The 72,089-nt window shown below is 39.6% G+C and overlaps 1 long non-coding RNA gene across 1 annotated transcript; it reads right to left on the bottom strand.

The window, feature by feature from the left end:
- Window positions 1–15,034: 15,034 nt before the first annotated feature.
- Window positions 15,035–43,888, bottom strand: LOC116183288 (uncharacterized). Its single transcript, XR_014950510.1, has 3 exons — window positions 35,544–43,888; window positions 33,727–33,867; window positions 15,035–29,074 (listed from the first exon to the last, which is right to left on the bottom strand). It is a non-coding gene; the product is annotated as an uncharacterized LOC116183288 (long non-coding RNA).
- Window positions 43,889–72,089: the final 28,201 nt, after the last annotated feature.

The raw sequence follows: 72,089 nt of genomic DNA, 5'->3' as shown, positions 1-72,089 counted from the left end.
TGTGCCTTTACACACAGCCTGCTGTGGGCTTGCTTAGGAAACTGCAAGAGAAAATTAATTATGTTAACTCTTCTGCAGGAGGAAGGGCAAAACCCCCAAATCTTGCCACCTGCCTAAGTATATATTTTGTTATTTGTTATGGGATGAATGTTACCCTTGTGCAGATGGTTCACATAAACACCTGCACAGCCTAAAATCACAGTTATCCAATTAACATGTGGCTTTAGAGCTGTCTTCAAGGTCCTTTCCAACCCAAACCTTTCCATGATTCCATGGTGTTGTGGCTCCATGTTTCTGTGGTAATGAATTATTGCATGGATTCAATGTAAGGAGCTGGATCCTTTTTCCCAGGATTCTATAAAAACCCCAGGAGGTACAAGTTCAGGGTTTGATGGGGATACTGTGATCACTCACAGCACTCCATCACTCTTTTATGCTAGATCCTGCAGAGCAGTATTTCCTACTACAATTCCCAAATATTAGATGCCCAATATGTCACATGTCCTCCAAGAAATGCTTTTGGGCTTTCTTAGGAGCTATGTATTTTGTTTCATTACCACTTATTTAGAGAACAAAGTGCACAACCACCCCTCTGACCCTGCAGAAGGACCTACCAAGCTGCTGAGCTAACTTTCATCTAAGTGCTCTGCATTTGTATGGGGGAGTTTCCTAGAATTAAGTACCACAGCTGTACTCAGAAAATACTCCGTCTCTAAACAGAGATGTTTCACATCATTTTTCAAATGCAGAAATTAATATTGTCAAATTATTTCAGCCTGTGTTTGGAAGACAGATTGAACAACATGTTATCCTTTTTCATAAGTTAAAACCACCCAAAATTAAAGGTAAGGCATTTTGTGCAGTCCTCTATCAGCATATAATCAGGTTGTAATTTGATCTAATAACAATCTTCCAATCTTTTATTTTTATAATGTACTCTTTCTAAACATTAAAAGGTGCAAAGATATCAATTCAGATGTTTTATTTTAGGACTGATCCCAGCAATCCAAGCATGTTTAGGAAACTTTAAACCTATGTAATTTTGTGCCAGACTGAGTGGGCCTAGTTAGTACAAAGAACATCATGAACTGAATTAAAGCTTTGATGAACTCAGCACCTTTATCTCCTCTTAAAATTCCTTGTTTTTCATCTATACTGAGAACCAGCATAGCAGTTTGTTTCAACGACCTCATTTTTAAAATATCCCCTCAGTAAAGTTTATGGAAAAGGACGAAAATGCAGTCCATTAGAGAGCAAATGCAGGCAAGGCCACATGTGGAGGTTTTTCACTTCTACTTTCACAGAAGTTATCAGTAAAAGTGCATTTTTTGGCTAGCAGCATCTAAGAAAAATCTTATGTGTTATACTTTATAATTGCTGTCTTTATATTGACTGAGGGAGGCCATTAGGTTTTGCTGTGAATGATTTCTTCTGCAGTAATAAAGGTGGTATTAAAATGTCACTGCAGTAATTTCAATGGTTGTTTTCTAGTAAATGGATGATTTGTGGATTTTGCAGTCCTGAGCTGTTAATATTCCCTTAGCTCATCCTGTTGATGATCAAGTTAAAATGGCATTTTGACAAAATTCTCCACTATCAACCAACATTTGCCTTCTGTTCACTTTATGTAATTATCACAATCTCTCAGTCTAGTCTGGGTGCTCTGCAAGGATTACAGCAGAGGACCAAGCTCCTCAAAGACTAGGAAAAAGGAAATGTTTTGTCTGAATAGAATGGGAGAACTGTAGCTGATAGGCTATGGAGTTTTAGAGTTTTACACTAAAGCAGTGTTAAAGTTTTACACTGAAGCAGATCTGAAAAATATAAAAGCTAAATACTAAAGCATCAGAATGGTTTAACACACACATCTCAGGCGCCTTATCCCCAGCAGCAGAGGACACATCCTGTGCCAGCAGGTGCAGAGGTCTGGCAATGGAGGACGCTGCATGGACCTCAGTCTGAGCCTTGTGCAGGGCAGCCTGTGAGCCATGATGGCCCATGAACCTGGGGTGCACCCACTAATCTGACAGGCAGAGAATGTGTGTGTGCACATGTAACACCAATTATATCATGTTATCACAGATATCACCCTAATTCCAGGAAAGTAGGGTGTGCTGCATTTCTGTGAATGCCAATCAGCTCAAACGAAGTGGAGTTGAACAAGAGAGTTTGACCCGAAATCCAGCACTCAGGAATACACTCAAAGAACAACCAGAGAGGTGTGGAAAGGCTGGAGAGCCCAGAAGTCCTGGTGAGCTGTGAGAAGAGCCCTCACTCCCCACGGACATGTTTCTGTGCCCAGAAGGAGCAGTGAGAAGTCCTTGCTGATGCTTGTCCTGAGCCACTGAGGACTTGGAGAGATCACAGTCCAACTGCTGCATGGTGGCGTGGTGTATCTGTCCGGGGTGCCTGGGCTTTGGTGACTTACCAGCATCTCCAAGAGTGCTCTGATAGCTCTGCTCATGATTAGATGATCATCATCATGTTCTTAATGCCAGCACGTGCCCTGAGGCAGCAGACCAAGTGCTGGGGTTTGTGTGCCAAAATGAGGAAAGTTAATTCAACACCCTTGATAACAACAATAGTACTTTGTGCTTTTGATCTTCAAAGCGCTTTACAAACATTAGCTAATTAATTAATCCTTACAATACTCCTCTGCTATTATCCCCATTTAGCAGATGGGGAAATTGAGTCAGAGGAGTTAAATGACTTGCCCAGGGCTATGTAGGAGTTGGCATCCAGGCTGTGATGGGGAATTCCTGGCTCCTCCTTTCAAATCTCCAAAACAGCTGTGGCTGCTGCTACAGACCTGAGACTGGCTTAACTACAGAGGCTGGAGCGAGCAGCTTGGCAGGAGCTCTGATTCTGAGGTGTCCACCAGACATGGACACGTCCAAGTGCCACCTTCAGACTTGCCCTGTGGTGCCAGTAGGGATTGGTGAATAATTTATTGTGCTCCTCTGTCTACAGAGCTTCGGGAAAGGAGCTGACTCATGTCGGGCTAGCCTGGCCCTGAGAATTCATCTGTCTGTGCAAATACCCATACTCACCCCTCACGTGGGGGTCTCCCAAAGATACTGCCTCCAGTAGGGATAGATAGAGAAATTCTAAGCCTTCTTCATAGTCAGAAGATTGAGAGATGGAGACAGTGATGGGGACACCCAAATATAAGACTTTAAATTTTTAGTTTACAAAGTCCCCATATAAGGAATTAACTGAGAGGTTCATGGATGTGGACAGTGTGCTAGGGGAAATAATGAAAGTTCTTAAGTTTTACTCACCCAGGTATTTCTCTATCTGATAGAGTACCAAGATAATTATTTCTTCTACTGCTTAAGGATAGGGTTGCTCAAGATTTATTACAAAATCAGGTAATTACTTAATATCAAAGGAACCATTTTGGCTCCAGGTAATCTAGAAAACCAGTCAATAGTACTAGATAACAGTTATGCATTAGTCAAATAAGCCTAGGGAAAGTAACTGTGGTTTAAAAATTGTATTTTAATTTGCAGTGCATGTTTTGCAATGGATACAGCACTGGCTTTCATCACACAAAAATATGCTGTAGAATAAAGTGAAAAAAAATCATAAGGATAATTTTTCACTTCTACATGATTGTGAGAAATTTGGGAAATTGGGAAAGGATGACCTCCCTTAAAAGGCTGGTAATGCTCTTCCTATCCTGCAGCCCAGAATGCTGTTGGTCTTTGCAGCCAGAGCCCACTGCTGGCTCATCTTCGACTTGTTCACCAGAATCCTCAGGTCCTTTTCTGCAATGCTGGTTTTCAGCTGATCCCCCCTAGCCCGTGGGGCTGTGCCTCCCCAGGGGCTGCACTCAGCATTTGCCTTTGCTGGTCCTCATGAGGCTTCTGTTGGTCCATTTGTCCAGCCCATCCAGGTCCCTCTGACGGGCAGCACAACCATCCGGTGTGTTGGCCGCTGCTCCCAGTTCAGCACCAGCTGCAAACTTGCTGAGTGTGTTCTCTGGCCATTTGTCCAGGTCATTAATGGAGATGTGAAACCCCATTGGCCCCAGAACCATTTCCTGTGGTGCATATTCAGCAGCTGGTTTCCAGATGAACTTCATTCCATTGATGCTCCCCTTCGAGTCCAGCAGGTCAGTCAGTCCCAACCCACTGCACGAGCCTTTTCAGCATGGAAGGATACCAGGTTGTTTCAGTGTGCTTTCCCTGTACACATTCACTCTCACTACTCCCCACTTCATGGTTTCCAGGATTAAAGTTTCCAGAAGCACCTCTTTTGCTGAGTTGGATGTTCTGTTGCCTGCCTACCATGAGTTTAAAATGTGCCAGCTGTGGAAAAAGAAGGCAAGTGTATTGCTTAAATGAAAGTTAGTTGATGTATTTCTTGTGTCCAAAGTCTTTGCTACCTTATTTAGATTTAAAACTGTATAGTCTGCACAACCCTTGATCAATAGCTTGAGCTGACCTCTGAGAATGTGTCCTATGGAGGAGAGAGGGGGGAAATTTCCCAAAAAATAAAGTCACTGTCCCAAGCACCTGTGCTCACACAGCATACAGGAAGATTTGAGCAGGCTGTATCTTGACTTTGGGCTCTTTGCTGCCTCATGGGAGCCATCATCACTTGGCACAGGATGGAAATGCCTGCAGGCTAACATCACTTCTGTGAAAGACACTGCAAAACCAGACTGGAGCCAAGGTGACACAACCATCTCCTCACTTGCAGGGTTGATCAGTGATTATCAACCATGCATGAGATGTGAATAACTCCAGCAACTTGCATGTGGCCAGAAGGACACATTTCCCAGAATCCAAAAAAGAATAGAGTGAGACTCCTCTTGGGGCTGCACAGAAGGCAATGAGCACAGACTGCAATAGGGGAAATTCTGACTACATTAGGTAGAAAATACACAGAAAAGGCAGTGAGCATTCAATTCAAACTCTAGAAGAGGGTTCAGGGGAGTTGTGGGGGCTGCACCTTTGGTTGTATTCACAGCTTGACTGGACATAGCCCTGAGCAACTTGATCTAACTGAACTTGAAGGAGGAGGTTGGATTAGATTTACAGAGATCACTTCAAACCTGAAAAGTTTTGTGAGTCTATGAAATCTAAATTTGCATTTAAACCCACTCAACACTGGGGTAGGAATGTAGCACAAACAGGAATGTAGGACACAGTGCTCATCTGTTAATGTTTCTCAGCCCAAAGGGAAGGGAAAATACCCTATCATTATATAAAAGATGGAGAGGCCAAATCCAGAATAAATGCATCAAAGTTGAGCCTACTTCTTATATTCATCTGGTTCAGCAATAAAACTACTTACAGCAAGCAGTCACTTCTGGCACCACAGAAATGGAAGACTTGATATTAAATAATTACAACAAATCTAAATATAGTGGGAGGCAAATAAAGTACCAGAGAAGTTAAGAGCTCTGCAAGAGATATGAAGTGTGCCCATTATGAAGAGCTTTCTGAATTGAATTTGTAATGGTATATTCATGTTAAAAGGAGTTCAGTATGTTTTTAGTGGGAAAAAATAGCTCTTGGTACAGATAAAAATAGATTGTCCTGGGATTTTCCTTTGCTAGAAATTAAAGTATCTCACAAAATTATTAATAGCTGTGTGTCTTCATGATGCTAGTGAATTTTTCTGTGGAAAGGTAATGTGGTAGAAGGTTCTGATATTTCTTCTCCAACATTCTGACAAGAAAGCAATACCTTCTTCACTATTTATTGTTTTAGAAAGAAAGAAAGAGTATTGCTCAGCTGCTTCACCTCAGAGGTGTCTGATGGCACTTTCCACAATCAGCACTGACAGTTCAAGGATGAAAGGTATGGTGTACATTCTTGTTACTCAAGGGTTAAAGGAGGTCCCATAAATAAATTATGGATGCATTTTTAGAGCACTTTGCTAAGAACAAGAATGGCAAAAAATATCACAAGGCTGTCAAATCAGATTAAAGCCCATGTGCTCTGAGTAATCTGTGGGGAAAACTAACAAACTGTATGTTTGTCATGTATGAAAGATATTTTCTTAAAAAGCTGATTGGCTGAATGAACATAGAAATCCACCCTTGCTTTTTCCTATCTCTCATGGTTTGTCTCTTATGCTTAGTTTTAAGTATAACTTACAAAATAAGTGCAGCCAGCAACATATCCCAGGTGAGCAGAGAGTCCATCAAGAATAAAGCTGTGGATTTGAGCATAAATGCTAATGCCTGTGTATGGATAAAAATCTGTAGTATGTCTATAAATTTTCTCAGCAAGGTTTTCTAAACCCAGTCACCCTGAAAACTTAAATTTAAATCTTCTGCTGGTGTCTTTAAAACTTAGACTTAAAACTTCTGCTGTTTCTCATATGCAGAAGGTTTGTTTATCAACTGCTCATACCAGATTTGGAGGAATTTACATAAATCCCTCAGAAGGACAGATCTACTGCTGCAGCAGTTTGTCAGCTGGTAATCCATTATCCTAAAAATCCAGAAAATGAATCATGTAACAGAACAGAATCCTATCAAGTAATTGTGCCAAGAGGGGTGCAAGGGTCCTGCTAGAAAGGGTTAGCACAAGCTTTGAATTTCCAGAACTGTCCCCACTGGTTTTATCCTGGATGCATGTTCTGGGTGCCACTGGACTGCCTGTTGGACTAATACCCTGGCACATCCCCCTGCATCCTCTATGTCCATTTTCCATAGCCTGTGGACCGAAAAGATCAATAGTGTGATGTGGCCAGGCTTTTGTTTGAGAGATGGGGTGCTGAGGTGTATGTCAGGCTGCCTAAGCCCAGCTGTGTCCATGGGAACTACAGGCATAGCAACTTGTGAATCACTTCAACCACCCAAGGAACAATTAATTTTCCTGTGTCAGTTTTAGGGATAAGAGACCTTCATTTGTCCATAAAACAATCTTTCAATATCATGTCCTACTGGTCTCAGTTGGACTCAGAGACAAGTCAAAGTAAACAAAATACTTCGATTTGATGGATGGAAAGTATCATAGGAAAAAGGACAAAAGAAATAATGGAAACCTTCTCAGTGTGACACCTTATGAGATGGTCCCTTGTAGATATGTAAGATGTTAAATACCTGAAGCAGAATCTAAGGAGGTAATTAAATGCCTTGTAATTAGAGCAAGATGTTAGATCAAGAGTAAGAAAAAGCTGTTCAAGTCAACCTTGAATTATCTCTCTTTTGGACTGGAGATGTATGTGAGATTTGGACCAGATCCCAAAGATCTTTCATGGCCTTCTCTTCCTAGAAATGTCTGGATTGGCATTTTTCTCCAGCTGGCTGATGGAAGTCCAGGATACTGGTTAAAGGGAAAAGTCCAAGCACAAGTGTACCAGTAAGCAGCAAAAACTCAGGAAATTTTATAACCAAGCCAATAAAATTCTGAGTTTTTATCTGGAAGAGATTTGAATCCCAGTGCTGTCTCACAGGATGGGGTTTTTCATTTGTTTGTTGCTTTTTAAAAAATATTTTATTATAGGTATTTTTAATATAACCAGTGTTGTCTTCCATTGTTCACAGATCCAAAACCCAGTATCTCCTCATGTTGTTTATGAAGAAGATAAATAGTTTATAAAATATAAGGCAATCTCTACAGCTGTACATTTTCTGCATAAATACTTTTTGCATTTTATATATACTATAAATTTTGTGCTGTGACTTAGGACAATGAAACTATTTTATAAAACACTGTCAAGGTAGAGGCTTCTGAATAAGCAAAGCTAATCTACCAAAGGGAGATACATATTCACATTAGCCTGGGGTGTTTTAAAGCCTCCCCCAAGGAATTAATGAATATTTCTCTCTGAATTCCCATTCACTTCAATGGGACAAGGATTTCTCCCAGTCCCAGTAGTGTTTATGCTTTATAAACAATGTTTGTAAATACTGGTAGGATTGAATTGTGTTTATGACCCAAGGAATATATTGGACCTGGAGTCACCCACTGTGGAAAATACCAGTCAGTGCCCACTGGATTCCTGTTTCACTGCAGTTGATTTCAAAGCTCAGTAAACCCTTTGGAACAAAATTATGTTATAAAATCTTAACTACAAATGTTACCACACATATAACCAGATGTCTAAAATGTCAAAAATAAGAGAACTAATGCAGACAGGGGAGAGAATGGATAGATTTTTTTAAATAAATAAAACAGTTACCAGCAAATGACAATCTGAAAATAGACAGGACTATGAAAGACAAACAGTAATTCATTATTTTTTAACAGAATGGAAAAAAAAATGTAAATGACAGATTTGATCACTTTGGTTGACAGTTCTCAGGATACTTAAGATAAATTCAAATCACAGAAATGGATTCTTGAAGTAATTTCAAGGACAGTCCTTTTAGAAATAAATAACCATTCTCAATCTCATAAAAATTGCTTGACCCAGAAAAAAAGGAAAAATACATTGACAAGGCATCCAATTTTATTTAGAGTAGACGGGATAAATTCATTATGCCCAGTGTGTTGAATGCTTTGTGGAAAGGAATACTGTGGAAAGGACAAGAGGTGCAAGTGCAAAGGAGCTTTCACTTTACAAAAAAAATATTCAGAAAAGGAAATTGCCTAGCAGAGGGGTACAAGTGCTTGTGCTGATGGAAAGGACATGAACCCCAGGGATATTCAGTTTGAAGCCAGCAGGTTCAGTTCTGCCTCACCATTCGTGTTTAAGGTGGAAAGCTGCTAAAACCAGGGAGCAGCATTTCAGCTCCCATCCTGCATGAAGATGCATTCTGCTAAATGTGCTTCCTGGAGAACAGGTTATACACAAGGAGGAGCCTCTGCCTGTTCCAGGAGGAATGGCACTGCAGGAGCTTTCTGCATTCCCCGTTTGGTTGCATAACTCTGCTGGTATCACTGTAGCACCCTAACTAGGCCACCAAAACTCCAAGGGTTTGTTTGTGCACCATATTATGCAATTTCATGCAGTGACACCCAAATTCAACCTAAATGATTCTCTCTATTCAAAGCAGCCAAGCTCTGCCAGTGCATCGTGCTGCCTTTTGTGTTTTTAATCTTTTACAGGCTTACTAAAAGCCAGCTGGGCATTCCTATATGGTACAACACTGAGCAGTCCTGTAATTAACCTGGCATTATCCAGGCATGTTTTGCTACCTAGACTTGTTTCTATAAATTATCATGATAAACACTACAAGAAAAAAAAAAAAAAAAAAAAAAAAAAAAAAAAAGTGCCAATACATTTACTTCTGATAGTGGCAGTTGCTAATAGCATCACTGCTGGGAGAAATGCTTCAGTTTGCTGCATGAAATGAATTGATGAATTTCTTTTCCCAAAGTTCAAAACAGTTCAGATTTTGGATTTTGATGCAGAAGACCAATGTCACTCCTCATTCCTGTTCTCACTTGTGTCTAAATTTTTTTATCAATTGCAGCTATTTAGATTTTTCTAGTTGGAAATATTCTTCATGAGCAATTCCATTTCCTCCACAAGGAATATTCTTAAGGAAAAATGTATTAATGGAAGCATTGCCACTATTGAAAAGCAAAGGTTTTCCCTGGAAAAACAACAACAGACAAATCACAAGAAAATTTCAATAGGAAAAGTTAGGCTCTTTGCTATTAAAAATATCATATAAAGGGTTAAATACAAGTACAGAATTTCTAAGAATAAGGAAAGCTGTAACTGCTGCCCTTAAGAGTTTATAATTTAAATTCTGCTGGTAATTCTGCTGGGGTGCCTGGGAACAGAAAAAGAAGAATACACAGACCAACCTGTGCGCTGAATCCGGGCCACAACGTGGTTTGCCTGCTGGCTTTGCCTGCACAGATAAAATCACTTGTTAACCACCTAAAGCCAGCTAAAAGATTAGCCATGCCACAAAGATTGATGCTGTTAAGATGGATCAGAGAAATGTGGCTCAGGGCTTAAATCAGCCTGGTGATTGGGATGACCACAGCCTACAGTGGGGAGGACACCACCCAAACCCTGACAGTCCTTGCCAGCTCTGAACAGGGAAATCCCCTCCTCACCCCAAATCTGGTGACTGGTTTAACAGAAGCACAGGCACAGGGAGCACTGATGCAGTCCTGAGGTGGAATCAGTCTGATTTCTGTTGTCCTGCGAGGAGGGCAAAGTATTGGGTAGTCTAAACCCATATGAGGGAATTTTACTTTTAACTGAGGGATCACCCCAATGTTTCACAGAGATTCCTTCCTTAAGCAACGTGGATCAGGGGCCTGGTGATGTAGCACTGACATTAAGCAACTTATTTTCATAGACAGCAAATACAGGGTGTCATCAGAGTTAACAGAGGTTACTTTCATACTAATCAGTGAAGTGGGCCTGACATAAACCCTTAACTTGGAGTTCCTCTGGCATGAAGGAGCCCACATTCTCAGTTCATTTCCCTTAGCCTACTGAGCAGGATGACCACATGCAAAACCAGTTTCTGGTCCACAAGGCATGCCCAGAAACTGGAAAATGTGCAGTAGCTTTAGACAAAAGCACACCTGTAAGCTGAGCAGAGGCTGGGCAAGGTGACTCCAGGGGTTCTTCCCAGCATTAAGTTTTCTGTGATTTAATGGCTATTGTCAGTAGGGATCAGCAAGTTTCAGTGCTTGAAGTGTTGCTGGGTTCAGCCATGTGCTCATGTCCATACAGCCCTTCCTGGGGACAGACAGAGGCTGTGACTGCCCTGGTGAGCACCCAGACACCCCAGCCTGGAGTCACAGAGCATGCAGGAGAGCACGGCCGGTAACTCTTGCTATTTTCTGTCTCAATGGTCTGGAAAACCAAAGCCCAGTAAGGTGGGAGAACTCCTAACGATGCAAAATCCAAGAACGAGAAGACACAAAATGACCTGGAGTGATTGAAACAGCAAAACCAGGACGATGCAGTTGTGGAAATTGAGAGACAAAGATGGGGAGATCAGATTATCATGATGAAGGCAAGGAGGCTGTGTGGAGAAGGAAAATTCAATTAAAGTCTTTTGACAGTGTAAACGTAAACTGGTGAGCACTGGTTGTAAATGCAAATCCAAGTATTTCTCACGCTTCTTGGGAATTCATAAAATAGCTTTGCCCTAAAAATTTTTGAGTTGTTTTCCAGTACAGAAGATTAACTTTTTCTCAAATTTTCCATGTAAAATTAAAAAGGAACTAATGCAAAAATAGATATGCACGATAACTGAGCATTTAGACAATACTTATTTTCCTAAATTCTAGCCATAAGTCATATATATTCTTCCTGTCATAAATTTCCAACCATCCATTTTTGAGGGTTTGGACTTTTAAAAACATAAATGTCTACAGCCTGCTGTACACCTCCCTTCTCTCAGGTTCTCTCTCTTTGTAGGCAAATGCATTAATGGAACAGGGAGGTAACTGCAAGTTGCCACAGCCACTCAGTTTCCATCTGCTAAATACTGGAGCATTTTTGAATAAGGTGGCAGTGCAGCAAACATGCTTTATACTAGATTGATCCCCAATGGCTCAAGAGGGAGATTTCAACAAAATGTTCCAACAGAAAGATTTGAATATTTGAAGTTATTTTTTCCCTCTTCTATCTTCCCCACTGTCAGGTGTTTGGCACTCAGAGTTATTTTAGAAGACCCAAAGCTCCTGAAACTGTAGCCAAGTGACTGTTTTGAACATATCCCAGTATATATCCTTCTCTTAGGTCTTCAAGACATGAAAGAATTGTACATGACACTTCAGAGTGTCCTTTACTTCATGAATCTTGTTGGCTTTCAACACCTGCTGACTTTTCAAGCCATTTAATTTTTTTTTTTAGATGCTGTCACATTCAGCTGTTTCCACTGAAATAATTTCAATTAAAGATATTACTTAAAAAATGGCCAGTTACCTCCCCTTTTCCTATTGAGTCACTGACAGATTTCTAGGCAATCTGAATGGCTACCCAAAATGTGAAGTGATGTAAAAATCACAAGAAAAAACATTTCTTTCCATTTTTTTCAATGCAATTTTTTCCCCAAGGAAGAAAACTTAAACAAATGTAAACAAAGCTAAACTACCTTTGGCTGCATTGTCAAGAAATTAAAATAAATACTGAACGGTGTCTTGATCTGAACAATATGAAGTTGTGCCTCTAACCTGAGGCAAAATAGATAAATCATTACGCACCCAGTCCTCTCTCTGTATACATCCAGACACATTTTTTTATGAAAGAGCCAATGCTTCTCCTTTAGAGACATCAATGGTCAAAGAATTTCACAGATTCTTCAACATTCCATTTATTCTTTTTCACTTGTTCCTCTGAAATCCACTCCACTGAGTACAAATGGTTTATTTTTTAATCTAAATGATGAGGATGGCAGAGTGGTGCCTCAGATTTGGAGTTAACAGGACGAAGTATTAAACTGTACATTAAAAAAAGTTACCCTTGAATGGAAAGGCTGCAGTTGACCCAAGTCCTTAAGCTGGCAGCTCTTTTTATTGTGGTGAGGATCATACCCTAAACTTGTCCAAGATCCGTGTGAGAATGGAACAGGCTCTTGAATTTTTGTGTTGAACACCTACATCCCCAGATTTTATGGTCTCTGAAGAACCTTCACTGTGCCAGACTGATATTGTAAGCAGTACCAAAAGGTTTTTAATGAAAATAATTTCTTTAACTCAAATTGCACTGTCCCTTCTCCCAACATTTGTGTTCTTATGTGGTACAGTTTTGAAAATGAATGGTAACTGAAGCTGGGTTTTGGGAAAAAAAAGTAATGAAAGTTCAGACATTTAAATATACATATTTCTGCATCCCTGTGTTATCGAGTAAATGTTTCCGAAGGCTCCAAAACCATCAGGTATTAGTGATGTAATGTCAGTATGCATTTAAATCTTGTGAAACCCTGCAGAATTTATATTAATTCTGGTGTCCCCATATCCCTGAGCACAATTTTCTGTATTTCTTTGGCTGTACAAACTGTACATTCAATATTAAGTGCAGTGCAGGATATCTTCTCTTGTATGATGAGGAGTGATGAAGAGGAACTAGATGGGTTGAAAAGATAATTATTGCCCTATATACAGAGGTTGAAGGCATGTATCCCTGTCAATCCTGTGTCTAAAAAAGTCTATTGTGGTCATACTCTCTATGAAAATAGTTAAACAAAATCATTCTACCTAGACTATTTAACCACCACCAGAAAGCTGCCATTTTGAATTGATTACAGAGCTATGACTTGAAGGTGACAGACTCTAAAGCTAGTTTAGTCTTCTACAACACTGGAAGGAAAATAACTGAAATGTCCACATTATTTGCTGAGTTTATTTTGCTTGAGTCTTAGTGAATTACCAACATAAAGTAGATATTAGACATAAAAAATGTGACTGGGCATTATCCCATGCATAATGGTTGCCTACATGTGCTCCAGAGTATAAAACACTGTAATAAAACCCAAGCATGTCACACTACCAGCAATTAATCTGAATAAGTGATTGGATTATAGCTGAAATTGCTGACTGATTTCTAGGGTTTTGAGGCAGTGACAATGACCAGGGAGGAGTGAAAGAATTATGATGTCCATGCAGTAGAACAGGCACATTTACCTATGGCATTCATTCAGAGAGGATCCAATTAGGAAAAGTGCTAAACCTTCAGAATGCTTTTACTAGTTGTAGTGGGGAGATTAAAAAAGATCACAAGGGACAACTAACCATGGCAAAAAAAAAAAAATCCTCTACAGATGAATTAATATCTTTGGTTCTATCTAGGGCATCTCTTATCATTTTTAACTCTCCTTTCCTCCCATATTATTGGGGTTCATTCTTCATTATGTTACAGCAGTTCTTGTGTGCACTGGAGCATATTCTGAGACCAATGTTGTGGTCCTCAAAAACTGTGTCCTTTCATTGCACATTTTTCTGGGATAAACAGATTTTCCTATTCCACACCCTCTCTTTCTAAAACAGGTGATTATATTTTTTCCTACCATGCAATCAAAAGCAGTCAGTCAGCCACATGGCAGCTACTGAAATTAATGGGGGGGTTCCTGTAACCTCAGCACACAGAGATATCTCTGTGTTGGACCATCTCACACTACCAAATATTGTGGGGTTGATTCCACAGTTCATTAATTCATTTGTGCACTCTATTTGTTCCCAGTGAGCTTTACACAGTGCTGATCATAAAGGCAGAACATAATAGGTTAATAATGCTAATAATAATAATAACAGAATGACATATTGCAAGTCTAAAGGTTTATACTTTCAAGTTTTATTTTCTTTTTCAGGAACTGTGAAAACCACCTTCCACACTTCATTTTTGTCTTAAAGTCTTAATCCATAATTATGGAGAACTGAGGTACCAATGCCAGAGTAACAAGATTAATACCTTTTTGACAGAATTTAATAATATGGTTTTATGTTTAATTTTGTTCATAAAATATCTCGCAGTAGGAAACTTTTTTTTACTTACCTAAACATTATTGCTTTAAAACAATTTAAGTCATATTTCCTTGTACAAAGAATTTATTAGGAAAGCTTGTTGGGAACAGGTTTTATGGGCTTGTGCAAGGATTAGCTTCAACTTAATTTGGATATTCAACCAATTTTGACAAGTACAGTCCACCATGGGCTAATAATGCAGTCCTTAATTAATTTATCCCATCTTAAATGCTCTGAGGCCTTTAAAATCTTGTTGTATATGTCTTCTAGATAACAAAACTCATGCTGGTTTTGGTTTTTATGTCTGGAGAAAATATCCAACCATCAGTGCAGCTGATAATGTTTTTGCCTAAGTGAGATGAAGGCTCTTACATAATGTATTAGCAGAGAACGTTGCTCTCATCAGCAAAAATTCAACCTGCAGTACCAAGCTCTCTGCACAGCACATGGGGTAGCAGAAAGCCCTGGCCTCTCTGCTGTGTGCCCACAGTAAAACCTCCTGCTGAAAAACACATTTCCAAGCAGCAAATCCCCCTATTTGCGATGCTGCTCAGAATAAATGTAGATATTTGCCAGCACCGTGCAAAACCAAGCCTGTCCCACCGTGCAGCCAGGATCCTGCCCAGGTCCAAGGTCTGGAGGCATCAGCACAGCCCCTGGTGCCTGTGGGAGGTAAGTGGGGCTCATTTTTGTGATCCTCCAGAGGGGAATATCCCCAGGGAAAAGTCCAAAGTGCCTGGGTATCTGGAAGCTGTGTGCACACCATTGAGCAGCAGAAAGCTACATCTCAATTTGGTCTAAGTATTCTGTGTGTAGCTGACAATGGACAACTTAAACAATCTTCTGAGGGCTGTGGGTTTGGAGGACCAAGGGATCTCTAGCCCCATTGTTAATTATCTGTATACATCAGTGACAGATGCAATCAAGTGCAAACCAAATCCTCAAATGTAGCTGGCGATCTCCAAAGATCTCATGTAATCACAGGGTATTTTTTTTTTATTTCACCTCCAAATAGATATTAAAATATTTATTGCTGTAGGAAGAGATAGTATAGGTATACAATATTCTGAAAGAAATGCCATAATTTCCACCAGAAGGGAAAGAAAAAACATTAAACTTACAGACCTCAGAGCTACTTATCTGGAAAAATACCATTTTTTTTCCAGAGTTTATCCTCCTTGCAGCTGAGTGTCCCTAATCCTTTACGGTATCATGACATGGCATTCACACATGGCAAGCTTCCACGTTGTTTGTGTGGAAAAAAAAATGCTCACCAGGAGTTTGTGTGGAGAAAAGGATGGCTCCAGACATGAGGAAGCAGTAAAAGGCAACACCTGAGGAGGCTTCACACACCAGGGAAACTTTTGACTGTTTTGGCTGTACATCCAACAGATGCCCCTACAAGTGATTGTGTCATTGTGCAAAAATAAAAGTGTGGATCCAGTCAATTCAAACCCCATCCACCTGCAGAATCCAACTACAAGATTCAATTGCAAAACTAGAGACCCAAGGACATAAAACTAACTCATCACTGTCAAGGCTGTGATGAAAGAGGAAAAAAAAATCTCTTTTTTTCAGTTTAGGGGTGTGTGTAGCTGTGTGAATATATGTACAGAGTCATAAAAAGAAAGGTGGAGTGTGTTTAAAAGCGAGTCAGGACTTTTTCCTTCAGTATTACAAGTGATGTGGAAAATATCCCTTGCAGCTACTGTGGGATAAATTGCAGCATGATTGCAGATATGGATCAGATAAACACAGAAAGCTGATGAGAGTTTAAACAAACTTGGTCCACCTTTTCCTCTGACTTTACCTCCATTGGTTGGTTCCCTTTTCTAAATCATAATGGTGTAACTGAAGGGAAAAAAAATTCTCTTGTCAGAAACTGTATAAACACATTTGTCCAGAAAACTCATGGCGGTAAGCTTGAGTAGGAGCTTTTTGCCTACACTGAGATGAGAAAAAAAGAAGAGTTTCATAAGATCATTAGATAGGATAGGACCTTTGAGAACATCAAACCCAATCATGAAATCCATACAATTCTTAAATTTTGCATTGGGAAAGTAATTAAGAATTATTACTTGTCTTTACTGACAAAACATAACTTGATGGACACAGAGAACATTCAAGTCAAATAAAATGAATGTTTTTTCACTTACCAGCTTCCTGTAGAACTTGCTGCTGTGGGATTTTCTGGATGCAAGATGTATAAAGCAGATGAAACAAAGGCCATAAACCAAGTCCATCAGACACTGAGAAAAGCTGAATCCTCTGTCCCAGGAGACCTCTAACCTGCAGGCTGGCAGAGCCAGGAGTGCACAGCTCAGGGGTGGGCACTGCTCCTCTCATTTGCTTTCTGCTGGCACCTACAACCAGCAGATACCAGCACAGTGCTGGGCACAAGAGACATTTTTTTCTTTAACCCAGCAGAATGATTTTTGTGTTCTTCTTCAGTTCATTTTGATTTTCACACTTCTTACTGTACTGCAATTTTTCTTCTAGCAGAAAGGATACAGGCTGTCATTTGACATTACTGGAGTCTTTTAGCTGTCAGGGAGGGATTCTCTGCACACAAGGGTAAAACAGCCTCGCCATACCTGAAATTATCTTTTATGTGTTTTTAGTAGGTCATGGGTTCTCTTAGTGATACTTAGAATTTTTGATGAGCACCTGCAGCTCCATACTAATAGACCATAAAAAATGGGGTTGTGTAATTAAATTATTTACCAAAACAAAATGGAAAGCACAATGCATCTGGAAACATAATGCAGGAAAAGAAGAACATGTCATTTTAGCTGCCTAGAGAGCTAGACCCTATGTGTATGTCTGTGATTTTCTGAGGGATTTAAGTCTTAATATCAGCAGCACAGTAATGTTTTTATTAAAACCATACTCAGGCCTTTTCAAATCTGGTATATATTTTTAATTACAGTCACTTTTATTTAAGCCCTCCATTGTATTTTAACATCTTTGCTTTGTTGCTTAGTACTGAGTAGTATGAAGGTCAGTGCTTAATGCAAGCTTGCAGTAAATTGCACTTCTCCAACAGCAATTTCAATGTACCTTTATCAAAAATCTTCCAGGAAAACTACCATTCCTGCTAATGACAAATTTCATATGTTAGTTGGTCTCTGTCTCACTACATCCCATTCACTGCTAGAATTCAGAAAATGGCTCAATTAGTAGAGAATTTGAGAGATGTTGCTGCAGGAGGTTTGTGAGCAGAGATGCCAGCAGATAAATGTGAGTCATTTTCCAGCTCAGGAGGCTTCAGCTGTGATTGCACTGACTGATTATACTTAATTCATTTCTTTCTTTCCATGTATGCGAGCAAGACAGCAGGTGAAGAGTAAAATACAAAAACTGGAGCAAAAATGGGTTATTAAAGTGAATCAAAGTAACAACTGGCTGGGCAAGTACACAGGTACATTATCTATGATTCATGAGCCTGTATATTTTTTAAAATGCCATTAGCCAAGTGATGACTATATGGAAATGATAGTAAATGCCCAAAGTTTCCTCAATTTCATAACTTTCACTCTAAGTTCCTGAATTCACACAGCTCTCTGGAGGTCTCAATGCTGCACTCTTGAGCCTCTGCCCAGCCTGAGTGACTCTAGGATTAGTGTCTCCTGCTTAAAAAATATGCTTTGTCTTTCTTGGGAATGAAAAAAAAAAATATAGTAGAAAAGAATTTTGGAGATGGCTCCCACAATAAACACTGAATGTGGACACTAGAACTGAAGAATTCCCAGATAGATCAGAATCTTGAATATATTGATCAAGAGTGCCTTTAATTGAGGTGATAAAAGGAATTCACTGTCCTCTGGCATGTGGGGAAGTAACTTGGTGAAGAATGATGTTCAGATCAAGTTATCATCCAGTCAGCATGGGGACAACAACACAACCAAGCAAAGCCTGCCCATCTGCTATGCAGAGTTTTGATGAGAGGAATGGGATGAGAGGGATCAGAGGTGACCTGCTGCCAGGTGAGCAGTGCAGAGATGGGCTGTGCAAATCCATTGCTCATTTCCCATCAGTTCAAGGCATGAACTGCCTCAGTTGTCCTGGTCGAACGATTTCCTTCCAGCAGAGAGTGTCCTGCAGGAATCCCCCAACTAAGGGGTGGATTTGCAGTCAAATGCTTTAACTTAGCTAGGAAGAAATTAAAAAAATTCAGATGTAGATGACATGGCTTAACAAAACAAAGCTGACAATGTGCAGCTTTAACTGAACTCCTGAGTTGTGATGTTTGGGTCTATAGGTGAGCACTAGAAAATGGATAGCTGAAATTGTAGAATGAGTTTTATAGGGAGAAAAATAAGAAAATATTCTAAATTTTCAGGAACTGTCAGGAATTCCTGATAAAAATCAAAATGTATTCTTCCATTGACTTCAACAGACAAAAGGTATTTCACCCTGAGTTTGTACAGAATTGGTTTGGGGGGAAAAATGCCAGTAGGCTATTAAGAGTGATTGAAGCTAAATCCTTCTTGATAAAATGAGTGGAATCCACACAATTCTTACTTTCACAAAAAACTGATGTTTTATTTGTTTCCAACTGCCTAAAAAAATCAGTTTAACATCACTATATAAGAATTAGATGTCTTCTGGGTAGAAATTATTTAAAATATAAAGTTAGGCACATAATACGGTTAAAATTATGTAAGCTGGAGCCTGAATTTGCAGTAATTTAGCTCATCTGTGGTAACTGCCTGTGGGAAGACTTGTACATGGTTATAAATGTGTAGTAATTTGAGGTTGCCTATCCCTCTTCTGAATTCCCCCTCTTGGAAGTAAATGATCTTACATTTACTGATGGGTAAGAAGGTGCACAGTTATTACTAAGTAGCCAAACACTTGTGGCAGCTTGTTTGCACGTCTTTAAGATCAGCTAATTATAGTAGGGAGGAAAAAAAGAGAAGTTATTAGAGCCATAACAAAGTACTTATTATCAAAAGAAATTATCAAAAGAAAAATGGTTTTATTTATTGAAATTTAATCTTTTATAGATTTCTAGTCATGTAGATATCCAAGATTTTTTACCATTCTTCCTGAATCACTAGACATTATTCACAGGTATTATTCAAAATTTCTATACTTGTAATCTAAAAACCCTATTGCCACTCCAGAGTAAATAATTCTTTTTACTTCTCTTTGTCATAGCTGACGGAAGTTAGGCTTTTTTTTTTTTTTTGTTTAGACTCTAAAAACCTTTACATGATTGTGAACTCAAAGACTAATTTTATCTTCTATTTATCTTTCTGATTTGAGACCATTTAGACTTCTACAGAAGAGATGGAGGTCTACTATGCCATGATAAAGAGTAGCAGACTCCATTTGCAAGATATACATGTCATCATTGGTGAAGAATTAGGTTTATTTGTCTGTTGAGCAGCCCTCATCTGAAAAAGTGTTCAGGATTTCAGGCAGGAAAACGAACCAATACCAAAGTACAACAACCCTACTGAAACCTCATAGGATCTGTGTTCAAAACAAGCAGGTAATGAGTTGGGATCCCTTTCTGTGGATCCTATGGGACCAAAATTTTACATGGATTCAAGAGGAGACCTGGAAACTACAGTGCTGGTTGCAAACTTGAATCTCCAATGTCTCCAGCCCCCTTCCTCTCCCTTTCAGTAGATCTAACCCTAAGAGACAGGAGAGAGATGAAAACCAGAAAGTTTGAGAATTCATCTGAACTGAAAAATTCTGAATTTAGCTTTTGCAATGAAACACCAAACGCTGTACTATTTATTTTCACAACAGTTGTTCTGTACTCTCCCTCCAGTAACAAAACCTGTTGACTAACTTTACCGGAAATCTCCTCTAATTAAAAGTGGCCGCAGAGTTAGCCTTTCATACAAACATTCAATTAGAAGTGTCCACAGGGTTGCATACAAATCAGAATCCACGGTTGCCAGCCAAACCACACGCTGTAGATGTGGCTTTGTAGGAAGAACCCAAGAATTTTCATTCCAAAACCACAGGTACCCACTCCTATCTTGTTTGGCTCCAGCAGTAATAAAGCTGCAAACTTGCATGGGAACCAGCAACTCTATGGTCACTCTGTGGAAGACATCTATTACCCCATTCTTGGCTGCTCTTGGTGAGCAGCCAGCCTTGCCACACACAAGACAAGGTGTCCCTTGGGGAATTTCAAATTATCAATAATTTCTGTAATTCATGGGGGTTGTTCTATCTGCTTCTCTGGAAATAGCTCACATACATGTTTCCCAGTTTTCTGTTCCACTTATGCAGAATTAGAGAGAACAGGAGAGAAAGTTCAGGATGAGTGATGTCCTCCTGACTTCATATGCTTCTTCTTTTTTCTTTTTTTCACTAAGAAAAAAAAAATAGAAGAGAAATATATGAGGCTGGAAAACAGGCAAAACTACATCTGGCATTATTTCTTCTGAGCAAACGTTCCACAAGAGTGAGTGAAGTACCTCCAAAGCTGGGGAAAAAGTACTCCACCTCCTGCACACCCACCAGGCTTATCGGATCAGTCATGCTGCAGGAACCCGCCTTGAAGTTCTTTGCCTCCTAAGGATCCTGAACACACACTGGTATCAGGTTCTTTCCCAGTGTTTCCAAAACACCAGGAGAGAACTGATTCCTTATTCCTTTTCAAGTTGCTCCTGAAGTGGTGCAAAGCTCGGTTTGAATGCCTCACTCCCTTAACCAAAGCAGGTGAAAAAGTCTCACATCTCCCCTGCTCTACACACAGAGTTTTAAGAATGAGCAGTGATGTCTCCTGAACATCAGAGATCACAGACAGCAGAAACAAAACAGCATGTCTTGTGGGGAAATAAACAGTTCGTAATTACTAATGTTTCCTTTTGGATAAGTGAATAGCCTGAACACATTAAAAGAAAAAAAAAGTTTTAATTTCTAGTTTAAATACAGCTGCAGTAATTCTTATACACCACACAGCTGTTCAGAGGCCTGGCAGCTGTCCATATCTTATGTGTCCTATCATGTATTTTCCAGTATTGTCCTTTTGGCATATAAAGATTGTCTTTAACTGTTGGGGAAAAGATAGTAATCCTTGAGTTAAGCACATTTATATCTTATCACTGCTGGCTTTTGCACCCTCTGAGCCTCTTCACCCACCTCCCTGTGACCATGGTCTTGTTAGAGAGGAGAGTCACGTGGGGTTTTTATTCCTTTCTTTGACATAATCGTCCATACTGTTGGCTGACCCAAATTGTACACTTGTTTGTTAGACACAAACCAAAATCATAGCTAACACACATTCATATTGTGTAAATAACTGGGATGACAAATGTTTCGACCAAAACACCAACAGATGTGCCAGTCCCACTGCAAGTGCAGAGTGGGAAGGGTGGCTGACAAATTCTCCTGCCAGCATGTGGTGTCATTCTGAATTAATTTCTTAGAGAACAGAATTCTGGTTTTATAGATAAAAGAGAATAAAGAACTTCTTACTCTGTATCATGAGTATTTTTGTAAATAAGATTCTAATTTTTTCTTGCTTACTTTTGTTCCAAGCAAAAATAGATGTGGATGGAATGCTGTTGCTCAGACTGCACAGAGAAAATGCATTATAATGTTTAACTAGAGATGCATCTTTGGGAAAGTTTTCCTCCATTCTGGCTTCTGACATCCTCCAAAGTACAAGATACAAACGTCTCACGAGGTGCTTGTGCAATGAAGGCACCATTTTCCTCCTACAGCTGGGGAAACTGAGACTGGAGACAAAAAGTTCTCCATGCTCATGCCTAGTGATATTCAACAGCTTTACAGGGACACTTCAGAGAAAGACAAAATCACAGGTAAGGGCACATGGCTGTGGGTGACCTGTGCCTCCTTAGCCAGGATTTGACACTCCTGGTTCAGCTGGTGTCCTGTCACCTTTCCATGGCTCTAGGTTGGTGCCAGCTCAAGTCCAGCCAGCTCCGAGCACCACCAGAGACGTGTGGTGTTTCCACCTGTCTTTGTAGGTGCTGCTTATCTCGTCTGTTATTATGAAATATAAAAAGTACCTTAAAAGAACATTAAGGTTTAGCAACAGACAAGCCAAGCTTTGCCTCCTTCACACATGGCACTGAATCTATTTTTCCATTGTGCTGTTGTCTTTTTTTCTTTTTTTTTAAACCATAGATTAGCTTCTGTATCACTTGCTAGCCCCACCTTGCCTCCTCCTATATTTGTATATTCTAGCATATCAAAGTAAGATGTTTTTACACGATAAGCTCTCTTCTCTCTCAGCAGCTTGGGTAAACAGTTTTCCCAGAAATGTTTCACTCACTGCTGCATTTCGTACGTCACCTGTAGTTTGTAGTTGAAGTACAGTTTTTACTAGGTAACTACTGTACAAAAGGCATTCCCTGGTTCTATTTGCCCTTAATCTGGGAAACAGTAAAATCAACCACAAGTTACTATTCCTGTGTACCTAAAGGTACAGAAGAAATATTAGTTTAGAGACAGTATGTTATCGTATTTTATAATACATGTACCCTTTTTAGCTATTCACTCTTGGGCACAGGGAAGTTCATTTCTAACCTTAATATTGAGTCCGGTTCCTTTAGGCATATGAAAGTATGTAGGACTGAAGTCTGTTTACAGAATTATTGGTTTCCTGAATTTTTTTTTAATTAAAAGAGGAGGCCCTCTGGAGCCCAGCAGGTGAGCAGCTCATTGCATGTACCAGCTCTCCATCCTTTTTCAGATGAATATTACATATTGAACAGCTAAAATACATTTTGGACAGACTCTATACTTGGATTTTCAAATGCTAACAAGACAGTAAATGGGAATAATTTATTTCTAAAAGAAAGCTGCACACTTCTCTCAGCCAAAAGCTAACTTTAGACACTCCAAGTTTGAGATTTGTCATCCCTGCTTTTCCTCAGGTCTCCCCAAGAGTTTTTATAGAAAGGGAATTATCCACACCAAAGACTGTCAATGTCCCAAAATATGTTGCAGCAATGGTTCTTCATCTCACTTAGACGTCATTCCTCCAGTTTTTTCCTGACAAACACCAGTATATCCCTTGCTCCAGATTTTCCTTGCTGTTACTTCACAGGCTTCTCCAATGTCCTTGTCTTTTGCTTGGTGCTTACACCCTTCACTTACTCATAGGCACTCAGCATGTCTCCCTTTAGCTATACATATTCAGCTCTTTTAATCTTTTATCATAAATCAATCATTTCAGTGCTTAATCATATGTTCTCTTTCCCCTGGAATGCTCTCCTGCTCCTCTCCCTTTCTCCAAACAGTGTAATGTGCCCAGAACCAAACAATTTTTTTAATAGCATAACCAAAGAGACTGACCAAAGGAGGACAGTCATCTTTTGAGAATATATAATGAAAGTCAAATCAATGAATAGGATTGGTGCATTACCACTGCCATTGGTACTTGTCAGTCAGCTGATTATTTTGTGTAAGTTTCTTAAAAATAGAGATTCAAGGAAGTTGCCTGGATGGAGTCAAGGGTGGCAAATACTGGTCTTTCATTTCAGGCATGGACTGACCCATGGACCCCAAAACCTCAGAGGCAATATGAGAATTCAGATCCAAATGTGGGCTCCAAGGCTCACAAGATTCACTTTTATTTGAGGGCTTCAGCCTTGTGGTTCTCCGAGAGAAGTCAGACTCTTCCCAAATCCCCAGTTCAAGCAACTACCCAATTCCACTTAAACAACCTGATCAGGACAGAAATCATCCACAGGCATGCAGGCCACAAAATTTTCCCTTTCAATCATAAATTCATTACCAGGAAACAAGACATAATAAAAGAAAAAGAATGAGAGAGAAAAAAGAAGAGTCTAAGGGTAAATAAGACACTGGAAGAACTGAATATTTTAATCTTTTGTACTGACCTGAAGGGAGCAGGGAAAGAAATAAAGACACAGTCCTGATGCTAGACTTTCTCCTGTCCCTGAAGAAGAAAACCTTCTTTTCCTATTCTTATTTCTGAGGACTAAAAGAGCATTCAGGAGTGCCACAGAGCTGTACAAACTTGGCCCCCGAAGGAGAACAGAAATGACTGTGAGTTCATCAGTCCATCCTGGAGAGGCTGGGCAGGCTCTGGGGACAGGACTGTGCTCCTGTGCATGCTGGTGTTGCCAGGGGAGATGCTTTCCCAGGTACAGGCACAATGCAAAGACAGCTTTTACAAACACAGATGAACATGAAACTGAGACCAGGTAGACACAGGTGAATATGAGAACAGACAAAGTCTGACAAGGGAGCTACTCCTAGTGGCTCATGTAAGCAAAACAATTTCACCCCCTTCAAAGACAAGTGGGAGCCAGGATACTCTGTTTATAACTTGGGGGATTTTTGAAATCATAGGTCTTCCATTATAAAATGCCTAAAGCCTTCAGTCACAGCAATCAAGCCCTGCAATATCCGGTGACATGTAAAGAAGCACCTTCTGTGTTGTAACAAACATCATCAAAGGGCTTCAGTCTAAATCATATTAGTCAGAAGAATGTACTGATGATGTTTCTGATGAGTAGTTTCCTTATTAAAAACTCTATGTTTCTTGCTTCTGTAATGATCTTCTATGGCCAATCTGAAAAAGGTATCCCTAAAAGCAAAAGTACTTGAGTGTGTTCTTGCATTTTCAGCCTGCTGGTGTCCTTGCACCGAGGTGGGTTTACCCACATGCTGTGGTGGTGCTGCTTCTCAGGTGTGGTCTTGAGGTACCAGTGACAGCTGTGACCACCCTTAAGGACACTTCACTCTCCTCATGGGTGGGTTGTCACAACAGTCTACAGATCAACCTTTTCTGGCAGATTCTTTTTGCAAATAAACACACAATATTTCTAAAAGCACATTGCTGCTCAACGTTTTTTATGACCAAGTACTGTGGGCAGAAGAACCCCACAAGACATAAAGCCTTAGTCTTACTCTATAAGATGGGTGTTAATCAAGCTGCAGTTAATTGTACCTTCATTTGCTTTTACACTCAGTGGTGAGATCCAGCCTGTTAAAGCCTGATAGAGGCTGGAGGCAAGGGACAAAAGTCTTATCTCGTTTTGGTCATACTGAGCTGTACAAATATAATCCACTGCAGGTACACAAGAGAGCCTGAACACTTGAGGCATAAATTGGAATCTCAGGCAGAAGAAATTTTGCAATAAACTGAAAGTTCTGCACTATCACAAGGGTCTTTTTCATGGTAAACACTGAGCTATAACAAAACAGAAAGAAGCCACTTCATGCTTCTGCAGATGGAGATATTTTAGTGCAATGCTAAGAGCCCAGTCTGCAAGGATGGCAGATCCTGGATTCTTGTCTTGCTCCTTTCCATCATTAAATACCTTCAAGCTGCACACTTTGTTTACAGCCAGATCTGAGGAGGCCTGATGTGGTGCTGTGCTGTTTGGGTCTATTAAACTGGGACTTCATCAGACGTTGAGTTTCAGAGGTGCTGTGCTCTGCCAGATCCATCATCCCCAACCTGGCAAGGTGTGGCCACCAAGAGTGACTGAAATTGAAGGGAAATGATGAGAAAGCTCTAAGAGTAGGAAAAAAAAAAAATAAGAAAAGGCATAAATCTGCAGCAGCCTGTTTCTCTCCTGTAAATACCAAGGAAAAAAATTGAAACTATCTTCTTGGGAAAATTTAAAAAGTTGAATAACAAAATGATCTCTGCCAATGTCTGTCACTTGACAGATGGCAACCTAAGGAATTTAACAGCTACCTGTGATTTACATAGAGTTATCTCAGGTCTGTGAGAGAGCCTTAGATGAATATTTTCTGCCTGTTCCACTGCAATTTAGAAAGTATATTTGGGTTTACAAGACAGTAGTATGCTCTGACAATAACCTCTACAAAGATTACATATTTTGGGGAAGATCTGGCAGACTTTCAGGCAGTTTTTAAGATCTCTTGTATATGCAAAGGTAGCTTTGATTTCATGATTAGGATAGATTTATAGCAGCAATAGCACCTATTTAAATATTATGATAACATGTGAAAAAAACCCTATTTTAGATTGCATTTAAATGACATGACATGCCTAAATGCTACTAAGTTCAAGGTTGATTTCTCTCTTTCAGTATTTGTGGGTATTCAGGGTTTTTTAAAGACATAACATACATTTAAAGAATGATAAGGAAATATATCACCTTTTAATGAGTCTTTTAAATACAATATATTTTTTAGATTTATTTTATTTATAGAAAGGAATTATGTTGCTTCTCTTCCAAAACCTATTTGAACTTTTTGTCTACATATCTGCCCATTGTGTTCTTCCCCAGGTGAGGACTGAAGCTTTTACTAAAGACAGGATTTTGGCATTGCAGTGTTCAGCAATCTAATATATAGCCATGCTACTGTCATCAAACTGGCAAAAGAAAGCAGATTGAGCCCTAAGTAGTCATTATCAAACAAAACTGGCTTTAAAATAGAATACTCAGTCATCCTGAGATTAGATTTTAAAATAACTGCTTGGTTCTTAGGTGTTATGATAGGTCTCTACTCACAGTAATTACCTTTAAGAGAAAATATTGACCCATCTTCACTGAGAGGAATTAAAATCACTTAGATGTAGAAGAGCTGTTAAAAGATGAATGGAAATTTGCTCTGGCATTATCTGCAACTTTGAATTTTTTAAAGTTTGCCTTAAAGTACATTGCTTTGGTTATGCTGTGTGTACGGTCATTAATTTTTGTTTTCTGTTAGCAATTTTATTTAAGTAAATAAAACACACATTTGTGTAAAGTTCAAGCAAGATGTGATACAGATCTTTCTAAATGTGTCTCCTCTGATCTGCTCAGATGTCATTTCCTAAGCCTTCTGTTTTACTGTCAGACTATATGTAAGAATTATGAAAAATGCATGCATTTTTAAAAAGATGATGCGCAATTAATATGTTAATCAAGAATTTGTGGTGGAGTTAATTCCCAATAAGGCTGATGGAAACCAGGTTCAGTCTGATGCCCAGATGGATGAAAACTTCTCAGCTAGTTGTAAAGGTAAATGTTTTATGCAGGGAAGACTCAGTATCATGTTCGGGTGTTCAAAGACACATTCTCCTGCTGCAAGGAGAATCTTTTCTAAGCTTATTAAAATTTTGTATCAAAGCTGCTTTTGAATCAGAAGAAGATTTTCAAGTAAATTTTTTATGCTAAGTTATTTTTTTCAGAAAGCAGCAAGAGTTAAAACCTTCTATGCAAACAGATATAGGCACAATTAATGTCTCTGGGCTCATCAGCTGCCCTGTTAAAAACCTGTTCTTGCACAACGTGGTCCATCTCAGCTTTGTAAGTACAGTAGGTAACTCTGAAATGTCCATTTAATTCCAGGACCAGACCACCATGAAGGCAATGTGGTGTATGCCTATGTGGTGCACATCTCCACCAGTGGGACAATCTGCATGTAACTTACTTAATGGAAACTAACTTTCTACCAAAGTAGAATGTTTCAGATGTTATTGACTTTTCTGCTAGCAAATGAACTCCTCAAAACCTGAGTTTTATGGGCAAAAGCAAAGAAACTGAAAGGAGAATACACTAATGACTTTTAAATTTTCCCCACAAATAAAGGTGCTTTTATCTCTAGGGAATATCCAGTTAAAATAAAACATAAATAAATATTCATAATGTTTCCCTATGTACATGTAGTGATGTATCATGTTTTTCATTGCTGCAATTTTAAATGTAAAACAAGAAAACCCTTTTGCTTTTTTTGAAACATACTCAGCCTGCTAACACTGCCAGGAAAGCAAAGTTAATAAGCCAATTTGTTTTCTTTTCAAGCAGACATCCTTGTGTTTTATCTCAAGTTGCTTTTCAAGCTACAGAGAAAGCACCTGTAAACATGTGTTGCAGAACTACCTCATTATCCTCATTCAAACCCTGTGCAAGCACCATTAGCCAGGCACTGTTTTCAAGCAGATGCATTTCTGAACTTAATATATCTTTTCTCAGTACACAATTCACTCATCCAAAGGGGCTCTTTCTTCATATCTCCTGTCCAGCTTGGTGATCCTTCACATGCAAACTGAGCAAAGGATTTGAAGTCCTAAAACCTGGAGGGCAGGCAGACATACAGACTGATAGCAATATATGTCTTCCCAAAATAACCAATTTCTTAGTTTTTCATGAATGAAACTCCCAAGTTCCATTTTTTAGGGTTTTAGAGGGATTGAGGCCCAGACACAGAAACTCTCAGGTGGCTTTGTTTATTTTGATTTTCTTTAATTTCAATGGGAGAAGTGGTCTTCAGTTCTTTTTAACCTTGTTTTGCCTCATGAATTCATATGTTATTTTATCTTTATTTCCCCAGAAATAAATATTCCTGTAGATTTAGACTGTGTGAGTCCTTCAGATAGGTACACTAATTTTAAGGCAACATGTCAGACCCAAGAGTTTCCAGGATTCTCCAATGAGAACCCAAAGGTATCCTGACTTCAGAGTCTGTAATGTAGCTTCATCTTTAACACTCCAACAATTTAAAATGTTCTTTTCCACTGTATGCTCAGTAAGGCTTGTAGCAAATCTATACCTTTACTTAGGCTTTTACAATTCTATTAGTCATCATATTTGGTCAGCTCTATTTTCCTTTAGCAATGACAAGAGAATGTGACAGTCAAGCATGTCTCAAAATAAAGTAGAAATTAAAAATATTGGCTCACCACATTTCTCCTTGACCACATTGTGATTCCAGGTGGCAAGGTGACTTTAGGCAGAGAGTAAGTTATTTCACATCAGTCAAAGTTCTGTAGGTTCATATTGAAAGGGAGTCTAGGAAAGGGAATGACAGGGAATTTTCAATGGGGAATAGAATATGAAGAACAGAGCATGTCAAATATACTGAAATCCCAGTTATTTCAGTGGGCAAGCAGACACAGTGGAGACAAGGCTCAAGTTCATGGCTATTCACAGCAGAATCAGACTGACAGGTCCTTGAGCTCCCTTAGTTCTTACTATGGGTGATCAGTGGTAGGAAAAGACTTCCCTGGCTGATAAAGGTGTGACAACAAGAGTGAAGCCACTGCAGGTTTTATGGAGCGAGGACATTGTAGTGACAGCTGGACAATAATGTCCATTGGCAGGTGACTCTCCCCACCTCAAAGAGGCAGAGGGATTCTGCATTAGGGAGATCCAGTTTTGCAGTCCTTAAATCAGCTGAACAACTTCACTTTTATGAGAGAACAGTTTAACAGGCAGCTCCCCTTCTTGCCTTCAATTTACGGGAACAATACAGGCTAAAAACATGGGACGTGGTACAGCTCAGGGCCAAGGTACGGGTCTGTCTTGGCTCTCTGGATATAAATACAGGTGAGTCACTGGATGTGCCTGTACACACCTTGAAAGAAAAATACCTGAAGTGATCACTGACTGCCAGGAAACTGTGCCAAATTGTTGGCAATGTCCTTTGCTCCTCCTTGGCTCATCTTCATTCATGAGTGCTGAGCCAAGTCAGAGTCTGCCCTTTGGCTGGTTTCATTGGCTGGCTCATTGCAGCAGTGTACACATTTTCTAATGAACAGCCGTGTACACCCATGTACATACACACACAAACATGAATTTTCCACAGATTTCAGCATCACTTGTCACAACTTCAGTGGCTCTTCTTTCAAAAGGTGTGTGGTGAATATTATTTATACCCATGACAGCATGCACAGAAGTTTCTGTGCTTCTGAGAATTTTACTTCAGGGTTTGATTACTTGTTGCATGGGAGCCCTCTTGGTATTATCTTAGTTTGCTTAGATAAAAGAGGAGTCAAGCAAATAATTTCTGTGGGTAATTTAAATGACTACTTCCTTTTAGAGTGAAATTTGTATCTGTGCATAAATGTGATCTAATGGTTCAATTCTGATCTACTTAAAGATGTGAATGCATTTAATAACTCCTATTAAATCCGGGGTCTTGCTATAGATCTTTGTGGGCATATCTGAGAACTGAAGTTTGTTTGCAAACAAAAAGAATCCTAAAATGTCTCTTTTTCTCTTTGCTGATGGTGTGCGTGGTCCACAGTACATTTTCACTGTAGTGGGATGAAAAATATTTTCAAAGATACTCTTGCAATGATAAAATGAGGGTGTTGTACAGCCAGAGTTTAACTGGGAAACGCTCCACTTTAAAAAAAAAAAAAATTTTCCTCCTCTGTTCAAGATCTTTGCCAAAGGGTGTACATGTTACTGTTGCAGCCAAAATTACTGTTATAGCCAAGGGATGTACACGTTTCTGTGTAAAGGCTTTGCCAAAGGGTGTGCGAGTTACAGTTCAAAGTTACAGTTGAAGGGGCATTCCTGGCTTTAACGTTTGTGATCTGCTTATCCACTCAATTAAACGCGGTTTATTTTCAGATGGCTGAGGGGATTGCTCATGTGATGCAAAGGCTATTGCTATGGGAGCCCTCAAAAACAAGTTCCCTTTTAACTTTTTGCTGTTATGCAAGGTATTACTGGTACTCAGGGTATTCCCCATTCCTTCTACAATATGTACTTCTACAAAGAATAGCATACCTCCAATTAAAGATGGTAAAAGTGCTCAATTTTTTTTCTCTAAGGGTGCCAAATAAATTGCCAGTCTGCCCCAGGCCATGCATACTGTGTGCAGCTGTAGTCACATTTGGAATGGTTTTGAATTAATGACAATAGCTAAAGAAACAGATCTGGTTGGCAGACTGAGTTCTCAGTATAAAATACCTGTAGACAGTGGGGTCAAAGCCACAGCAAACAAAATTTAAGAAGTTATAGAGAGCAGTTCAAAAAAGTAACGCAAGTAAACTAAGAAATGGTTGAAAACATAAAATGAATCCACACTTTCTGGCCAGTGCCACTGGAAATCTGATGGCTCTGTTCTGCAATAACTTCTTAGCTTAATCTTTTGCTGTTGTATCCGAGACCCTCACCACTGCCAATGGTTGTTTCTTCCACTGTGGTGGTTGATCCTAAGCAGATGTTTCCATGCTAGAACTCTGGCCACAGTTCATCTGGTCTTTTTGCATTAGGAGGAAAAGTTGAACTAAAACATTCATGGACATTGGCCACTAGATCTCTTTTGGACATATGGACAGACCAGGGTGGTTTCCTCATGAGGAAGAAGTCTTCCATTCACCTTTGCCTTCAGACATTTAAAGAACTAACATTGGCCTTTATACATTTATAGCAGTGATAGTTGTTCAATACACAGAACTAAAGATGTCTAATCTTTCTGAAACAGATATGAAAATATGGCCCTCTTGAGATGCTTTTTCTCTTCATAGCCTAGAGAATTTGCCAGGATTACATGAGACTAGATCAGGTCTAACGTCTACGTATTTAAAGATAGATGAAATAAATCTCTTTGTCTCATCACTGATTCACACCAAAAATAAGGCAGTTCAAAGAAAGGCAAACAAGATGAGTGGGAGCAAGGAACACTTTTGTTTGATATGTGTATGATGAGAAATTAATTTAGAGGGAAAGTAGGTAAAGAATAACATGATAGGTCTGTTGACTAGCAGACTGGAAGAGACAAAATAAATACAGATACCTACTCTGTTCCAGTCAAGAGGAAAGGAGGATCAAATTGGATGGAACAAGCTTGAATATGGGAAAGATAACTCATTTCATCCATACTGCAAAATCATCCCATAGCTATAATAGAACAAGATCTGAACAATTTCAAATAACTTGGAATTAAAGCCAGGTATATCAAGACAAGGAGGATACCAGCATTTGCTTTAGTTAGTGAGAAAATACAATTACTTTCTCACGCAGGGGTAAAGGGTTGTACTCTTCTTGTATGATATGTACAGATTGGTGCAAACTGAACTGCTGACCTTGTCATTAGTCATTATATGAGAAACCTAAAAACAATTGTACATTAGCCCCAAGCCTATATTTGACTTTTGGATGTAAAGCCATATTTACCTAATGCTTGTAAACAAGCCAAAACTTGCATGCATAAAAACGATTTATTTTTTTACAAATTTGTTTAGAATTTGCTTCTTATGTTGCATGTAAAAAGTAACATTGCTTTTATTTGATGAAATGCAATCACTTCTAACTTTCTCTTTTATGTCTTCCACTTTTACAAGATGTTTCTTCTGGCAATATCAGTCAACTTTCTTTACCTTGCTCTTTGTTCCCACATTGCCAATATTTCTGTGCTGCTGACTTCTGCACATATCCTCAGGAGTTTTTTGATGATACTGTGAACAGGAGACCCTGGATGTTTACCAACTCCTTACTTATTTATTATACCTGGCTCACTTCCTAGGACACAGTGAAAACAATGTCTGTTCTTGTTGATTGCTAAACAAACCTTGTAAGGAAACAGTCCTCCAGTATGTCTAGGAACATTGCTTCTTCCCTTGGGACCCCATTGCTGTCATCAAGAGCAACATCTGGAAAATAGTGGCTGTCTGAGCTTTCTTACAAACCTTGGTATCTGCACATCTATCCACATTTTTCAGCAATGTGCAAAGGGATGTCTGTTCTGTTTTCTTTTTCTTTAGTACTTACTGAGTTACACCTCAAAATCTGTGACCTGCATTGCCAAATAGAATTTACTGAGACATTCTCTTCTACGTTTAATCTAAAGCTTAAGCACATAGCTTTGATTAACTCATCAGAATATGGAAAACTCCAAGGCCAGAAGGAACTTTTGTGTTCCTCAAAGACTCTGTGATTCTGCTGTTTTTCTGTCTGTAGCAGGTGGCATTATATGGGGCTGAAATTTTCAGCACTGCCCTAGAGATTTGGATACTCCTGTTCTCTTAAAACATCATCCTAAACATTTCTGAAAGAATTCCAGGAATGCTTATACAGATATGAGTCTCTTGTCTCATCTTTGACTGACCTGCCATATAAGCTTATGAAACATTAAAACTTGCATTATTCCAAATGCATCTCCATTACAGTGATGCCTTTCATACTGGTTGTAGTGAATCTCCAGCAACAAGAGTTTGCATCTTCCTTTACATCTGCCAGGAAATTTGTGGTTTTCCATCTTTTTTTCTTCTGATCTGCCACAATTTTAATGCTGTGATGTTTCTCCCAGAGCTCCTACCACTATTTTAGAACTGAACAATTGATTCACTGATTAATCAAGCAATTAATTGACAAGAACCCTGATTTGTGTCGAGTTAAGTTACAGCATGCAAATATTTGCCTAGTGTTGGATGTAGATTTAAACACAGACTCCATAAGTATTTTTATTAGCCATGAGCATTTCTTGAGGATAATCCAAGCGCAAAACTCAAGCTCTTCCTCCTTCCTGATGATTTGAATGGATGGATTGTGTCAAGAGTCACACTCCTTTTTTTGTGTTAAAACCTTAATCTGATAAATAACTCTCAGGATGATTTTTAAAAGCAGAAACGGCAGTAATGTGCCTTGCTCCCACTAACAATTCAGCAGAGTTAGGCACCGTGCTCCAGTTTACATTTTTAAAGATTTACCTTCTTTGTCTTGAAAGCTGTGTTGACAGCAAGCTCCATTCAGAACATTCCTCTGAGAGAAGCCAACAGGCAGTCTCAGACCTTCCTGTAGATGTGTGAAGAACAACTGGTAACCAAAGAGCAGGGAAAGAGACTGATGTGCTGCAAGAAAAAAAAAAAATTATCAAGGTGAAATTGTCAACAGCTTGTTCATGACTCAGAATCTGAAACCTCTTTAAACTGCAAAGTCACACACACACAGACACACACACACATGCAAACATATCTATATATCTTTGTATCTATATATCTATATATACCTTGTTAAGGTACCAAAAATATCTTCTAAGGTTATATTCCTTTGTCAAGAAACGATCCTAAGACTGCTGTTGTTTAAGCTAGCCCTTTGGTGAGGTAAATCCAGTTCTCTGTCATTTAGTGTGTTGTCTCGACAAGTGTGCACCCGACAAGGTGATGCTGTTTCTTAATGCAATTTAACTGATTTTGTTCAAATCTCTTATTTTAAGACTGTGTAACCCGTGGATTTAAAAGGCAGGTTAAATAAATATTTGAGGTTTTGCTAGAGTTTTTCAGCTGTTTTGAGGAGTTGAATCTAAATCTTGGTTTCCTAAAGCAATGCTAGGTCCTAGCAGCAATTCAACTATCTCTGCCTCACTTTCCTTACTTATTGGATGGGAAGGAGAGCACTTCTAAGTGTCTTTACAGAGGTAAGCCATACAGTTTGCGAAGTGGCATAGTCTGTCTGGCTTTTGCTAACACATGGCAGCACAGTGCAACTCCTTCCATAGCTTCTGCTAAATGCTGCAGCCCTGCAGGGCTCTGCTGGGCTCACCTCTGTGCTGGGTAATTCTCCCCAGACTGGCTCTCTGGGCTGGTGCTCCCGTGCAAGCAAAGCTGTCGTGACACAGGAGCGATGCCTGCGAGGTTGCCCGCAAACAAAGCTATGCTTACCGAGTTTATCTGCATGAATTGGTGGAGCTTGCCCGTTCCTGCCCAGTTCTTTTGGCTCAGACACCTTAATTCTGAATATATCCCTTGCTATATGCTGAGTAATCTGTTGTGAAAAATGCCTCTGAAGAGGCCCCATTATGCACGATCTCCTACCAGGCAGCATTAAAATCCTGCCTAAATGGCCTGATGGCTGATTAAAGTCCCAGAAGTTTTTAAATGATTATTTATGCTTCTCAACCATTATCCAGTGATTGTTGAAGCACCTTGCCGGAAGCCTTCTTTGTGGTGAGTAATGAAATAATGCAAATTGATGGGAGCCGGTGCCGATTTTTAAAGGAAAAGAGGCTTCCTTGGATGACAGGATCAATGTAGTCTGTGTGAGCTGTTGAAAAGATTTGTCAACGGGGATGTCAGACACCCCCTCATGACAATCCTCACAGGAGGGTGTCAGAGACCAAAAACCTTCATGACCTCTCTGTCTGGGAGACCTGGCAGTGTTTCTGTAAGTATAGAAACAGAGAGAGGAAAGAAGACTCCTGGAGAGTGAAGACATGGGGGAATCCCAGAAATAAGTAAAGCTTTGGCTTTACAAAGCTGCATGTGCACTGAGTTAATCAGATCGCACAGATTATACATTTTGCCACCATCCCAAGATCACAACAAGGGATCCCTGCAGCTTTCTCAGACCTCTGACATACTCTGTGACTAGGACAGGATGAAATTCAGGTTCAGGTTCAGTTTAAGGTTTTTTAGATTATTTAGGATTTAGCAGTTTGTCAAAAGAATATACAAGAACTTATCAATCTTAGATTTAACATTTTGAACATGATTTTTGGACAGCTATGGTTTAAGTAATTGTTGCTTACATGTTGTTCCAGTTTCTGGAATGTTTCAACATTTACACCAAGAGATGAAGTAAAGTTTGATGACCACTTCCTGAAGCAACCATCTGATAAACAAGAGAACAGATATTAAGAGAAAAAATTGACTAAGACCCTGACCTTCTAATGTTGATTTAATTATGATTGATATTAGAATCAGGCTATTCATTGGCAGTGAAAATTCATTTTCAGGCATATTTCTATTACCTCCATGACTTTGAAGTAACCCTTAACATTAATGAAAATATACTAGAGTAAAAAGCAGAGCTTTTGCTGTCTCAGTTTCTCTTGGAATTGAATGTATGTACTAAAAGATTAAGGTTTTATTTGTTTTCTTCTTTGTTTGCTTTTCACTGGGCATTGTTCCTGTGGGAAAGCTCTGATTTAAAGTTGCTGCATTGCAGTATGATGTTCTCAGTTGTGAGACTCAAGTCCCAAATAACAGGCCAACTGAGATTCCTCCCAGTGAAGTCTCATGTAAACTAACTCTGGCAAAGGGCACCTTTTTATTTTGGATACAGATCTGGACAGATCTGGAAAAGTTTTTAAAATATTTTGATTTGGATATTTAAGTATTCTTGGTGTTTAAAGCTGTAGTTCAGCCCCACTCCACTGAAGTTTTTCAGTGTTATTGTGTCCAAAACATTCATTGTGAGTTCCTGAGAGCTCATTGTGGTACATAAACTTGATCTGCCTTAGTCCATTCAGACCTGCTTCAGACCCTTCTCAGGACAGGAACCCTGCCCTTACCTGGTATCCACATGCAAACTGCAGAGCATCTGTGCTCCCACAGTGAGGTTTGTGTGGAAGTCACTTGGTACAGAAATTTAAGCATTTCTAGTTCTTAACTTCTAAGCTCTGGAGACCCAGCACAGCATTTAAAGAATTCCTAAATGTGTGCAAACACCATTTTGCCCAGCCCAAAGAAATGTAGTTGCTGCCACTGCCAACTTTTGCATTGCTCTTAATTGAACTTGTTTAACTTTGCTTGTTTGCAGCAGAGGAATCAGCAGCTCCACAGACTTGTATTAAAGAATGCAGGGGTGTCATAGATGTCCATGGACTCACAGAACAAATTGCTGAATATCCTCCTATTAGGAGACACATCTTGATGACAATCCAACCATCAATAAATGTCATAATTGTGTACAATAAATGAAAAGTGAAGAATCACCAACAGCTGTGACCCTTATATTTTTTAAAGAATGCAAATACTATCACTCCTTTTGAATTTTCATTTAAAAATTTATATCCCTGCCCAGAAGGCTGGAAGATGGACATATTAGACTGAGGAGTTAGAGCTCACAACTCCCAGCTGCCCAAATAGAGCCTTAACTGCACCAAGCAGAATATTTTGGGCCCATCATGTAGCCAGATATACAAGAATGACAGGGCCACGTGGCCAGTGAAGGGCAACCTAACTAATGTTGAGAAAGATGCCAATGATGAAAATGATGCACAAGCTCATTTTCGTGGTTGCAATCTTGACAGGGAGAAGCAGCTCAGAGAGAAGGAACCTCTGAGAACTCCTCTCTGTCTGTCCTGGCCGTCAGAGCCAGGAGAGGACCTCATTCCCTGAGGCCGTGACTCCACTTCTGCTCCCTGGCTGACAAGGACAGCGCTGGGGAATGAAGACAAGGCTGATCTTGCTGACATCCATGTGGCTACACCAGGTTCCTCAGGGGTGGTTTTCTGTGGAATGTGATGCACATTACACAACTCAGCATTTCTGATCTCCTTCAAATGTGCAACAGCACTGGAGCCCTTCCCCGTTTGCAGGGGACTTCGATTTGCTCTCTGGCCACACAAATCTTCCTTAGCTGTACCCACAGTGCTTTATCGTGTGAAAAAGGTGCTCCATCCAAACAATGTGAATTAAAGCAGGTCTAGAGAATTCCTTCTTTGTAATAAGTTATCCATTAAATACCACTTGAGCTTTTCTTGTTTTAAAGCATATGTCAACATAATCTCAAATACTTTTTATAAAGTACTAGTAGTAAGTCATTAAAAATGACAAAAATGTCTTTAATCTATAAAAAATATTTTAATCAACTGAGATATCTTTTTCAACATAACAAAATAAACACAACCCAGACTAGGCTATCTAATCTTCAGCTCACAGTGGGATGACTTTACAACAGAATGTCAGAATCACCAACTAAATTCATTGGGTGCTTACTGCTCTCAGGAGCTTTCAGGTATGTTCTCCTCACTACTGTGGAATATCCTAGTTCTTTTTAAATATTTACAGATGTCGAATATTTATATGTTTGCATTTCCTCAGGGGGTAAATCCTTGCACTTTCTGAAAGGTGCCATGACTGAGAAATAGGAAATAACTTTTTAGTAGCCATTGCTCAAAGGTAAGATAATAATTCAATGTTTGCGAGCAGCCATTCAGAATTTTTATCCCCTTCACTTGATTAAAATGACCAGAAATCTTGGAAAAAGCAGAGGAATTTGGAGAACAGGGAAGAAACTGCTAATTATATGAAATGGAATATAGTTTGGAATAATCATATACAGCATAAACATATAGCATTAATAATTTAAATGTAGTATTTATCCATGTAACATACTGCATAGTTGAGAAGCTACATTAAAGGTAATCTTCTGTTTTTAAATTACTCCAATTGAAGCTGATCTTTATTTTATATGGTGAGGCTGTAATAAAGACCAAGATGCAACATAAAAGTTTATGATAATTATGCACATGATTTACAATGTGGGCTTGATCTCCATTCATTTTTCATATTTTACTGTATGACAATTATCAAATACTTATTTTCTATGATCCTTATTTCCTTTCATGCTGCTTCTAATTGAACAGAAGAGATCTCCACAGAGGGATTTCATTCATTTAGTCATATAAATAAAGATGGAAATCTCTCCATGGTATTTCCCCAAGTAAATATTTGCTGAGATTTAGTAATCACATGTCTAACGATGGACAAATTTAATTTTCACTCAAACCAGTTTTGCAAAATAAATTTCATAGATTTATCTCTTTTCCACAAATATAAGCTGTTTTGTGTTTTAAATGAAGTCTGTAATAGATATCTGTCTGTCACAACCAAATGCACAATTTGATATCTATGCTTGCTTCTTTGCAGGAAAGCAATGGAAGACTCAGAGAAACTTGAGCTTCTCTTGAACTGAGGGTCTTCTCTGAAGCTTTCTCTTCATGCCCACAGATACAGAGGTGATACAATTTTGTGGCCTTGGTCTGTGTGATGGTTGATAGCTGTGTCTCAGAGCATTGGGAAATTTGCTCATCTGTAACCCGGGCTGCTTTTTCTCCTGAGGACCAAGAGGATCTGTAGATGTGGTACCTGCCAAGGTACAATCACCACAGGGAACAACACCCTAGCTTTCACCTCCTAAGAACTTGCAGTCACAAAAAAAAAAAATCTTTCTTTCTTAGTGAGTGTGTGACAAGAAACTAATTCTATTTGCCGACAGCTGTTGGTGCTCTACCTAATTTCTCCATTAAAACATTAAGTGTACTGTGTTTTATGTGCATGTTTCACACATTTACACAAACACAGACAGATTTCTTTTTCAGCACAGGCAGTACAGAAGCCTTTTTACACCATTGCAGCAATAAATTGAGCTGTATTAAAGGTGAAGGAAAGGTGAATCACAGCTAGAAAGAGCACACTTACTGCTTCTTATTTTCTTTGTAAACTAAGCATGTAAGGGTAGACATTAATCGCGTGGTATTTATTTCTGAATATTTCTTCATAATTTGTTTACCTCTATTTTCTCTAGAAAAGTGTTACTAATAGTTAAAAATGGTTGTGATTTTTTGCTAAAATTGCTTTTTGTGTATGAGTTTTTAGCCATGTCTGTTCTTGAAAAGTAGCCTGCCTCCTCTGCAAAACAGTATGCCAAAAATGCTTGTGTTTCTCACCTCTGGGCTGGAGAGACTATGAAAAGTATCTCCTTTTTAACAAATCTTTCAAAACTACTCAGCCCCTTAATTTCATTATAAATTGACTTGTACAAATCCTTACAAGTATGGTTGCCCTTTGACAGTTCTTCCTGCTTTAGTCTTAGAACAGCAATGGGAACAGAACTCTTGATCACAGCAGGAATGCGTTTATGATCATGCATTGCTCAAGTCTGTTTTTATTTCTCGTTTTATGTAAAATGCTGCAGTAATCCCTTTAGAATTCCCCTCAGCTTAAATCTCAGAGACTGTTCAAGACTGCCTCTTAATGTCTCAAGAGCACTTCAGCTCACATAAGCCTCATATTCAACAGGTAAAGCCCACTTTGTTCTATAGAGATGGCTGAAGTAATGTAAAATTAAAGATTTAATCTTCTGTGGTAACTCAGACTGTCCTCAGTGCAGCACAAAGACACTAAAAGTCTGTTAACTTTTAAGTAAGTAGAAAACTCTTTGATTGACAGTGGTCTGCTGTATTGATCCCAAAAACTATGCCACAACAAATTTTATTACAATTGGGTGAGAAGACTTATTGCACACTTTGGGAATGCAAGGGGATTCATTTTACTATTAACAGGTTTTCTCCATTATAAATTTTAATTGACAGGATTTGACGGCAATTGAAGTAGAGACCAAACATTTTGGACAAATTAAGGAAGGATTTTTTTTGGGTTTTTGTTGTTTTGGGGGTCTTTAAATTTAGATGGAAGCAGTCTAAGGACACTTGAGAGTTCAAATAACTGGTAATTATATAAAATGGAATATAGTCTGCACACTTTTATTCTCACTGGGAACTTCACACAGGGGCTTAACTGATCTGTACCTTTAATGTGTTTTCTCCCAGCTAGAGGACAGATGCTTGCACAATGGACTCCACCAATTAATGCAGCCCAGGCTGACATGCAAAGTGGGTTAATATGGACACAGCTAAAGAGCACATATTTCCTCAGCCACAGATCAGTCAGGTGCTTCCAAATCCCTCTAGTTTTACCCTCAGCAAACCAACAGAAGCTGTGTTAAAGTTGTCTGGGCTAGTATCCCTCAACTCTCATAACAAGCTTGCCAAGAACAAATGCAGCCCACAGATGACTTGAGAAGCAAAGCATTTGGTTGATGCAGAAGCAGACGTTTTGGTTGATGCTTTGGAAATAATTTTGATATTTCAATGGTACTTTTCCACCTTGAACTGAGACCAAAAGTTGAAATGTTAATTTCTTTACATACCTAAGTGTCCTGGAAAATTGCAGATGGCCAGACACCTAAATAAAACATTTTCATAGAGAATAGTTAGTACTAATCTGTTTCCAATGCCATGGCTCCAAATCCTCATCAGAGCTGTGGAGGACCAGGTAGGTCCCAAACACAGGGAGACTGAACAGCTCTTTAGCCTGTATTGACCTGACTTTACATCACAACTTTACTGGTGGCAAGCGAAGTTTAGACAGATCCCTTATGTGAACACACAGAAACTCATATTTAGGCATCATAATATGTGACCTGAATCCTAACCAATGGGATCAAACTGCTCTAGCTGTCTAATTTGCTCATGAAGACCATAGCCTTTTGCAGTCCCTGTGATTCCTTTTAAAATAAGAACACATTTCTGACATGATATTCCTGCAGTATTTCAAATTGTATCTTTTTGAGGCAAAGTTCTGAGATTTGTAAAATAGATATAAAAAGTTACAAAGAACTGAGCCTATGGATCATTCTTTTTTGCCTCTGTTTTGATAGCTCCCCATCTAGAAGAATTCAGTTTTTTCCCTTCTCTGTCTTTTTTCTTTTTGATTCTCTTGCTCTTACTTCATGTATTGTATCCAAAATGCCTGATTCAATGTAAGATGGGGAATTACTGGCAATACTTGGAGACCATTTTCAGTGAAGCAGTTTGGTGGCTATGGAAATCACTCCCATACAAAAGGTGACTGGATGCAATGCAGTGGGCCTCATTCTTCTCTTTATTGTTTCATTTTCAGTAAAGCATGATCTTGTCATTGACCTAGGAACATCCCTCTCTTGTTTATTTTGGAAGACATCCCAAATCTGTAGCCACCAGTGGACATCCTGAGTATGAAAAAAAGAGACAAAAGGTTGCTTCAGCTTCTCCTTCTTCCTCAAAATTCCTGTGTAGCCTGGCAGTAAGGCAAAAAGATTTTGGGGATGTTGCCATCAAAAACTGCTCTGAGCATAGAGGAATCCTGACAACAGATCTTGCACAACAAGGCTGTGTTTTACATTGCAAGAAGAAGAAAAGTAAGACTACATTTACTTTGTCTTTCAGAATCCAAAGATGTTTACTTTCAATTTTTAAATGCTCTCAAGTGAACAAGAAACATGTATTTAGGCAAACATATATTTGGCCAAATCCCTTAAGACCCCAAAGTAAAGACCTCAAAATCTCACCTAGGTTTGCCCATCACCATCCAGGCACTCAGCTGTCTTGGAGCTGCAGCTTTAAATGGCTTGCTGAAAGTGTGCAGCCTCACAGGCAATTTCATTTCGTAAATGTAAGCTCTGTGAGGAGTGCCAGGATAAAGATAGGACTATAATTACTTAAATAAAAGGCAGAGGTTGCTCCTCCAGCATTCATCTCCCTATCTTGAAGCTTTACTCCTTTGCCCATCACCATAGCAGCTGAGTGCTTGCTCTGTGAAAGATCATAACTGTCTGGGAAGGCTGAAAAGGAAAGGGAACACACCTGCAAAAGGTCCCTAAGCCCAGCTATCAGTTCTTTAGTCTCAAGTAAATAGTTCAGAAACATATTTTTGAGCAAACTGCAATAACACTGGCAATGTTACCCTACTTAAGTCCAGCCAGTAGAGACCATTTGGTCTCACGTAAGTTTTTGTAACTTTTCAGGATCCTCGTTTTCTATCCTCAAAGTGAGAGCAATGCTTTAGTTAATCTAAAATCTAATACAAAAGCCAGGAAAATCTCTGTAAACACCTCAGGAACCAAACCTGAGGTCTCTCTCTGCAGTTCACAATCACTGCATTAGACTTGCTATGTCCAGCTTTTTTCTCATCTCTCCCCGCCCAACATACACAGACTTGAATTTTGTATTTTTCTCTCTAGCAATAGGTCATAAAAAGGAGAGGCAGTGAGTGTCCCAGTATGACCAGCTGGTGTGTACAAAGCCAGGGCTCTCTTTGGGATCACATGAGTTTGATCCCCTTTGACTGAGGGAGATCAGACCTGGCTGAGCTCAGCCCCACACAAAGACAGCCAGGACTGCATCCTGGGGAGTCTTTGCTTCACTTTTCTATAAATACCCAGTTTCTAGTGAACCTTTAGGCACTGATGATTCCACAAATACCTGCAGATCAAATTCAGTTTAGATGCCTGGGTTTTTTTCATTGTGGCCCATGAAATCTGCATTTAAGTGCTGAAGTGTTTGTTTAGCTCTTACTGCTTTTGACATTCTCACCTCATGAAAATCAGTGTGTGTTCTACCACTGACTTCAATACAGCTGGAATTTTTCCTTAAAATCTTGGAGCTAATAGCCTGTTACTTGCTACTAGCTATGACTGGGCGATTTTTGATTTATCAGAGGAGACAAAACATTCTTGATGTACCAGCTAAAATTTTTAATCAATTCAAGGGAAAAATTCTCTTCTTCCTAATAGAATATTCTGTTTCTCCCAGCTACCTGGGAAATTCCATTATCTTCTGTCATGTGTCAAAATATATCCACTGAGTATTGATATCAAGCAGTTACGTGAGACAAAATCATTTGTGCATGGTAAGAAAGCAGAGGCAAATGACTGCATTCTGAACTGCCTTTCTTGGTAGCAAAGTGGCAAAGGCTTCAAACCTCATATGGAAATGAGAAATGCATGTAAATTGCTTTGTCTAAATGGATTTTCATTAGAAGTGGGATCCGAGCAGTTAAAAAATCACTAACGCTCACTGGCAGGAGCCAAATGGCTGAGTCAACATCACTTTTAGTCTTTAGTTCTTTTTGTAATGCTGAACCACTGAAATAGTCTGATCAAACTTGGCATTGCACTGTGCCAGATTAGTTAAGTCATTGACTGACTCATCCTTGGGGTATGACAAGTGCTAAATGAGCTACTGATCCTTTGCAGTGCTGGGTACAGCTCACTGTGGGACTAGGACACAGACAATAGGAGATGTTTAGAGTGAGTGGCTCTGTCCTCCTATTAAACTACTCTTATTTATTCTGCATAGGTTTTCTTCCTCACCCTAGATGCTGATTGTTTTAGCTATGATGGAAAGAAGTCCAACACTTTCAATTTAAAAAAGTGAAGGGTCACCAAGATTCCAAAAATCAGTTTGAGCAGGGCTCAAAGTGTAGGCCTGAAATCCTACATCTGTATGTAGTACAGCCTCCAGGATTTGAGGAAGGAGGTGTACTAGGAGCTCTAAGCAGGATTATGCACTGCAGGGATAAGGACTGTGCTCTGCTGTGCATCCAAGAGCATCTCTGTTCTCAGAGCTGCTGACAGAGCTGTGCCCCTCAGGTAGCCAGGCTGGGGGGAGCTGCTCCTGTGAAGGCAGATTCCTCAGGAAAATATCCTGAGATCCAAAATACAGATGCTGACTGAAAGCCACAATTTTAAGAGTTCAGCAAGGTTTTTAAGTATAAGTATCTGAAGTCTGCTTGTGTGGAAGATATCCTGATATGTATCCATTCAGGTGCAGAACAAGGAGGCAAGAAACAGGGTGACAGGTCTCCCAGCAGCCTTTCTCAGTGCTTCTTTCAGGATGCACAAGTTTTCTCTGCAATTCTTACAACTCTGTGAAAGGACTTGGAGCTTTGTGGCCTTGTGTTCTACACTTGCTTTCCTCTGAGGAATTGCTTTGGATTCAATCAACAAGATATGCTAAATGGAAAGCTGTACTAGGTATATCTCAATGCAGTTTAGTTTGCATTATTGTCCACTGGGGATATTCTTATCATGCTATTTGTGTGCAGAACTGTCATAACTAACACAGACAGGCCTGTCCCATCCTTGTTTCCTTGAGCTCCATGGCATCCAATGCTTTTGAATCTGTAGAGATCATCAGAATGCAGAGTTCACCTTTACAGTATTAATTGAATGACATTGCACTTAGTTTAAGAAAAAAAAAGGATTTGGAAGCTGGATTGGTTTAGCATTTTGTTTGTTATCAGAGAGGGAAACTATTCTGCTGAATCCACCTCAGTGATGCTCCTTGGGTACTCTCCTACATGAAACTGGAGATTTTTGCCCTTAAAAACCAAACAAACCCAAAAAACCAACCAAATAAAACCCCAACCAAACAAACAAAAAACAAACAAAAAAAACCCACAAAACAACAATAAAACCAAAACACAAACAAACAAACACCCGAGATAAACATTTAATAAAAAGAATCTGGAATACCTGGTCAGTTATGAATTCAAGTTCCCTGTCTCCAGCCCAAAGACAAAGCCACTGCTCACAAGCAAAGCAGGAGAGTGCACTGAGCTAAAGTTCTCCACACAGTCTTGGCATTACATAGGACTGGAAGAAAACAACTACAGCTGGAATGAAGTGTCTGCAACAAGTTCTCAGGTGATTAAAGTATTTTTAGCTAATATAATCTATTGTTACTGGCTCTCACAACTTACCCTGAAAGCTCAGGTATAAGTCCTCCTTCTGTCTGAGCTGCTGTGTGGGACAGTTTTAGGGGCCCCTAAACTTGTTTTTCCAATAGAACCAAACATTTGAAATGCCAGAGACTGGTGATACACTGGCACATGCTGCCCAGGGAAGCTGTGGATGCTCCTGTTCAAGGCCAGGTTGGATGAGGCTCTGAGCAGTGTGGTCTAGTGCAAGGTGTCCCTGCATGTGGCAGGAGGGTTGGAACTGGATGTTCTTTAAGGGCCCTTCCAACGCAAACTGTGCTATGACTTTGGGATTTGAGAAACCTGGATTTCCTTACTGAGCTGTCTGCACTCCCTGGATCTCGGGCTGAGTCCTGGTTTGCTCTTCCTGCCTGAGTTGCAGCAGATGTGGTTCACATTGCTGGGGGGAGCAGCCCTTCCGAGCTGCTCTCACCTGCAGTCTGACTGAACACCTGCAGCTGTGACTGGGGCTGTAATCTCTGGAAATCTTACTAAGGTTAGTAAAAATAAACATGGAAGCTTAGTAAATTAACTTATGCAATTTTGTTCATTTAGTACAGCAAAAGTACAGCAAAACTTTATGGTATCTTTTTTTTATATCCTGGAGATTGTAGCAAATTGGGTTTGGTCCACAACAAAGTCCCAGAGTAATAGCACAAGGTCTGAAGTGTTTTCAGGTCGGAGTGCTTTCAGGCTCTTGATAGACATTTGAATAGCACCTCCTGGTCAGCAACAGCAATCCTTCCCTACCTCAGCCTCTGCCAAATTAATTCCATAAATTCTTTAGTACTAATATATTTGTAAGCTGGAAAAATTAGAGCTGGAGAATGAGGTATTGTCTTAGTCTGGGAAGGCATGCAAGCCTTTAATGAAGGCAGGTATGATATCAAACTAATAATCACTCATTTAGAAATTGCCAAATGCCATGAAAAACTACCCTGGTATCTGGAGAGTTTAAGACAGACCCACAAAGTAAGAAACAGCTATTGCTACTGGTGGTTTGTGAAGCCATTAAATACGTCTGACGTTCACTTTTCAGGTCTGCGAGGCACACAGAAACCACATCTTGCTTCAACCAGAAACAAGACCCACTTTACCCAATAAATTGACCAGACAAGGCTGTTCATTTGACCTTAATTACCCAAGTGTTCAGCCAATATTATGCAGACAGACAACATCAGTTGACACATTGGTCCTGCTAATAGTGATACTTAGCACTCCCTACCATTTTTCATCTTCAAAGCACTTTCCAAATTTTACTTAATTAATATCTTTGAAGATGCCAAACTGTTTGCTGATATTTCACTGATAGTTTTTGCTCTGTCCAGAGCAGAGGAAAAGATGCTATTTCCTAATTAGGTTTTAGTAAAGACACTACTGACTTCCCCTTCTTCTCATCTGGTTTTCAGTATCCTTCTATTTCCAGCAATCTGACCTCTTGCCAGTCGGCACCTGGGGAATTATTGCCTTACGTGCCTTTTAAATGACAGATAACAAATTGTTGTCAAAATAAAACCTTTCCATTTTTCTTTCAGACAAATTTAAATTTTACATGCTTAAGTCTCAGATCTTCGATCCTTTTAGTCAGTAACAAAGTAAGAGTCAGTCAATTAGTTCCAAAAAATTCCAAATAATTTTCTATCTTTTAAATATGTTTCTTAGGTATAGTTTCCTGACTTTCTGCTTGTTACAGTCTTACAAACATTTATCAGATGCTTGAATTATAGGCCACTGTTTCAGCGGAAGCTTTGTCAGGTTGTTGAAATATGGATGTGATTCTGGACCTTTCATGTTTTCATGGAACATCTAAAGTCACATACAGTATATTACATGTCATTAGCACTGCTGCATCTGTCACTCTCAGAGGGGAATTGGCTACTGGCAGAGTGCACTCCAAAGTCACAAACAAACATTTCCACCAAGGTCATGAAGCTCATAGCTTTTACACACAACAGTGTATTTAGGGGGAAAAAAAGTATCTGCAAAGGATGACTCCATCCTATAAAATTAACAGTTAAAGGCAGATTTTCAGTGTGAGGACAGTGCATTGTTCAGACAGTTTTAAAAAGTACACAGAGAGCAGGTTGTTAGAATACTGTTTCAATACCCTCTGGGCCACTCAAAAATTGTGCTGTACACTACATTACAAAACTGTCATTTGTTGAATTTGAAATGACCTAGACATTAAGGAAGATTAATTTCCTTCTAGTCCTTTTCTTTTCATTTTGTTCCAATGCCTCAACTATTTCTTCTAATTCTGCTCTAGCTATAATCATCCTTCAAATACATATCTGTCAGACACAGTACTGTCCATCATTTGTCACAGCTTAAATACAGACTCACACACTCACACTGCACACTCCTGTGTGTGTCTGGCTGTAGCTCTTTCATCTGCAGCTCAGCAAAGAATTGAGCCTGCTTGCATTCTGTTCAACAAAGCACTTAAACATAAAAGTAAGGATCAGGCTGATCCTGAAGCACATTGCAATTAGAAATGCATTGTTTAGTTAAAGGTTGAGATGAATGGTACTTTTTGATATCTTATACACTATAAGAAGAAACCTCCTTTGACTAACTTTCTGGGATGGAAAAAAAAAAACTATTTCAGTGGGTACTTCTACCAGCAGAAAATCCATCTGGCCTTACTCAAATAGGATGCTAAAAACAGTAACAGTGAGAAACACCCAGAGCAGAAATACTTGCTAAAGATGTGATCAGCAGCCAGCGTGCCCCCCAGGGACTTGCTGTTTACTCCTCTGGAAGTTTAGGGTGGGTTTTTCCAAAAGAAGAAAATCTTGATAAAAATACACCCACCCTATAGGAAAAAAGATTAAAAAGCAATTTGGAGTAGAAGAGAAGAGAGATCTCAGGGAGAAACAATTTTAAACCAGTCTAGTGCTTCCCCCACCACCAGCCATTCATGGAACAAAAGGCCTCTGAGAAGCTGTGGACTAAGAGAGCTCATAGAGGAGGTACAGGAGATAATTTGCTTAAAAGAAAGGGCTGCAAAGCAAAGGCCACTTCAAAGACTGCCCAGAAATGTGGAATGTTGGCCTGCTCCTCCCTTTCACACTGCAGTGTTGCCATGATAGCATGCTCTATCCTACTTGTGAAATTGTTTCTCACCACAGAATATCTTGGTACCATTTTCCCTGTTCTCCTCATGGCTTTCACGATCCAACTGTCCTCAAAGCTCCACGACTGAAAGATGATATATTTAGTTGCAAAATGAACTATCTTTGTTTGTTTGTTTGTTTTTGACAGCTGTATTTATAATTCTTCACAGATTGCTCAGCTGGGGTTCAAAGCTTTTCTTTAATTGTGCTTATTCTTCTGGAAGTGACCCAGTACATCCTGCAGTGGTTGAAACTGGATGACAAAATTAAAGTGAAAGACAAGCTTTGCTGTCCTGTAGCAGCCAATTATGAAGTAAACAAAGACACTGTGAAGAAAAAAAAAAGGCTTTTTTTTAAAAATTAAGAAACCAAAGCTATATTGCCCTTCATGATTCTGAGGTATTTTGGTTCATTGTCATCAGTTTGGACACCTCTTCATAGCTCATTTTTTTGTTTCTGGGCCTTTCATAGTATTTTAGTTCACATTTGTCATAGCAGAACGCATCTCAAAATGGATCTCCATTTGCTCCTGCAACTGAGATGGATGAAATAGTTTTGCATGAAAAGAAGGCAGTTTTCCAAGGATGTCTTTAACTGTTTCTGTTTCTTAACCATTATTTTCCAAGAATTCACATTGACAAGTGTATGGCAGTGATCGTAAACTCATAATTTTGAGTAAAATTTACACTGAAAGATTAAATCATAGTAGTATGTGCAAAGCCCTTCTGGTTTTTAATATCCTGTTTCTGCTGAAATGAAGAAATCTGAAGAAGATGCTACAGACTTTTGCTTCTCTAGGACTACAGCAAGTCTGGTCCTCATTGGCCATGGTCTACAGCATTGACCTTTGGTAGTATTAAAAAATACAAAGGAAAAGAAGAAGAATTCTTTGGCAGGCTGTTGCTTACTGAGCCTGCAGACTTATTTTTCTCCAGGTAGAAGTATTTTGACACTTTCAAAACGAAATCAGCACCTAATCCATCCATGAGTAATCTAACTTGTAGGAAACAGAGAACAAAAAGAGTGCTTTTAGATAAATCCTAATTAATTGTACATGCAAATGTCTTGGATGGCTGTGGTCATGCAATTCAAATGCATGACTAATTATGTTGGAATTATAATGCCATATTTAAATAGATAAACATATATAAAAGTGCCTGCCCAGGAGTTTGCATGCTGGAGACTGGGAATAGAATAATTTATTGGCTCTTTAGTGCCACCTGTTGAAAATTGAAAACTCATGCAAATGAATCTGTGCGCCAATTAGTCGCCCATTTAGAAGGGGAATGTCCACTAGCTTGGCTGGTGTGAAAGTCAAAAACTTCAGAAATTTGACAGCTGGGGTGGAAGTATTTGAAACACAGTTGTCACCCTAGGAAGGAAAATGTAACATACCATTGGGGATGCTGGGGAGCAGGAGCCAAGCTCCTGGGACACGTGGCACATTCATAATGTCACATCCAGTCAAGAACGGGGCTGGTGTCCCTTCTCGCCAGTAAGCCATCGCAGCACATGCTTCAAAATAGGCATCCTGGGTGCAGAAGGCTCTTCTTCCATGAGTAATTCCATAGTAGTGCTTCTCTGGTATTTAGGAGCAAGATTACTCCAGCCTTGGCCATGCAGAGTCGTGCTGGAAGCAGACTGAGAGCTCGGAGTGCAGCACGCGGTGCCACACAAGGGGAGGAGAGTCGCTGCTGTGTCTGGGGGGAGCAAGCAGCAGTGAAGCCAAAGGATCCCTGCCAGCTCAGCTGTGACAGCTCTGTGGCCTAGCTGCTGACATCACCTCTGAGGTCAAGAGAGCAGATCAGAGAAAAACATATATTCTCCCAGAAGTTCAGTTTTCAGAAAAATTGTTTCTTGCCTGCTTTACTCTTTTATTTTAAAAAGACCATCCATTTTATTTTTGCCTTTGGATTCAATTTATGATCAAGTTCTATCAAAAATGAAAATATGGTCAGATCTCAGGCCTGGGCTGTGTTCTTCATCTAATGTCACATGGTTTGCCAAAGATTAAATAATATAAAAATTCTTATTAAAGAAGCAAAATCTATTTCTTGTGCAAAACCACTCGCCTTCTTACCTACAATTTGAATGGATGCTCTGCCAATTTAAAAACAACAAGAGATTTGATGGCAGTAAGCAAGGTAAAGGTAATTCATGTGTCTGTTTCACAAACACCCCATGTGACACCAAGGTTTAGCCAAATGGCACTTCAGGTGAGAAAGAACACCATGGTGGAGCAGGACAAACCATGATGGAGATTTTAGGAAGTATTGAGGCAACCAGCATGGTGCAGGGAAGCGAGGGTGGTTTGTTCTGTGCTCCTCAGTCTCTCCAGCTCTGAAGGAACTTCTGTCTTGGAAAGATAGTGAGAGTTTAAGGATAATGTTTTCATTTCACTGTGGATTTCAAGCAGTTTTAAGGTGATAAAGCAAAATCACCACCTCAGTCTCTGCCTCCAGCTATGCTGTGCCTTAAAACATAATGTTTCATGCACACAATTGAAGGAACAGAGCCTGCTACCAGAGCTGGGCACAGAAAAGTGATCCTGTATTTTCAGAAAGCATATTTTTCAAAATCTGGTGCAATATGGAAAAAAGCCTCCACAAATATTAAAAGCCATCAAGGAAAACCTGGCAGGCCCTGGCCCACAGCTGCACATCCACCTGCCTGTGGTAGAACCTGCATTGTTTCCCCCAGGACACCCATGGGGTGAGTTGACATGACTGGGCAGCTGGAGGACAACAGGTAAATTCTGCCAGGGACCTTCTCCATGGGCTGTCTTCATTTCTCCACTTTATCACATTCCCACTCATGTTTGCTGCATTTCTTTGAACAAGTCTGCCCCAGAGCTTTAAGATCAACGCATGATTAAATCAAAGTACTACAACTGTCTGCAGCATTTCTGACCTTTCTGGCTGACTTTCATTACCACTGACAGATTCAGCTGCCCAGATGTTTGTCCAGGTGTCACTTTCACAAAATTGCCAAAATAAGGGGTGTGTCCCCCCCCCCATTTGGCTGGGCTTTCTAACATTTCTATGTAGGTATTTGAAAGGATAATAAAATACAGAAATCATCCCATCCAAATGAAAGCAAACCTTTGTCTGAAACATCAACTTTAGGATGATAAGCAACTTTAAGCACAATATTTTTGGCACAAAATACTTCCTGTTTCAATTTTAATCCTTTTTAAACATTACCCCATTCCAGTTAAACACCTGTTTTAGCCCTACAGAAGCTGAATCTCTAGAATTATATTCAATGCCTATTATTCTTCCAAGCAGGAAAGAATTTAATAGAAAAAAGTAGAATAGCTCTTATGACAGTAGTATTTATTATAGAGCTGCTTTTGGAGAAAAAAGGTAAGGCAGTGACTTTGACAGATAATTATGGACTCCTATTACATAGCAGAATATCATTAAAAGTTACAATATGTAAAGTGTCTTTCACATTCAAATAATGTTATCTATGTTTTTCTCAGCTGAATGACTTACCAATTTAATGAAGCAAAGTCCTTTTAAATGTGAAATATTCACTCTGATTTTCTGGCAACATCCATTTCTAAAATGTTGTATATATTGTTTTCATGAATATTAGATGCTTGAGGAGAAGTGTTTGGAAATGATTCCAAAAAATCTTGTTGACCTTTGTGATCCAAAATGAGAAAAGATTTCACAGTAAAATGGTAAACAATCCTAATATTCTACTTCTGTACTAATATGGCTTGGAAATTCTCATGACTTCAGGACTAAGAACAAACATACAATGCACATAAGAGGTGCTTTATTATTACTTGTAGTGCATTTATATTCTGCTATCATCATTTACTCATCTAAGCATGCTGAAATGAGCAGCTTCAGCCACCTAGAAAAGGCCTGATTTGCAGAAATTGACAGACCACCTCCTTCAATCTACTACTCCTTTTTATAGAATTCTACTTTTAAGGAGTTTCAAGTTGGATACCCAAAATCAATACTTACTTTTGAAATTTGAAGTCTTCAGCTTAGCTTCAAAAAGTAAAAGAACAGGGATCAGCTGACTGTTTTGTGCTGTCTCAATTTCTGAGCTCCCAGGGAAGGAAATCTCAAGTTGCTTTTGCAGCCTCATAAAATGCAGACATTTATCTGTGCTAAAATTGTGTGATATGTCCTAGCTATTTACTCCCTGCAAATTTCTCTTGAAGAAACATAAAATAATCTATTTCAGATCTGCATCCCTATCTTCAGGGCACTATCAGCTTTTACTGCATTCAGGAGGATTTTACCAATACATCCAGAATACAGAGAGCTGTGTCAAAAAAGATGAGATGACATCTCCTCAGTATTGCCTTTGGCATTTGCATTCATGTTAGCTTGGGGTTTGTCAGCTGATGAAGAGCTGGGAACAGAAGAATGACAACAGCAAGGGGGTGAAGCAAGTATCATGCCAAAAATTCAGGAGCTCTGCCAGACTCAGGCATAACTTGTTCCACCAAAGAACTAAATCAGAAGAATTATCACCTTTCTCTCTTTTCTCTAAACACAGCAGATATTAAAAGTGCTTACTCTGAGGTTGTGTCTGCTGCAGCAGCCCAATAGGAGTGGATGTCAGCTTTAGCAAATGGCAGGAGTATCTCCTGCAATGCTTTGAGAGAGAGAGAAAGAGCTGGAGAGAAGTAGGTGAAGAGCATTTTGTTTCACCAATTTCTCATAATTTACTGTTTTCCTACATTTCTACTTTTCCATTCCTTAAGGACATATCCAGGGAGTAGCAACTTGAAAGGTCACTTTGCCATGTAAAAAGGGTTTTTTGATGCTGGGGATGCTGTGATCCCTGCCTGCAATTCAACATGCTACAGGACTGCAACATATTCCACTTTACAACAGTGGGATTTCATTGCTTCTAGTCAAAGAAAAAGTCATTGTTGAATTGCATCTTCAAATACTGTGCACTAAAGATACATCAGCTATTAATGGAGTGAAAAGCCTGGGAAAAAGATGGAGCTACTGAATAACAGGAGTTCAGAGTAAGCAGGTGAATTTATTCATATTCTGTTTTGCAGGTAGCACATTTACCCAATGCTAACTTGGACCACATCTACAAATGATGGTGATAAAAAAAACACTCCTATGTTTCAGTTGATACACATCAGAGAACTCCACTACCAAACCAAAAACCACACTCAAACACGTTCCTGGGAGAAAAGTAGGCTAAAGATATTGTCTCCAGACAGGGCCTGTTCATGTGGCTGGTGAAGATTGTTATCTTAGATTCGAAACTAGTAAGAATAACCTTTCCAGCTGCCTGAAAGAATATGAGTGTTCTTAAAAATATAGTAGCTATTGCTTATACACAGCTGTTATTTTCAAAGAAGTTATTGATCTGAGGAAGATAATTTTTTCAGTTGTTTTTTTTTTTCCTAGTGAAACAAGTAACTTTATTAGAACACCGAAGCATAATGGCCAAGGAATAGCTTTATGTCAGAGTCATAACTATAATTGCAGTTTGAATTGCAGGGAATGTTCACCTGCATCTGTGTTTTCAAAATTATCCTTTTTTGAATGTAGAGGATAATGGAACTATGCCAAATGAAGACTGTAAGTCTCTTATTTGCCATTGGGATCCATTTTCCCACCACAGAATTTTCTTCCCAATTAGTTCTTCTCTCAAATTCTCCTCTATCAAAACCTTTTCATTGTACATGGTAGAAACTGCCTGAAATCTTTGTGTTCTCTCTCCAGTCCTGTGACAAGCTGTTAGGATACCCCAGTGATAGAGAAAAACATATTCAAAGTACCTGGTGTATGGCTCTGCCTTCTTCTGAAGAAGGCAATCCACTGACCTGTGTGAACAACTAGGATTTCAACAACAACTTGCTTCGAGTATTTGCTCTAGGTCACATTACTGACCCTACATTCATTAAAATAAGCAGCTGTTTGTGTTTGTACATATGTTTTAGGATTCACATACAAAGGAGTTTCCCTTCTAAACAAGAGGGACTGGATTCCCGATGACAACCCAGGTGAGGAGCACTGCAGGGATGATGACTTGAGATGGGCAGCAGCAACAGCACAAACCTGATCCTCTGCTCACAGAACTTTTACAGAATCAGGGCTCTTTTGGCTGTTAGCAGGGCTAGGGGCAACCATGATCCTGTGGTTATCTACCATAAACCAGTGAAGATTTAGAATAAGATCTTTCTCCTCCCCTCCCTGTTCTCCGCTTACACCTTTTTCTTACTCCATTTATTTGCAAGGTGGCTGGCTGAGATCTTCTACTTAGTGTGGGGGTTCATTCCAGGCTCAGGGGTGATGCAGATTTCCCTCTCAGGGTGTTGCTTGGGTAGGGCCTTTGCCAGACATTCTGCAACTAGAGAGCAAGAAAAGGTCTGTAACGGTAATTCACTGAGGCCACAAAAAAAAAAAAAAAAATCAGAAGCAGAGAGGAGAACATAGATCGTCAGAGAAATGCCTTTATGGATTTTGATTTCACCATGCATGTTTATTTGGCTGCTTACAAACTTGCAGGGTGAAGAGCTTGGGTTTCTTTGTCAAAATTCAGTTTGGAAGTGTCCATCATGAAACGTTCCGTCCCAAATGAATTAGATCCTCAAAAGAGAGTTGATTTTATACAGAGCCACAGGTACATTATCACAGACCATACACATGAAGTCCCTCTTGACAAAAGGTACTTTCTCATTACTCCTTCTGGACCTTATTTTAGGCTCAACAATAGGACATTAAAAGTTCAGGGGAACAGGACAGCAGCTCATCCCTGCAATAGCAGCCAATTTGCCTCCAAAAAAACCATGAGCACATTCACCTCAAAAGAGTTAATGGCATGACTTGCTGCAGCTTTTCCATAGAAAACTAATCTTGCAAACTTGACGTGTTGTTTTATCTGCAGAGTGGGTGGAGCAGAGAGCACAGCTGAAACGTGAACTCTGACCAAGGCGGACAAAAAAGCCTTCGCAGCTCTCGGCTTGGCGCAAGGTTTCGGTTCATTAGCCTCGAAATGTTTCATTAACAGAATGCTTTTGGCATGCTACAAACAAACTGTGAGGGCCCAAACATGTAACAGCACTCTGTCAAAAATGAATGTGGTTTATTCCCTTCTGTAAAATATTTAGAGAGAGAACGACAAAGTTAAGCAATGGTCGTATCTGGTGATCTAAACAGAAAAGTAACAACATGATAGCAAGCACCTAAAAACACCTTTGTTCACTTATATTTCTTACAGTGCTACAGTTTTATTTCTGACTGAGAAGCAGAGTTGTTTCTACCTTTTGTGTCCTTTTTTCAAATGTTTTAAAAGAACGGAAAATAGCTAAATACATGCTGGTTCATTTAAAGGGTTCTTAAAATTATTTAAGGCTAGAACTTTATTCTTCATTTGACCTGAATTAGTTCTTGCCCATCCCTGGTCTTGTATGTAAAGGTCAAATATCGTAATTTCTGTTCTGGCAAAGCTTTCAGTGAAGACAGACATTTTTTTTGTGGTACATAAACACAGCCTCCAGAAAACCAGCAGAGGCAGGTGGAGTTTTGCCAGAAAAAAAAACCAACTTTGCAAGGACAGGCTTTTTTTTTATCAAATAAACACAAAGAAAAATACACAAACAAACTAACAAACTAACAAACAAAAAACATGGCTCAGATTTTAAATTCAGCCTTCTCTGAGATTAGAGAAAATTTTACTCCTTACTCCAGGCTTTATGATTCTTGCTCACATATTTTGACAACAAACTGTCATGTCTCAGAGCAATGAAGAAGCCAAAATTTCTCTAATACAATGGAGCCCAGTGTTCTCCTTGAGGTACTTGAGCCCATGAAAATAGGCAATTTTTCTGAGTCTCTTTAGTTGCATACATCAATTAAGTTAATAAAAAGTTACCATGCAAACAGGATCTTCTGAAAGAAATTTAATAATATTTTGGAAATGTGTCCCTCTATATTGGGAATGGTTTTTAATGGTTTGAGTGAAATGACAGATCCTAAACAGATAATCCTGTGTATTAACCTTAAGATATGTTGGAGCAGAGGCCATAAATCCAAGGAATTCCTAAATTGTCTTGGTTGACTCTGCTGGGACTAAATAAAAAATAAAGAATAAAGAATACCAGCAGTGCTAGGACAGCTAAGGAAGGCCTAACATTGGCTGAGGAGCTGCTGAACTCTGATTTTTCACAGACACAAATCTCCCTGCCCAGGTTCAGCGTTGTGGCTTCTTGGTGCCTCCAGAAGACCCCACTGGTGCTTCCTTTCAGTGGGGCAAACAGCAGCTATTGCCTTCCAGGATGAGGGAGCATTTCTAATGTAGGGATATCTGGACTCAGATGTACCTATTCCCACCTGGAAAAACCTACAGTGTGGGGGTCACTGCATGTACCAGGAGAAATAGGAATAACTCTGTGAATCTTCAATTCAGTTGAATTTCCAATGATGTCAATAATTTTGGGTACAGAACAGAGTCTTTTCCCATGAATATTCTTTTTTTTTTCAGGAATTAAACTGCATTTTACCTAATAATACCATTTTTGCTAGGGGTAACTTCTATTTCAGAAAACTTCAGAAGAAACAGGAATGGGATAGGGGAGGGGAAAGACTGGGGGATTTTGGCCTTAAGATTTTGCTAAATATGTCACCTTATAGCACTTTATTTGCATATCTAGCATTTAAAGGGTTACACATGTAATTATTTAACGTAACGCCAAATAAGCTGTTTGATTTTCTTTCATCATGAGCCAAACATTAGGCTTCGAAAGGAATTCCTTTAAACTTCAATAATATAAAGGCACGTGGCAATGTGAAAGTTACAACTCTAGCTTAAATGAGTCAGACATAAAAGTATTTATGACTGATATTCTCCGAATATACCAGCTTCAGACACTTTAAAGTCTAGTTCTGCTCTACAAGGTTAGGTACTGGAATATCAGCCATCGCACATCTGCAGAACTCTTACTTTCAAGCAGAGTCCAGTCCCTAAACCTTCTTTTTTTTTCTGCTTTAAGAAGAAGACTCCAACATTGCAAGCCACACCAGGCCGTCAGCACCTGAAGCAAGTAAAAGCAATTCCTTTATGAACTTCCCACCAGTTATTTGTTTTGTGAGGCTCATGGAGAAAAAGAATAAAAAAACAGTGAAAAGAATTGCACATGAAAGAGAGAAAGAAATGAACTGAATGTTGTTTTTTCTTGATGAAATAACAGATTTGATCTTAGGCTTTTTACAAACTCCAGCACAGGTGATCATCATTTGTTCTGTCAAAAGCATTTTCAGTGACACAACCAGAACAATGTGGCTGTGATTACAAGGATCAGCATGGATTGAAAGATACTCAGGGCATTTACCAAAGGGATATTTATAGCGGTGCTAAAGACATTCACTTTTTTAAACAAGCTCACAAATTTGAGGAACAGAAGGTTTGAAATCAGGGTTGCTCCATTTGATTTTCCCTTTGCCGTGCTAACCTGCACAGCCGTGTCCTCTTGCAAATGAAGGCTGAACACACCAGTTGAAATGTTATTGTCATAAAGTCAAACCCAAATGCTGAAGAGGAAAATTGAGATAGTTTTCATTGTGAACTTTGATGTGAAGCATCACAGCTTTTGGAGGACAGCCATACCTTTGATCTTGCAGAAATTGTGAGGAATCAACCACCTTGAATCCAAATCGTTCCGCAGGTGATTTATAATGTTATAACAGGACTGAAAGGACTTTTCAAAAAGTCATGTAACCAGCAAAGAAAAAAAAAAAGAAATGACAAAGATTTAACAGAAATTCAAGCAATTCTGGTAGCAGGCAAAGTAAAGTTCACTGCATGCTCTTTATTTTCTGGCAGAAACTCTGAGACATCCAAGCTTCAAAATTAGCCTGCCTGACTTCTAACAGCACTGAAATAGATGAGTGCAGCCGTTTGGGTGCCTCAGCCCTGCAGACAGCCACGGGGCTCGCATTCTGCACTGCGGGGAGGAGGCAGAGCCTCAGGGAAGGAGCCTCTCCTGATGGCAGACTGGCTCCCCAAAGCCTGTCTTCATCAGGAGGGAGTGGAGGACAGCTGCAAGGCAAATGCTGCCAACTTTAATTCTCTCCATTAGTGGATCATTATCAAACGAGAGGGTTAATGAGAGCGGGGATTGCGTTTACTGTAAAGGGCTGCCCTGTGCACATCAGGCTCCCCTCCCTGGAGGGTCACCAGGACTTTACTGGCAGCAGCCCTCAGGAGAGGCTGCAAAACCTGGTGGCATGGCCACTGTCACATGTGGGGAGCTCCCTCCAGGACAGATCCTTGGGTCTGAGGCATGCCCAAGCAGCTCGTGGGAGGGCAGAGAGAAGGGTCTGGGGTTTGGCATCTCCTGTTGGCATCTCCTGGTGCTCTGTGTCCCCAAAGCTGCAGGTGGCTCCACAGAGGGGCTGCTCCCATGCACCCTCACCCAGCACATCTTTCAAATTCACTTCACTTCCAGCTTGTTCGGGCCTTTCCAAATAACTGCATTTTGCTTTTGTTAAATCCATTGTTCCTGAAGCACATTAAACTATTATCCCTGAGAAAGCCAGAGTAGAGGTGATCACAATACCAGAAAATACCAAACAGGGACGACTTCATACACTTAGGATTCTAAATTTTTGGCCTCTCAGTGATTCCTCCTATATGAACTGAGACAAAATTTTAGATTTGAGATATCTTGTTTTAATAATGCTCAATGAAATTAACTACTCAACAGCATTTCTACATTGACATAAGTACGGAACTCAGTGAAAAACTGTGTTTGAGTTGTGTGGTCAAACAAGACATATAAAACCATAGACTATTAGATTAATCTAGAAGAGCGAAAAGACTATTTTATTATACTTTTAATGAAATTTTTTTTGAAATTCTTACTTAAGAGCATATGCAATACCCATAATCGAATTTTTATTTAATGCAGAGCTGGACCATTCTCTTGAATTTTTTTTTTTTTTTTCAGTCAGAATTATTCACTTTGTTCAACTGAAATGCATCAGTAGTTTCAGACAACCCCAAACTTTGTTTTGTGGATACAAGATAAAAATTACCTACCTTCATTTAGAACATCAGCTCCTTAAAAGCATATGTATCATGGATTTTGCTTTTATAGTTTTAACTTGAACTTGAATACCAGATCTTGAATTTCCTCATGACTATTTGTTTCTTGTACTTTGAGATGTGTTACGTTTCTTGAGAACTAGCTAGTTTAAGTTTCAAAGTTTTGTGATGGTCTGTTTGGATAAAATTACTTCCTGTAGCCTTCAGCAAACAGTTTTTTATGTCACAGCTCTTTTCCTTTTTGTTTTTGTAGATTTGTAGGATACAGGTAAAATGTAGCAACACAAAATTTCCCAGTGCTTTGAGATTCCCCTGCCATAAATCTTCCTGCTGAAATACATGCTAGGCATGTCTTAAGAGAAATCATATACAAGAACATGACTTGATCAGCATCCCAGTGAGATACAGGATATTTTTCAGCTAGGGAGTTAATGGATGATGATACTATATTTGGCCAGTAAAAATAATGACACACTTTCCCCTGGTCTACAAGAACTACTCCCACATTGATTTTAACTTAATATCTCCCTCATTAGGAACCTGCACAGAAGTTTGGCAGAAATACCCAAGACACTTATTGGATCATTCGCTGGTAATAATAGATATTGCTTTTATTTTTTTTTTTCTGAGAATGTACAGGCTAATCATAAAAAGGATAGCCCTGAAACAAAAGCTTTTTACAAAATACAGATTTTTATCAACTCCATCACTGTTGAGGTTTAATATTTTATGGAGCTAAATAAAACTCGGACTTCTCCACTTTCACGTTGTGGGATGCAATAAAAGCTTAAGAGGCTGATTTGCTCCGTGGCTGAACGACATCCATTACACATCAAATGCCCTTCACTTCACAGTGGACTCTGCCTCTGATATGATCAGGCTCCCAAAGCCCAGGTAACCTGATATACAATTTCAAAATGGAGAAGCCCATGCCAATAGCTGGGGAGTGGCTCTTCTGCAGACCTGCAATGGTTGAAGAACTGGATCCACAGCTCACCAGCAAAAAAGCCATAAAAAGCAGTCCTTTTTTTTCCTTTTAATTGAGCCAAGTATTCAAATATAATTCTACTTAACAAAGCATCTGCTTTAATTCCACTGTAGTCTACAGGGTGTATGTATCTTGAGCCTTGGACATGACAAGCACCAACACCCAGGTGCTGTGAGCCCCTCTGAAGGGAGAATGAAAGAGTCACCTGGCTCTTTCCCCAACTGGGAGATTGACAGGACACTCATCCAATTGCTCCTGTAGCTAAGAAAGCCACCAAACTATTTAATGGTGGCACAATTGAGAGTAATAACTTGACTAATAACTCATTGCCTGATTGTTATTTTTAAGTGCACTCGTGAAAATTAAAGCTCTGGGTCTGCGGCGTGAAACCATTATCTATACAACAGCTCACAGAGAGGGTTATCTAATAACATGAGAAATCTATTAGACTCAGTGGAAGCAAGAACTAAAAGAAATAAATCATGCAATAATGGTAAATCAGATCTCTAATTATGGCCCCACACAGGAGGCCAGAGGAGAAATATGTCCCTAGAACCACTATGTGGTATTTCTCATCCTCTCTCTTGTTTTAGAAGCATTCAATCATATCCTCCTGCCTACATTCCATCAATCCCACAGTAATTCCTGAACAGAACAGGTATGCTTGTGAAGAAGATGACTAGCAATCACAAGTCTTTTTCTAAACTGCTCACAGACCAGAATCTCAAAATTTTTCTCTGCTATTGGTGCTGGAAACACCAGCACCGAAAACCTGTGGGGTCAAAAGAGCTTCAAATCCTGAGCACTTTCTTTATAACCAGATAATTCTGCCTGTGCTGGGGACAAGCAGTGCTGGTGTCTGTTGCTACACACAATCTAGTTGTGTCTGAAGGTCTCTTTCCTGCTACCCCTGGAATCTGAGCAGTGCTCTGTCCTGGGACCCAAAAGACAGCAGTGAGTGGGAGCAGATCCATGTGGAGCTACAGCACCTTTCACCTCCTCTCAATTCAAAAGCACTGGAGGAAACCAGCCGTGGCAGAGGGACCCCAAAGAAGGGTACTTCATTTCTCCACTGCCATGATGTGAGACCTCTGGCAAAGCCACTCCTTTCTCTGCTCCAGCTATGAGGGCTTTGTCAGGTCAAGTGTGAAAGTGTGGAAGGATTCTAGTCCTGCTTGGCACTCCTCATGTGGGCATGGGCTGCAGCACTGCCCCTGGGCAGCCCAGCCCACCACCTCTCCCTGCCACCCCATGCCCACAGGCAGCTGGGGAGGTGTGGGACCTCCTTGTCCCAGAGATCTGGAAGCTCCAAGGGCTCCCTGTTCCGTGGTGCCCTGTCTCTGCACCCTGCCCAGGGTGCCTGGCTGAACCTGCCTGCCATATCAAGCACTGCTAATGCAAACAGTCCCACAGTATCTCTTCATTATTTTGTTGGAACTGGGGACAGCGTGCACTTGGGAGTTGTCCTGGTTGGAAAAACTTCACGCCAACTGGATGTACTCAAAAGTGGACCTGACTCAGTAGAAATGATGTATAAAAATCATTGCAACCATCTAGATAAAAGTAAATAAGCCGCAGAGTGGCATAAATAACAGTTCTGAAAACATCATCAGACTTTTGATTTTTAGCTCAAAAAAAAGCCTATTGAGAACACAATTTATCAGGAAGTCATGATGCCCTTTGCTTTATCTTAACCACTTTTGCATGCACAACTATTCTGTTGGACACTGACTTTGGGCCAAATCCTGTTCTAATTTCTTTCCTTGGTAATCAGCAATTCTGGCTGACAGGAGGCTGCTCTGCAGCACTGTGGTTTTCCACTTGGAGGTCTGTTCTGAGGTCAGTGGGTTTGCAGAGCTGTTCTCAGGTGGCTTCTTCCACCTGTGTGAAAGGAGAGCAGTGATGCCGTGGGCACACTGCAGAGAGGAAGGGCCATTCCCCTTCTTTGTCCTCATGTGGGAAGCAGAGTTAGTAAATTTTGTTTTTTAAGCTGTGTCTGTATGGCTAAAGAAGCTGAAATTAATGTTAAATAAAGCAGGCCTGAGGCCAGATCACCTGGTCAAATCCCTGCCACACCGTACTTGGTCCTGGGTTTCTTTAGGACCATATTGTGCTGCCAATATGGAAAATTAAGACAGAACCATCATTCTTTGTGTCTTTTTCTGTAGTTCCATGTTTTTGAAATGCTGTGAGAGCTCTGTCACTGCCCACCAGAGTGGTGTTTTCATAGCTTGAGGCCTTTGGTAAGAATTGTTTTCAATATGTAATGGCACATGAGTATGCATTTAAGGGCCTACAAATCTTCCCAGGACAGTGCTGGAGTACTCTGTAAGGTGAAGGCAGTCGGAAAGTTTGCAGTCTCACTCTTCCTGCCTTTGGGACAGCCATGGCCATGTTCCATTCCCTGGTGGACACTGGGGTGTGTCCAGTGTGGTGCCAATGTGCAATGAAACAGTGTGGACAAAGGGGATCCACTTCTCTGAGCCCCGAGCCTTGCTTCCTTTGCAAATACAAACATATCTGGGGATGCAAAGCTGTCATTAGGTACAAGCTAAGGCCAGTTTTCACCCACAGAAGAGATGAGCAGCCACCTAACACCCCAAATTACATATTCAGAGTGATACTGACATCTCAGAAAGGGTTTGCACCCCTATTTCCAGGGAAACATTTACGCCTACAAGGAAATAACAGCAAAAAGGTAGCTTTGGAAAGCTTTTTTTTTTCTGGATGAAGTTTCTTGTATCTGATGTGCATTTTAATGAGAAAATAATATATATATATAACTTTACACTGTTTGAAGCAAGGCAAATTTAGCTACATTTTTGCAGAATATATCTGAAAATGGGAAAAAATACTCTTTAATGGAAACCATTTCCATTTACACAGGAATGAAACAGAATAAACTCCACATTTCCACACTTACATATTACTGTAGACATAAAAATATTCCTGTGGGATCACACAGTCAATCACCTACTCAAGGGGATATGAATGATGACTTCAATAGAAGATGGACATAAATTTTAATTAGTTGGTTATTTGATCTTGTGTTGTTAGTGATGGAGGATCTCAGAAGGGAATTAAGTATGCTTAAGACTGAAATTGCTTAGAACCAAAACACACTGCAAGGTAAGTTAGATACCACTAAATTAAAAGAAACTTTGCACCTATTAGAGATACAATAAAATAAAAATGGCAATTACAACCAAGCAATCAAAAATGCAATTGAGATCAAACCAGCTATGGGGATAACTAAATTTATCCTTGACTTAATCAGATCTGCTAAGTATTTTCAGCAGATTTGAGAAAAAGTATTAACATTCTTGGGAACATTTTCTCTTGGAAGACACAATTGAGGAATAGAGAAACTAGGTCCAGGGTTTTTTTCTTTAATGTATTTTTTCTTTTAATTTCACCTTCTATTTATGTATCCTAAGCAAAGCATCTCTTGCATCATCTATACACTTTGTTTGCTCTCTCCAGAATCCCAGTCTTTCACCTACTATCTGTTAGTTATGCCAGGAACACCTCTAAAGTTGTCACAGCTTAAAAAAAAAAAATTACGTATTGTCTTATAATTTTTCAATCAATAAAATTGTGCATGTGCAGCTTAACATGAGGCTGGGCATGTAGAACTGCAGCCTGCTTGGGAAAGGGAAGCAGGGCAAGGAGAGATGCTCCAGCCAGCCATCCCCTGAGTGCTGGGATGCTGCTGGCGAGCGCGTGGCACAGTTCTGACCTCTGCCAAGTGTCTCATTTTCCCCTGACAAGCTCTGGGCACGGCTCAGGGTTGCTGCAGATGGAGAACCACTGCCAATAAACAGCAGGGGACGAGGTTTCTCTTCTGGGGGGCGATGGAAATGAAGCCGCGTGGTTTTGAGCCAGGCCAGGCAATGCCAGCTGCCCCCGGGCCAAAGGGAGCTCCCACGCGTTCACTACTGCATGTCGAGCTTCTGCACACAAGTGTTCAGGCTGCCTTAGCAGCATGTAATGAAATCAATCAGTCCTGACTATTGCTGGCACCCCTTTCCTGATATTCTTGGTTTTCAGTGTTAGAAAATGGCCACATTCGACATTACAAAAACTTCAGCTTCCTGAAATCTGTGTGCCGCTGCCATTTGTGCCATTTGTGCCATTCCTGCACCATTGCACAGCTACACCTTGGACCTCTTTTTAGAGGTCCACATTAGATATATGGATGTTTAATGGTGGAAAATTGTTCGTTTTCTCATAATTAAATGACAAAAAAATTGTTGAAACCTTGGATGAAAATCTATACATAATTGAATCATCTGATAAAGCTCATGAATGTTCAGCAATGTCAAAGAAACAAACTAATGAGCCAGGATCAGAATGGACAAACACAGCCACCTTAATTAAGGAGTAGAGTTTTTTTTGTAATAATTTTCTTGCTTACATGTATTTTCCAATTTTTGTTCATAACAAAAAAGGAAATAATTTTTGTAATCGGCTTGTCACTGACCTTGCATTTTTCATCCTTCTTACTCCATCTTACAGATCTCTGGCCACTCAACATGCAAGACCATCACAGTTTGTTGACATGCTTCTACTGTGATCCCATATGACCTTCTTCTCTGGCAGGGTGTCTGTCTGAAACTGTTTGCACAATCTAATCCTCCTTTAAATATAATTTCTATTATAGAAACAAAAAGCCCTGTCCTCTTTTCTAATAAATAACCACAAATCCAGATGCAAAATCATGAACAACATGAAAAAGATTCCTGTTAACTCTGAGTATCTAACACTTTTTCCTTTAATCAAATCTTCAACAGTATAGTATCAATTTACATCTTGATCCTACATGTCTAAAGCTTAAATACATGACAGTTCATACCTAAATTAACTATTTTCCCCCTGTTTTCATTATTAGAATTTGTTAATAATCTGACTGCTCCTTTGCCTGAGGAAGGGAGGAAGAACTGACCTCTTCACTAGGGGAGAAAGGAACCATTATTATGTTGTATTATGTTGTTATTCTCTTCTTGTCCAAAGTAAAGCAAATTTCTAGCAAAATTTAAAGCAAATTTTGGAGTCATCTGGGCAGTTGATTTAAAATTCAGTAAAGAAGTTAGAAAATTGATTGCCTTATATGTATTCACATACAAGACTGTATGTACAACAGTAAAAATAATATAGAAGAAATGCAGTACAGGAGTAGGAAAACAAAATATCTTACCAAGCTTTATATTTAAGTATAACTTCACAATTATAATTTGGTAAGTAAAATATGAGTCCCTGACAAATAACTAAACAACTCTTAATACAGAAAAATATGACTACATAAACCAAATAATAAAAAAAGCAATTAATATATCAGTAAATAAGCCAAACATTATCTAGAGCTCTCTAAAAGAGCAAACCACACCATAGAGACTGAAAAGAAAACTTTAACTGAACTATTCATTAATAGATGATTGGATTTTTAAATATCCTGAGTTTCTTTACAAACTAAAAAACACTTGCAGAAGAACCTCCAATATGTACCAACACATGGATTGGAACCATATGGCCAAATAGTTACTTTACATGTAACAGTTGTGGGAGTGAAGGGAGTTCTGCCCAAAGAGCTGTTAACTACTTCAATCAAATTCACTGTGACAGCCCTAAGCTTGATTTTAAGAACAAATACAGGCAAATGCATGCACACAGCTGTATTTAAGCCTAACTTGCAGGAATCCAGCTTGGAGGATTTGTGCAGAGTAGTTAGGACATAGGTCATTAAGGTCTTATCTAAAAGATAATCTCCCTAAAAAATTATGGAAACCTATTGGTCCAGTCACCCAGCACTGGACAAGGTATTGAAGAACATGCTTCAGGAGTAATCCTCTACTGGCAGGGGAAGAGATTAAATGGCCCAATAGCTTTTTCCATCTTTAGTTGTTATGATTGCACTGTAATCCGACTAGTGCCACTTGCCTGAAGAGGGGAAGAAGACCTCAACCTTGGGGGTAGGGAAAGACACAATATTTCATTGTGTACAATATTTCAGAAGCTATTCTTCCCAGAGAGCTCCTCTCAGATTAGTGTTGTTGGGAAAGATTTATCATTTGCATTCCCATTTCTGCAGTCAATCCAAGTAATATGATTGTGGCATTAAACTTATCCTACAAAAGGTATTTGTTTAAGACATTTCTTTTCCATTATTACTCACACAATGAATGTATGCACTTGGTTTCTAGAAGTCTGCACCAAAAACAACTTTTAAGCCCAGAATCACATTTCCTTCTCCATCGGCCTTAATTCCTCTATTGAAACTTTTTGCTGACTAGTTGAAAGGGGCCGTTCACTCACTTTGCAAAACCCAATATGCGATTTATTCCCACATTTCAAAGGAAGAATGGGAAGCTTTTAAATCTCTACAAAGGAACCGAGTAATACTGATCAAGCCCATCTGACAAGGGGACAGATGTAGGGTGATGAGTGAATTCTATAAGACGCTTTAAAATTTGGATCAGTAAGAAGACAAGTGTCTTCCAGGAGCAGCAATTTGATTCTCCACAGCACAGCTCTCTTGGCTATGTGGAAGGTCCTCTTTCAGTGTTCAAGAAGCACCAGCTCCATCTCGACAAGGTGGAAGTGTTCCAGAGCTAAAGCTCACTGCAAAGGGAGGTCACCTACACTGCAACTTGTTAGAGCTTCTTTTTTCCAAAGTCCAAAAATCCTGAGGAGCAAACTTATTAGAAATGCTCTCTTATCCAGGAAAGGGTCCTGTGCCATCCCCACCTCTGAAACTGTTTATCAGCTTCAACTCTGTGCTACTCATTGTGTCTCAAACTTTCTCAAGTTCTCTTTGCTGTCGTGTTATGTGTAAAATTTTTCACAATAATTTCTAAAAAATACCCTCTTAGTTCCTCACCTCATCTCATGCTACTTCCAGTCACACAGCAGCAGCATCCATCATGCTTTCAGCTTCCTGCAGAGCCGTATTTTGATTCTTCTGTTATAGCTGAAGGATCTGACTTGGCACTCCTTTAACAATTAATTTTATGCAAAATTTCCTATGAGATTCATCCCATTAAAAGTGGGCAAGGTGCCATGGCCTGCTGGGTCCCTGATCTACTATCAAAGCTGGTGCATCCCTGAGCATTTCTGGTCTTTATTTGCCTTCATTAAGGCTCTGATCAGAGTAGAAATAAGCCCACACAAGAGAGTATAAAGATTTTGGAACCCGTAGGAAAAATGTGAGATCCAGCTTGGTTGACATCTTAAATCCAGGTCATCACTACAGTTGCACCGTAAATAGCCATTCTTACAGGTGCAAAATGGGTGTAAAGAGGCAATCTAGGAGTCAGCATGAAACCAATGTAGGTCTGGTCACAGTTTTTCTAAACAGTTGCAACCACTGGGGAGCTGAAGTACACAAGCAGCAAGATAAAAATGAGTTTGGTAGATATTTGTACCCAATACAGAAGCTCCCTGCAAGAGTATATCAGAAAGTAGCTAAAGAAGTTTTCACCTTTTGGATAAAGACAAGCACAGAATTTACCATCATTTTCCTTCAGGAATAAAAAAGTCTCTTTGGACTTTTCTGCTCCAAAAAAAAAAAAATAGGGAGGATATGAAGCTATGTTGCCCTTACTCTTGGGGAAATACAGGTAATTATTGCAACAAGATTTTTGAAAGGGTTTCTGAGTATACCTTAGAACTTAGAACTTCTGTAGTCATTTTATTACGTAATACTTTTTTTACTGTATTTATCTTTTTAAAAGACTGAATCAGTGATTTCAAAGACTGAATCAATGATTTCAAAATGTCCCAGTTCTCCACAGGAAGATGTGAATATAACAGAACCTCACCAGCTTCCTTTTGCACAAAAATAAACAACCTCACAGTAAGTAACTGCCCTTTGCTGTCTTAATAAAAGCCCTCTTTTGTTTCACATCCTTAGTAATATTATTATTTCAGTTATTGTACTGCAACAGTCATGGTGCAGACCTGTAGCTTTGGAGGGTAATTTAAATTATTTTCTTCACCGAACACTGATATCTGTGCCCAAGAAAGTGAGGAAGCATTCTACCATGTCAGACTTGCCTTGCATGAAGATGCCTCCTCCTGCAAGGAGTCCTTTGTGTTTTGATGTACAGTTGTCCTGAAGCCTCTTTCCATTTTGTCCTATTCAGCTGAAGCAAGAAGAAACAAAATAGGGAAGTTAAGACTAGAAACAGGAGAAATTTAGGGAGTTATTTCTATAAGTAGAAACGACTTCTGGAAAAGCAACTATAAACAAGAAGGGAAGAGGTAGTTCTTTCAGTTTGTTTTGTTTTCTTACCTTCCTCCAAGCATGCTAAGGGAAAAAAAAAAAAAAAAAAAGGCAGATAGAAAGATGCAGATGGAGATACAGAATGTACCCATTAAGTATCTGCAAGGAATGCTTTATCAGCTTGCTCTTCGGCTGCCGAGTTGTGCATTTCAGGGCATTAGATTCCCAAGAGCGAGGATCTATAGAGGATTCCTACCTTTGGAAAAGAACAAAAACACAGAATAAAAGCCTTAATCTTATAACCCCCAATCTAGCCAGCTAAATCCCCAATTAGCAATTCAAACAGATTAATATAGTCCTTCCCTCCATTAAGCATACCCGACATCATGTGGTTGTGTATTTTAAAGTTACATTTTTCTTGTGCACAGCTCTTTTTCTCACCAATGTTGACAATTCCTTTCAGGCCATCCTACTTTTCCATAGACTGGGAACGGGCTCTTTATCTTTTTGCTTTTCTTTTCCCCTTTTTTTTTTTCTTTTAAGTGCAGTCAGTCTCGTTGATGCATTCTGGCAGAATCTCTTAAATTGATGCCTTTTTTTAAATTGAACATGTCTCCAGATGTCTGTCCACCTTGCTGTTTCCATACTGCAGGCTGTTTGCAGTGCTCCCTCTGAGAGCAATGTAGAGGGTGGAAATGGCACACTTCTCTGGCTTCCTCGAGAATTCACTCTTATTCCCATCAAACTCATGAGTGCTGTAACTTTAATGATGGTTTCTGCTCTTGACTGGGGAGAAACCAAGCACAGGGCTGTCCCAGCTGGGAGGAAGCACTGCTAATGCCTCCCTGAGAAAGGCACTTTGGATCTTTCCCAGATTTCTGAGAGTAAGCCAGTGCCAAATGCCTTCAGACATATCAAGATCATGTTTCTAGAAAGTATGAATTACCTGTGACCACTAGAGGTGGCCAGCAGTCTGTTTACAGACCCTATAAACTATTTCCCCCATCTTTGCAGCCCCATTGGACTAGGTGTAGCAGAGGATCATGCATGTCACTGGTTCTCTCCCATTCCCCACTCCTCTGCATATAAAATGATGCTGGAAACATTTTGACTCTTCTCTGCCCTGCAATTTCAACCTTCTCATGTAATTTCCACTTTTAAGCAAAGGTAAGGAAAAGCTGACCTTTTCTTTCCTCATGTTTTGTAAGCAGACAATTTTAAAACCTCCTTTTCCATCAGCAGCAGTGGATTACCAAAAGAGAGGTTTTGGAAGGAAAGTGAGTCTTGCAGCAGAGCATGTCTGTGCCTCCCACAACCAACCAGCTGTTAGATGATTGGAATTGGGAACACTGAGGTTCATGCCCAAACTACTGGCTTTCTTTGCACACAATAACCCTCAGGAAAGGTAAAATTAGCAGGTTTTTTGTCTTCTGCATATCACAGACAGGTTTAAAACTTATGGAAATGTAATTTGTGACAATGTTTCTCTCACACTGGGTGCTGAAAAAGCAAATGTAACATGGCTTCAATGGTAAATGTAGAGACAGCTTGTATTTTCTCAGTTCTAACCTTTGACTCTTTGAAAATTAATTGTGAAACTTTTAAGAAAGTTCAATAAAATAAATGCAGGCATGAGCATATGGAGATTATTATAATGACCATTATTCTGTATATAACCAATTCATTCTGCATCTTCCCAATCACCAGCAGCATTTCACAAATACTTTGCTGCCCTGCACTTTACATATACAGGTGTGCTTACACCTTATATAGACAACAATAGGGCCCAGCCTGACATGTGAAGCATAAGAGGAATAACAAGTACATGTCTGCTTTACTTGTCTACCAGGTGGAACAAAACTTCCCTAAACATTTTTGATCAAAGGCACTTTCCATCAAACAAATTTTTGTCTGTATTTTAAAAGTTTGACTTGACTTTTTTCTAGGTTAAGTTTGCTTTAGGGTTTTTCCATTTTACTGAGAGTTTAAAAATCTAATAGTCAAAATAAAATTCTTTTGCTTTAGACAAATAATAACTATTTTAAGTATTTATGAGAAAAAAGTATCAATTTTGTCAGTTCTTGTCTTAAGCTTGAAAAGATTAATCAAATAAGGAACCCGTTCTTCTCGTTGAACTTACTTGGAAGCCTTGCTGCCACATTTCAGAATCCCCCATATTTAGATTTTTGGTTTGTGTCTCATAGTCACTCGTGACTTTCTAAAAGTTTACTCTGCAGGAATCAGTAGTTAGTTCCAAAATATCTATTTTCTCTTTCTATAAAAGTCTTTATCCCTTAAGACTTAAGGATTAAGAAGTGACACATGATCAGAATCTACTTCACATACTTTGCAACTATTTAGCAAATAAAATTACCTGAATGGATGATTGTTACATTTAAATCTTACAGTTTATTGATAGATTCACAGATTCTCAGCATTTTATGCTGGACATACTGAAGTATCAGGAGCAATTTTTATTAGAAGTATTTGTATGGCTGTAAAAGATGGGCATGCAGAAAGATGTCCAGTTAAGAGAGAGCCTCTGACCTTCTTGCTGCCCAGAAAACCATCCAGTGAACAAAACAGGTGGAAGTGGACAAGAAAACAAGATGCAAGGATTCCATGTTTGATGGAATCCAAGTCACTGCAGCTCCTGGCCAGTCAGGTTCTCCCAGGCTTCCTTCTGAGGGATAGATCAGCCCTCCACAAACCCAAACACACACGTAGAGCAAACACCTGTGAGTCTGCAGCCTCCTGTGCACGGGAGTGGGGAACACTGCAGGCAGCCAGGGTGGAAGGGATCACCCAGGGCAGATGGGTGCACGCTGGCCCTGGGGGTACAGGCTGGGGGAGAGGGGAACTGAGTGGGGATTTCCAGCACTGAGCTGGAGAAAACAGGCAAGAAGCAGGAAATTCTGGCTGAGCCAAGCCCCGTGGCATGACTCCCAGAAAAAGGAGTCAATATCACAGGGATCTGGAGGCATCAGAGGTGGTTTTCAACAGCTGGCTTTAACAGCTGGATCTCCTTACTTTGCCATTTGTGAGGTTGCACAGTAGCAGAGATGGGAGCAAATTATCTGCTGGCTATCCCAAATCCATATGGGTTGGCCGGGGGTTACTGCAGACAGCCAGAGTAACTAGGCAGACAGGCTGAATTTTATTGGAAGTGAAACACTTGCACAGAAGTCCAAGCTCCCAGGCTAAGCTGGCTGTGGGCACAGAACCACAGGCTGCACTGATACAGCCCGTGAGTCATGGGCAACACTTCCACCAATAGCAGAACAGGTCCTTTTTTTATGACTCCATTAATAGGCTCCTTGCAAGATCAGACACACAGGATTCTTCTTGCTCAGCCTACTTGTGCTCTGTGCTGGACTATTCTTCTTATGCCCAGTGAGCTCTTAATTTGCAGTCAAGTTAAAACCTGATCTGGTTCCTTCCACGATAAAAAATAGCAATGTCCTCTGAGTTCCTTGTTGCACAGGAGAGCCAAACCTCATCCAGATGCTGGCAGTTGCTCATTTTTGACAGCTAGTGGCTTGCAGCAAGCATGCTTTGCTACCATGAGGAGCTAGGTTAGGCCCAATACTGCTAACACATAATACTAGACAAAGCC

This window comes from Lonchura striata, chromosome 2 (genome assembly GCF_050655825.1).
Source record: "Lonchura striata isolate lonStrDom1 chromosome 2, ASM5065582v1, whole genome shotgun sequence".
Classification (NCBI taxonomy): Eukaryota; Metazoa; Chordata; class Aves; order Passeriformes; family Estrildidae; genus Lonchura; species Lonchura striata.
Note: the sequence above shows the minus strand (reverse complement) of the source record. Positions and strands in the feature narration are given on the sequence as shown.